General features: G+C 41.0%; 2 protein-coding genes across 5 annotated transcripts; one reads left to right on the top strand and one right to left on the bottom strand.

Moving 5' to 3' along the window:
* The first annotated feature begins 11515 nt into the window (after positions 1–11515).
* LOC143032316 (FYVE, RhoGEF and PH domain-containing protein 3-like) lies at positions 11516–32079 on the top strand. Of its 4 annotated transcripts, none has more exons than XR_012967086.1 (10): positions 11516–11595; positions 15046–15160; positions 15406–15627; positions 19606–19792; positions 20849–21012; positions 21231–21337; positions 21875–21998; positions 22991–23200; positions 23446–25722; positions 31285–32079. XR_012967086.1 is itself a non-coding variant. In XM_076196851.1 (10 exons), the coding sequence occupies exons 2-10, from the start codon at positions 15074–15076 to the stop codon at positions 31306–31308; spliced, it is 1614 nt and encodes a 537-aa protein (XP_076052966.1). In that variant the 5' UTR covers positions 11516–11595; positions 15046–15073; the 3' UTR covers positions 31309–32079. The 4 variants fall into 4 exon arrangements, 3 of the variants coding, with proteins under 3 accessions (XP_076052966.1, XP_076052964.1, XP_076052965.1); XM_076196851.1 differs by having other exon boundaries at positions 23446–23934; XM_076196849.1 differs by lacking the exons at positions 11516–11595; positions 31285–32079 and adding an exon at positions 12617–13143 and having other exon boundaries at positions 23446–25596.
* Positions 32080–47617: 15538 nt separating this feature from the next.
* On the bottom strand, positions 47618–60265 carry LOC143032315 (uncharacterized). The gene is made up of 4 exons (XM_076196847.1): positions 60157–60265; positions 59237–59467; positions 57942–58145; positions 47618–54866 (listed from the first exon to the last, which is right to left on the bottom strand). Exons 2-4 carry the CDS (start codon positions 59429–59431, stop codon positions 52692–52694), a joined length of 2574 nt encoding a protein of 857 aa, XP_076052962.1. The 5' UTR covers positions 59432–59467; positions 60157–60265; the 3' UTR covers positions 47618–52691.
* Between the last annotated feature and the right edge of the window lie 2235 nt (positions 60266–62500).

The raw sequence follows: 62500 nt of genomic DNA, 5'->3' as shown, positions 1-62500 counted from the left end.
CAACAACAACAACAGTAACAACAACAATAATAACAGCAGCAGCAACAACAACAACTACTACGACAACACTTGGAGATCCTGTTCATTGTTCCAAATGCCACAACAACAACAACGACGACTACAACAACAACAACAACAGTAACAACAACAATAATAACAGCAGTAGCAACAACAACTACTACAAGAACAACACTTGGAGATCCTGTTCATTGTTCCAAATGCCACACAATAATCACGTGGAATGCAAATGCAAACACGCGGGGCAGAATCGTGGTGGAGCTGCTTACAGACAAATTAGTGTTTGTTGAACAAGACTCTCCAACGCAAATTGGCTCGGATGTCTTTTGGAGCTCGTGTCTGGTCAAGTGATTTGAGGTTATCATATCATGTACGTACGCACGTGTGTAAGTGTGCGCGCGCGTGTCTGTGTGTGTGTGTGTGTGTGTGTGTGTGTGTGTGTGTGTGTGTGTGTGTGTGTGTGTGTGTGTGTGTGTGTGTGTGTGTGTGTGTGTGTGTGTGTGTGTGTGTGTGTGTCTGTGTGTGTGTGTGTGTGTGTGTGTGTGTGTGTGTGTGTGTGTGTGTGTGTGTGTGTGTGTGTGTGTGTGTGTGTGTGTGTGTGTGTGTGTGTGTCTTTTCAATGTCTTCAAATGATCCTTTTCTGTAATAGATTAATTAATACGAAAATATAATGATAATAAAAAAGAAATTAATTTTATTATAATCAATCTTTAGTCTATTTGATTTTGTATAATTTAATTTCATTGTATTCTAATCTACTCCATTCTTGTATTTTGTATTCCGATCTATTTTACTCAAATATTTTTTGTTTTGTTATATTTTATATTTTAAAGGTATTTCATTCTATCCAATCAATTTACTCTTCTTAATTCCATCCTGATTTCTTTTGTTTAAGTTTTCTTTGTTTAATTCACGAGATACCGTTGTGGCGCACTGTTTTCCAACTCGCTTCGTTCTGCATAGTCCCGGGTTCAGAACCCACCAGCTGCCATCGACTGCTGTTTGCCTTGGCTCTCGTAACACATAGGGCTATGTGTCTTCTGGAATAAACTACTCTTTTCTTTACAGCTTATTTATGTTAAACTTCGTAAAATTCAAATAAAAATTGTTTAGTTTAACCTAGTTTAATTTAACTTAAATTTACCCAATCTGATTTTGTTTGTTTTGATTTAGGACAATCATTTTAGTTAATCCAATTCTCTTTTAATAAGTCTAATCTGGTTTAATTTAATTAAATACCATTAATGAGATTCAAATTAATGTAGTTTTTAGTTTATTTCACTTCAATTTTTTTCACTTCATCTAACTCAATTTGGGTTAATAGTTAATTTTATTTAATTCAATTTTCTTTTAATAAATCTAATCTGGTTGAATTTAATTCAATGTCATTAATAATATTCAAATTAATGTAGTTTTATTTTAGTTTATATACATTTATTTCATTTCATCTAACTCAATTCGAGTTAATCGTATATTTTCAGTTCTGTTTAAAGAGTAACCACCAAGTCCAGGTACAACTTTGCATCTTTTTTTTTTTTTTTTTGTAATGTTATTCATTTTCACGAAAACCATGTTTAAAACAAATATTTCATCTCAAAAGTACTGTTTGGTGGGACTTTTCTAATCTGCATTCTAAAACAGCACACACCGCCATCTCTTGGTATTCTGATGACGTCATGAATTGTGTACCAACCCAAGCGTCCTGTAGCTAAGCAGGCGATATTCAAAGATACTGAGAGTTTTTCATCGTCTTTTGAGAGTAGTCTTGACTCCTTAAATATCTCTCACAACACTCAAGATGTGTGGATAGACGACATAGTTATGGGTTGTCAATTTGAACCGGAAAATCTCTCTGAAGAAGTCTTCATATTGGTACATCATGGGTGCTTACCTGTGTGTATGTTGGTTCTGAAATGCTGTTTTAGGGTACTAAAAAAAGCAAGGTTAGTATACGTGATACATTCAATGTTTTTGCGATCTACACAATTATGCAGCACGTTCACGCTACTCTTCCTCATGCCACAAGTTTTGTAAACAATGACGCCTACAACATGATACAGATATTTTTTCATCTCGGCCCAAGTGTTCCAGCAAAAAAGTTAATTATGGTGACTTGTTACTACGAGGTAGAACTACTTATCCTTTACACAAGTTAGATACATTAGTTTAGGTTGTTTACAAAATGTATAAAAAAGAAGATTCACTACAAATATAACTAAGAAAATGTTAATCTGTTCCAGCAAATGACAAATGTTTTTTGCATTTATTCCAATACTGCACGCCCTTACTAAGCTACTAAACCGTGATAATAGTAAATATATCATAAAACTGAAATTAAGTTCAAGGATAAGTTTAATAAGAGAAAACTGCTGTTTTACATATTGTTTAGTCAGTATTGTTTCTCAGAATTCAGAGAAAAATCCGCGATTTGAAAAATAAGAAAGTAAATGTTTGTATATCTGCCTGTACGAGCACGTGGTTTTATGTAACTTGAATTACATAATTATTAGTGATGGAAGGCCTGAGAATACCCTGTCTTCTTAATCAACCTGTCTTTTGTCTTATTTTGTTTTTTCTTTTGTTTCATGTATTATCTCCATGTGATTTCTTTGTTATTCATTTATTATTTGTTTTCCAAACACTTTTAAAAAAAAGGCCATTTGATATTATTGTAAGAGAATCCACCCCATTCATTTGGCTCTACGTGTATGTTTTGTACGTAAATAATCAGTGTTGCTGGGCGGTTATCGTGAGCTTTCTTATCTTGCCTTTCTCTCTGAGTTCTATATTTTATTAATATATTATCACTCTCCTCCTTTCCTCTTATTCTTTTCATCCCAATCGTGTATTTTCTTCAATAGTTCTTTCTTCATTTTCATAAGTCTTAGATTTTATATTAAATAGCCTGAGGCAGTCGACATGATCGCCATTCATCAAACACAATGACAATGCATAAAGATGACGTAATTGCGTAGAATGGCCGAAGCAGACGACGTTTTGGTGATAGAATCAATGATTTCATATTGCAATAAATAAAAAAACGAAAGAGTTTTTGTGTAATTCATTCAGCTATTATTGGTTTTGGGAAGTACTAAAAATTAAACCCGGTAAAACTAGAAAACATTTATTTACATTGTGGTTACCCTTCAGATAAATTCAGTTAAACAACATTGAATTAAATGAACGTTGTATTATCTAAAAAATATATAATAAATGTATCATTTTTCCTCCAACCTTCGATTAATTGCTGGTACCGCCCATCCCCAGAACTTTACCCGCCGTGAAGTCCTCCAGAATATCAGATTCCTTCCCGAAAGCTGTGGGCTAAGTCCACGAGACTATAAAAATATCCGAGCAAATGGGTCTGCCCCACACCTATCATAACTCTAACTTCCTTCCATTTCATTCTTTCCTTCCACTAAACCCCCAAATCCCCCACACCTTCCCTCTCCCCATCTTATCTATCCTGTCCTCTAACTAACTGCAAATACGTTGCAATAGTCGAAGGGAAAATAGCCCAGTGTGATGACACCTTTAACCAGAATAAGATTTTTCAAGTGCAGTGACACTCCACGATGAGGAGTGGGAGGGGTGGGGGAGGGACTTGTTCCTAACCAAATGAAATTGTCTACCCACCTCCACCCCCACCCACCCCAGCTAGAATAAGCCAGTGACACGACGGCCTTTTCCCCTCCCCTCCCTTCCCTTCCCCTCCCTTCCCCTCCCTTCCCTTCCCCTCCCTTCCATTCCCCTCCCTTCCCCTCCCCTCCCTTCCCCTCCCCTCTCTTCCCCTCCTTAGTGGACTAAGCCCTTCATCATGGAATCGTAGGCACACAGGATCACGCACATGCATACATACATACATACATACATACATACATACATACATACATACATACATACATACATTTATGCATACGTTGAGACATTGTGACAGGTTTGAGGAAGGTGGAAGAGAAAGACACTGATCTAAGACCGAGTTTATTCCTGACCGGTTTCACTCATAGCTTCTTCAGAGGATTGATGAAGAAGCTATAAGCGAAACCGGTCAGGAATAAACTCGGCCTTAGACCCGTGTCTTTCTTTTCCACCTTCCTCAAATTTATACATACATACATACATACATACATACATACATGCATACATACATATATGTATCATATACATACATACACACATACATACACACATACAAACGTATATTCTGTCTAACGCCGTACAATTTCATTCGGCTGTGAGAACTCCCACATCCTTTTCGGAATCTCCAAATTCCAGAAAATGTCCTGAATATTAGAGATTTCAGGATTCCGGAGATCCTGAATCGAGAAAAGTGCCTGTATCTCGATCGACCCCTTCAACGCGGTAGCATTCTTTATATATTTTTATCACTGTAGCACCAGACGATTTCATTCAAACTAATTTTAATCCCTCTTGACGAACCCTTCCTCCACTGCGACACCTCCTAGCTAACTAGAGTCGCCCGGCTTTCGCCAGAATAAAGTCTGTAGAGAGTGTCACCTTGCTCAAAAGCGTAATCGAAATATTTTTTCATTCCTTAGTTTTAAGAGTCGCTACAGACATTACTATTGATTTGTGGTACTAATGTATGAGGTTCAAAATATTCAGAATGGTAAGAGCTGGAGGGCAAAGCACCACACCCATCACAAAATGAGGAAGGTGGTACCAAAGGGAAACACCAACCCATATTTGGTAGGATCTGCGAAAAAAGGTCCATAAGCAGCTGCCCCCGGAGACTGAAGACGATCCAGACGAAAAGCTTCACCTGTGTTGGTCTCAGACTCTTCAACTGTCTCCTAAGAGAGATAAGGGATTGAATGGGAGTCAGCACGGAAGCTTCCAAGAGAAAGCTAGACAAATTCCTGGGCAAGATTCCAGACGAGCCTCCAATCCCACGAAGTCCAACTTCACGAAGAACGGCAACGAACTCGATCGAAGACCAGTTCCAATACGTGAAGCTCGGGCAAAGATCTGGGAGTGGTGTGTCTCCAGACTGGCCATTGTGTTAACACCAAAAATCCATCTACAAGATCTATTGGAGCGGGGCCTGGAACTTCATTAACGGTAAACGGTAAAGATCTACAAGAGTTGCAGAAGTGAGAATGTCATGCTTTTTTATAGATACCAAATTATTATTTCTTAGATATTACATTATCGATTTAAAAGCTTCATCTGGCTACTGCCGGGCGATTTTATGCAAGGCTAAAAAAAACGCTTAAAAGACATCAAAAGTATATGAGTGCAGAGCAGTTTATTAAATTACGATCTAAAGATATCAATGGATGATTTTATTATGAAAAATTTCCCTTGCACTCTTGTCGCCTAATCTAATTTGAGAATTCTAAGGTTCTATCCTCTTTCACACTCATTTTGTCTATACTTGTTTTATTATTTCCCCATTTGTGAGTGTGGCCGTTTGTATTCATCTCAGTGTTAAGTAGAATTTGTGTTGCTAACGTAAGAAAATAATGACACTTGGTACCTCTTACCTGTACCTGGCCGACGCCTACCCTCAACCACGCCACTCATATCATTTAATATACTGACGCAACGTTCCAATGATTTTTTTAACAATAATAATTTGCAAAATAATCTACATTGAACCAAATCCTATACTGCAAGCAAGAAACAGCGACATATGTAAAAATAGAATAGTTTACCATAAACAAATCGTTTTCTTTAAAAAATATTTGAAGAAAACTTGGAAGATTACGAGAACAAAGGTTGTGGGCACGTAGTCTACATGGAAGCATTTGGGGTTCTTTCCAAAATCCAAAGCTCGCAGAGAATGCTGAACTCTCCTACGATGATCGAAGCTTATTTCAATTCCCCCAATGATACATATCGACGGGCTGAATGGGTTTGGAAGGTGAATAGATCCGGGAGAAAGAGTAGATCGTTGTGGGTGTCCAGTGAACATTCTAAACTTGCATGGATCACTTTGAGGCCGAATAACTTGTGAAGGATCTGGCTCATTTAATTGGATACTCGGAAGTTGTACGGACTCGTCTAAAGGCAGATACGATCCCAACGATCTTTACGCCCAAGCCAGCCCTTGGATCGACCCCTAAAGTGGCCAAAAGTTGAATTTAGCCCTTCAACAAATCCCACAGGCTAAAGGTGAGATATTGCTAATTGCACTCCAGTGTTTGGCACTAGGCCAACAACACAGGCCATAGCCTAGGCCATAGGCCTAAGCCTTGGTAGCCTATGTAACGCACATTTTGTGAATCTGTACAATTATAGATATTCATAAAATGTGCAGCAGCAATAATGAATTCATAGTTGGGTACACAGATAACGAGTTCATTTGATATGCACACATTATGAAGATTCGTAAAAAGGTCAAGTTAGGTTCATGGTGTGTGCCTGTCTAATGGATTCGTTATATGTGCACCCAGTTATGAATTCGTTATTGATGCACATCTTAAGGAGTATTCATAACCTGTGCATGGATAGGCCTGAGACCACAACACCAATTCATTAATTAGGTTAACACTAAGAAATTGGACGGATGATGAACGAAATGCAATGTCTAACTCCTCTTCAGATTAAATGAGATTCTGCGACATTTTTAATAGAAACCGCGAGTGTACACAATAGTCAATTCTACATACATATACCAAAGGCTTTTTCCCCCTACATGGGGGGTAGCCAAAAAGAAAAAGGCATAGAAACCACTCCCACCCATTCCATTTCCTATATATTCCACTCCCCTCCACCCTCCTCCCTCCCTCTTATCTTGGCACCTCCTGGATGATAGTCAATTCTAAGGCGTTATTATGTAGATACAATGTTTGGCTACTATGACGTCACGCCGATGCCATCTAGTGGGCGATAATGTAGCCTAACTGAATGGTTGCGCGTGTCTCAGGATTTTCGGAAATCTCGTAGATTCCTCTCTTATAAACATGTGTTTTAATCAAAATATGATTATCACGCCGGTGGAATCGGCGGGGATATTTTACAAAACCATTTCTAAAAGGGAGTGGGTGATAACGAAAGATTATTTCGTCTATTGCATTTTGACCTTTAACAAGTCTGGGAGTGAGTGTGGAAGAGGGGTCCAGGGACTTGTAAACCAGCATAGCGAGATTGTTATATGGATAAAATCTGCACGCGTAATGCAAACAATCCAAACGTGAGGTGGGGGATGGTTAAACAATTTGGCCATCGTGAGTTGACCCACGTTTAACAAATCTGGGCTTGGGTTTGGAAGAGGAATCCATAGCCTTGTAAACTAGCATAGCAAGATTGTTAACCGCAATACCCGCTTCTAAAAGATCTGCATTTAGAAGTAATACAAAGGAAATACAAATAACATTAGGCTTACGGGGAAGCTTGCGAATTGAGAATGAATGAAGACACTGGAAACGGTAATCACTAATTTAAGTGCATGAGCTCACAACAGTAGCAGACCCAGGATCAAAAAGGGGGGAGGGAGCTGACCTGAATTCTTCTCTCTGAGTAGTCTGAGGTATAAAACTGAATTTATTCATTATTTTCCAGATTTCCTTGTACATTAGGCATGTATAATAGACGGAAAATTTAACTGCAATAATTAATATATATATATATATATATATATATATATATATATATATATATATATATACTGTATATATACGTGTGTATGTATAACTCTTTCTAAATAGCAGAATGCAAGTATGGCTTAAAAAGAAAATAAAGAAATGTAAACATAAACAGGTCTGAAAGTGTTAATAACAGCATCTAACACATTAATAAGGGACATCATTGGTCATGACATCTCTCATGAATATCAATTTATCTATTTACTTTATTCTTTTTTTTTTGGGGGGGGGCGCAAATACATTGATTACGCCGTCTGTTTTAATATCAATTTCATTGTGAACACCTTGAGGCGTTCCTGACCCATGATATTCCTCAAGTATTTTTTCAGTCGCTTCAGGCCTGAAAATGATATTTTAGAAACAAATATTATAACATGATTTCAAAATCGATTATAAGTAAACAATACAGTACCAAAATAAAAGTTTTATGAAATCCAATCACTAAGAAATACCAAACAAGTTAATTATAGTAGTAACACCACTTCGGCTGGAAGCGTGCAAGTTCATATGCCCTGTGCTCTCATCACAAATTATACCGGTGGAAACTGTACTGAAATATTACCCAATATGTAGTTCGATACAGATACTAATAAAAGCCAAGTAGAAGTAGTGACACTGCAGAGATCGGTACTGGCCACCTCTGGGGATTTCAATTAATGCCTTTATTTTACAAATAACCATAATTTATTGTTACAAGAGCCATGATGATATGGCTGTGTCTATTCAATTAACATGAAAAATAGTGACGGGGAGGATGTTGGCTATGATATAAACTTTGAAGATACTTTAAATTTTACCCAGCATTTTCATGAACAAAAATAAAATAAAAACAAACCAAACATTCACAGAACTTAACACACTAGAGGTCGCAAAATACATGAAATCTGGTTATTTTCCCACGGTTTTAGAAATGCCAAACATACGTCACGAAAAGGAATATGATTTTACAATATAACATTTCGAATTTAATGAATTTCATTAAACTTCATAGGATTTTTTGCGTAGAAAATTCATCTCAAATCAAATTGCAAACAAATTGCGTAAGACATAGCTAACACAGTATCAATTTAGCTCGATTATTCCATCTGGTACTGGAAAATCTTTTTTATCTAATCGTAGGAAGTTTTGTCGCAGCGAGACTGTTCATAGTTTTGTGAATATAGGGAGTTGCTAAATGTGAAGGAGGATAGGGAGGGAAAGATAGTTGCAGTGGGAAATGCTAAGAAAATAACCGTGATGAGTGAGGAAAATGGAGGAGAAATAAGGAAGGATGAAGTGAAGGCAGTTGTTAAGATGATGAAAGCAGGTAAGGCACCTGGCCTGGATGGATGCCATGCAGAATGACTAATAAAAAGGAGGTACAGTGATGGTGGACTGGCTGGTGAGGTTATTTAATGTTGCTGGAGAGAGGGTAGAGTGTCAGAGGACTGGAGGAGTGCCTGTATAGTTCCACTTTACAAGGGAAAAGGGGACAAGTGTGAATGTAGTAGTTTCAGAGAGATTAGCTTGTTAAGTGTAGTTGGGAAGGCTTTATGAGGATCTTGATTGAGAGGATTAGGAGAGGAACAGAGGGAGTAATTGGTGAGGAACAGTTGGATTTAGGACGGGTAGAGGTTGTGTAGATCAGATCTTTGTGGTAAGACAAATATGTGAGAAAGCTATAGGAAAGGGGAAGGATGTTTTTTGGGCTTTTATGGATCTGGGAAAGGCTTATGATAGGGTAGACAGAAAGGCACTGTGGGAGGTTATGCAGATATATGGGATAGGAGGAAAGCTTCTAGGAGCTGCCAAGAGTTTTTATGAGAGTAGTAGAGCTTGTGTCAGGATTAGAAATGGAGAGAGTGAGTGGTTCGAGGTAAAGGTGGGACTTCGTCAAGGATGCGTTATGTCGCCCTGGCTGTTCAACTTATACATGGATGGGGTAGTGCGAGAGGTAAATGCAAGGGTAGTGGGTCAGGGATTGGAGATGGTTAAAGAAAATGGAGAAAAGTGGGAGGTGAACTAGCTGTTGTTTGCTGACGACACTGCGCTTGTGGCAGGATCGGAGGAGGGATTGAGGAAGTTGGTTACAGAGTTTGGGAGAGTATGTGATAGAAGAAAGCTGAAGATAAATGTGGGTAAAAGTAAGGTGATGAGATGTACAAGGGATGAAAGTGGCAGTAGATTGGAAGTGAGCATTAAGGGAGAGCGACTGGAGGAAGTGGATAGTTTTAGATACTTGGGTGCAAATGTGGTAGGAAAAGGTGGAGTGAAGGTGGAGGTAGAATGTAGATTGAGAGAAGCGAGTAAATGCCTTAGTGGATTGAAGAGTGTAATGAGGAATAGACATTTGGGAATGGATGCTAAGAGGAGACTGTATGAAGGAGTGATTGTGCCAACAGCACTGTATGGGGCAGAAACATGGAACATAAGAGAGGAAGAGAGAAGGAGTTTGAATGAGTTTGAGATTAGGTGTCTGAGAAGTATGATGGGGGTTACTAGGCTAGATAGAGTGAGAAATGAGGAGGTAAGAAGAAGAACGGGGGTGGAAAGGGAGTTGGGAGATAGGGTTGATGAAAGAGTATTAGGATGGTTTGGACACATGGAAAGAATGAGTGAAGAAAGACTAGTAAAAGAGGTATGGAAGGCAGATGTGGAGGGAGTGAACATGAGGGCACGTCCTAGGATGAGTTGGATGGATGGGGTGAAAGGGGCTTTGGGGAAGAGGGGAATGTCTGTTGAGGAAGGACGGGAGAGGACAGAAGACAGGGGTGAATGGAGAGTGGTTGTATATGGATGATGTTGTGATGCATGAGGTGGAATGGGCGGGGGGATGGGGGGTGAGGTAGTATGTGTGAGCAAAATTTGACGCAGCCCGAAGGGATTTCTCCCCGTCTTCTCCTTTTATGCACCGGGGGACGGAGAGGGGGGTCGCCGATTTAATGAAGCGGCCTTGCTGTGGATGTGCTGTGTCTTGCGACATTGCTTCTGACCCAGGACAGTGGACAAGGTGCAGGGATGACCCGTCATCCAGGAGGTGCTAAGATAAGAGGGAGGGTGGAGGGGTGTGGAGTGTATTCAGGGATGGAATGGGTGGGAATGATTTTATACCTTTTCCTTTTTGGCTACCTCCCTTGTAAGGGGGAAAAGGCCTTGGTATATGTATGTATGTATATGTAGATGACGATTTAATAGATGTACGCTCTCACGAATACGATGATTGTGAATGTAAATTGAAGTATATGTTCTCACTTGATTTAGTTTCTTTCAAAATATTGGTCAAAAGTAATACTTAAACTTACATTTTTTAAATATCTACCCTCAATATAACGTGTTGAATATATTTCCAATTATTCTCACTGAAGTGTTTTATTGGATGTTGGGGGAAAACCTGCCTCTGTATACCATGTACCGGTATATACGAAGTAAGTTTCTCGACCTCTGCAGTGATGTAATGAAAGCTCAAATTTGGAGAGGGGCTAAAACCCCCCTCCCCCGGATCCGCCACTGCCTCACGATACTGAGAAATAAGGTAGATTGGAGTTAGACTCCACACAATTAACTAGATGTAGTTTCAAAAGTACCAAATGTGTTTGGACTTATAATATGAAAATGTAGTTTGTTCCAAACATTTACAATGCGATTCAAGGAGAAAAATATATTCATTAGGGTTTGGTATTTTATAGACTTTTTTTTAACCATTGTGTCATACATTTATGCTACATTTGGGGCCATTACTGTCACAGGAGTCCTTCTTTGGAACATTGTGACAATTTTACACGTTGAAAATTTGGAAGAACTACCAAGAAAACTGAATACATTGATTTTAAGTTATAAACTTCCAGACGAATATGTCACAAGTTGAAATACGCTTTCAGTTGTTCGTTTGTTCACCTACTTCCGCCAGATGGCACTGTAAGTTGTTTACAACGCCTTAGGGTGAAATTTGAAATGGTTTGAGCGTAAAGTTCTTATTTTCTCTAATTAGGTAAGCTTCTAACTTCTTTTTTATGCATTATTATATAAATTACACTGAATCATTTACTATTTCAGAATTACAACTCAACATTTTAATATTTACATTAATCTTAGTTTTGTAATTTGATTTGAAGTGACAGCTGACGTTGGCATGTACCAAACGTATGTTTTGGCCTAGACAATAGTTAGGATAAGGGGATGAAAAACAATGTTAGTCGTTATTGAGGTCTTATGATAAGGCAGTATGGTGTTTATGGGTGTTTAACGTGCATGGAAGGGTGCTTGTCAGGTTTCCAATTTACTTTAGTATTGATGTAGGAATGTTCAATGTTGTTTGAAGGGTGATGACTGATGACAAAGACTTGCCTTGACGATTAAGATCTGAAGACAGTTATATTTACCTTAAACTCATTTTTACAAAAAAAATAAATAAATAAAAGAATGGTATCAGTATTTAAAATGATGACATAGACAATAATTTTTTGTGTGGTTAGAATGGGGCACATCTTCAACATTCACATAGGAATTCACTTTCTCAGTTTCTGCCTTTCATGGGCTTTGACTTTGTTCATGTATTTCTACTCCTCGACATCACCATTTTATTCTGTAGTTTGTGTGCATTTGGTACAATTTCAAATTCTTGATCATAACTCATCTCAGAAATGTTTCAATTATGTTTCAGTTCTCCCTTATATGGGTCATTGTTATGGGTGTACTTAAAATCAGCTGGGAACATTTATCATGATCTTGATGCACAGTTTTCGAAATTTCTGTCTATTTCACATGAATATGGTTTGAAAATTATGTGTTTGATAAATTTCTCTCAACATGATTTACCAACTGTTTTATAAGAAAATTGAAAGATAAATTGACAACTTCTATGGTGTCAGACACCATAGAAGTTGTCAATTTATCTTTCAAATAGTTTGGGTCTCAGGTAATTTATAACCCAATAACTGCATAATAGATTTTTGTCAGTCATCTGTGGTGTGCAATTTTTTTAAAGTTAAAAGAAAAAATCTCAAAAGAATTTTTTTCTGTTATAAAATGAAACTTTGCATGGAAAAAATATCGGAAAAACCAAATATTGATTATTTGCCTTAGTTCGGAGATGGTGCTGTAGAGAATTTGTGCATTTTGTCACCTGAAGGCAGCGGGTGATGAGTAGTGGTCATGCATTGGTGAGCTACAGGGAACTTCTCTACCACATTCTTTTTTATGCTTTTTCACACTTTGTTTAAATTGTCCAATTTCTTTCTTTTTCATAGGAATGGTTTTTGTGTAAGTTACCTTACATCTTATACCATGAGAAGTAGAGGGTTGAGAGTTGTACATAAGTGACTGATGTCTGAGGAGAATTTTGGGATGTGTGGGTGGGTAGTCCTAGTGTGTGGACTCATTCACCCTATGATGCTAAACTTCATTTTAAGACATATGGGAATGAAATATAGCCTTCAACATAATACCAGACCAAGTGGCTCTGCAAGAAAGAGAAACCAGGTTGGGCAGCAGCAGCGGACTACCGTGGCTATGAAGCAGCACTTCTAGACAGAAACAAGTAAACAAGCAAGTGAGATCACATCATGATATATGTTGCAGTTGCACACTGTTGATCATATGATGTATGTTGCAGTTTACAGGTTAAATTATAAGGTGTAGGTTGTATATAATTCTTGATATTAGGAACCAATGAAGAGCTATTGTAGTGCCTTTAGATTGGCCTGCTATTTTCACCATTTTGTGATTATAGCTATTCAGGTCATCTTAGGTCATGTTGTCCTCTAATTGTGGTTTAAAGAATAACTTGATGTGTATATATATATACTTTTTTTTTTTTTTACTGTTTGGATGGGTCATGATAAGACTTGATTTATTATTAATTCTCTCCAGAAATATAGATGATGATAGTGTTTGTTACTGTCACAGCTTCTGGCAGAAGACTGACTGTCTGGATGGATCATAAGATTTTATTTTATCCAGAATTGTTAGATGATGAGGGGTCAGTGACAGCTACCTATGTGCTGTGGTCATGCAACATGCACAGTGGAGCAACCCATTAGGGGACAGAGAGGGGGGTTGCTAATTTAATGAAGTGGCCTTGCTGTGAATGGGCTGTGTCTTGTGACACTGCTTCTGACCCAGGGCAGTGGGCGAGATCCAGGGATGACCTGTCATCCAAGAGGAGCCAAGATAAGAAGGGGTGAATGGGAGTGGAGTGTGTGGGGATGGAATGGGTGAGAGTGGATTTTATGACACCCCCCCTTTTTTTCTCTCTCTCTCTCTCTCTCTCTCTCTCTCTCTCTCTCTCTCTCTCTCTCTCTCTCTCTCTCTCTCTCTCTCTCTCTCTCTCTCTCTCTCTCTCTCTCTCTCTCTCTCTCTCTCTCTCTCTCTCTCTCTCTCTCTCTCTCTCTCTCTCTCTCTCTGAGGGGTTGGCACTTGGTCTCCAGACTGGCCACAGGATTCCTGTCTAACAAATTCAACTGTATTTCCAACACCTCACACATGGAGAGCTGACAACTAGCAACTGTTCCCCACCTCCTATCACTTTTACCTAGTTACATAGAAGCAGTCCTACATCAATACAACACAGACAACAGTACAAAGACTCTTCCTGGAGAGATTTGAGTTAGGGCCTAAGGACCACTGCCCTTCATGGAGGTTTGAAAATTCCTCTGGTGGGTCTTGTTAATCTTCTACACACAGTGACTCCCCTTATTTCATAGTGTATGTTTGTTCTTTGGGGTATATAATCACTGATCATAATACTGCACCTTTTTCTATATACATACATATACCAAGATTTTTTTTCCCCTTACAAGGGAGGTAGCCAAAGTCAAAAGGCATAATTTCATCCCCACCCATTCCACTCCCATTCATTACCCGTCCCTCCCTCCCTCCCTCTCTCTTTTCTTGGCTCTTCCTGGATGATGGGTCATCCCTGCAAGCAACTAAAGAAGATAGCAGTATCTCTGAAGAGGACTTTAATATATGTGTGGTATCTGGAACAAAGCATTCACAGAACTTGTGAACCCTTTTATAAACATTGTATTTCTTGGAGGTAATTACACACTTTTATGGTATACAGTATATCCTAGTCAGAGGCCGTTACCAAATACCTGAAAGCCATCTTATGTAAAAGAGACTAGGGAATTGATTGATCATAGTCAGATATGATAGTCCTTGGACACATTTCATCAAGAAAGATCAATGAGGCATCCACAGCAATGACAGAAAAATGTATAGAAAAAAATCTTAGCTAGACGAGAATTCCAAAAATATTAAATTATATGAGGTAACCTCTAAGAAGCCTATTGATAGGTAGATTGACCCCTTCACAATGATATTGCTCCCAAAGGTGATTGAAGTTGTCATGTATACCAAAATGATCCAGGCATCATTATAGCCAAGGGTTAAAAAGAAAGATAAAACTAAGGACGATATTAATTTTGTTTAATTTCAGAACTACACACTGTTCTTTTTGGTATGTGATGGCTGAATCCATGAGGGACAGGGTATTGAAGGAAATTATATCCACAGAAGAAACTTATTTACGGCAGCTAGATATTCTTGAAAAGGTAACTGGTTTTTTTATTTAAAAAAAACTGCTTATTGGATTTTGTTGAAAAAATGAGGAATTTATGTGCTTAAATGATTACCAATTCTAGCTTAGTGTATTTGCTTAATGATAAAAAGTTACCATTAATGTTTTGGGTATAAAGAAAATTTGTAGTTTTTACCTGAAAGTGTTGTACCAGTATATTGTAATGAAAAGAGGGTGAAGTGTGTTTTTTTTTCATTCTTTTTTCTTTCTTTTTTTCAGTTTTTTGAAAAGCCTTGTATAGAGAAGTGCCTTCTTCCCACAAATGTTCATACATCCGTCTTTGGGGAGTTGTCCACTCTACGTCGCATGAATGAAGAGCTATATAAAGAATTGACAGCAGAAGATTCAAATGTTGGTCAGGCCTTTCTTCATCTTGCCCCATTCCTCAAAGCATATTCCTCATACGCAAACAGCTATCAGACCTCACTTAACCTTCTTCAGGTGAGTGAATAAAGGTATTTACACCAGGGAACCCTTAGTTATGGCCAAGGTGTTGTGGTCAGTTTGCCAGTGCAATTAACAAGCAACAATAATCATAGGATTTAAATTTAGACCTGCAGTATATGGGACAAGAATTGAGGCAGTACATTAAATGTCACACTAGATAAAATGTGCGTGCATGCTTTGGCTGGCCAAACACTTATAAGGGGAAAGTGCCTTCCTTTAGGTATACAAATGTATGTACAAGTGAGTATTAAATATTAAAAATGAGAATGTATTTTTTTGTCACAGGGAACCATAAATATGTATTTATCCACTTCATTCATGTACCTGCCTCTGACATTTGTAACCACTCATCAGAAACTTTATCAACACAGAAACTGCCTGAAAACGGACTCCATCTCTGCACCAGAACACTTAATTTTTCACTGACCAACACTAACACAGCACAGACAGCGGTACATTTATGTATTTATTTATTTTAACGGACCAGAGCCACACATCATTTTCTCTGTGATAGAGGACTCTGCTCACAGAGAAATGATGAAACTTATTATACTGTTACTGTCCCTCCGTTATACTGTTCCCCAACCCCTAGTTGCTGTCCTGTACCATTTCTCTGAATTTCATTTCCTTGTTTTGCCTACCCTGTGGTGGAGGGAAAAGAATGCTGCCACCAAGTATTCCCACTTGGATCGTAAGAGGGGAGAAAGACGGGACGGAGATTGGGACCAGGCATCCTTCTCCCTGTAGCGCCACCGAGGACATTACTAAAAAAAAATAGTAAAGGCATAAGAGGGTCTAGGAGTTTTTCAACCAGCACCCTAAGGTTTAGGCCTTTTAAGATGTGTTGGCTTTGAGTGAAACTAAGTTGAGAGGGAAGGGTGAGTGTGAGTTTGGGAGGTTCTCTGGAGAGAAGGGGTGGCTATACTAGTAAGTGAAGAGATAGGTAAACGTGTAGTGGAATGGAAGCAAGTTTCTTCAAGGATAATGTGGATGAAGGTGAAACCGGGAAAGATGTGGGTTTTTGTAAGTGCACATGGGGCCTGGTAGTGAGAAGAATGTAGAAGAAAGGGAGGCTTTTTGGGTAGATTTAAATGAGTGCATAGAGGGATTAGAGAGGAACGTCAATATAGTAGTATTGGGAGACCTTAATGCTAGGGTAGGAAATGAACCAATTGACAGAGTGGTTGGGAAAGTGGAGTTCCAGGAAAGAATCATAGTGAAGAGTTGATGGTGGAGATGTGTAGAAAGAGAGTTGATGATAGCAAATACAGTGTTTCGGAAGAAAGTCAAGCATAAGTACACATGGAAGAGGGTGGTGGATGGAAGGGTGGTAGATAAGAGTATAATAGGAAGAGTTAAGGATGTGCATGTGCTAAGGGGAGAGGGTGGGGGAATATCAGATAATTTTTTGGTGGAAGGTAAGTTGAGAGTGGAGGGTAGATGGAGAAGGAGGAAAAGGACAAAAGGTAGGGAGGTGCTCAGAGAACTCTTTACATGAAAAGGAGGAGTACAAGAAGAAGATGAGAGGAGTGGGAGTAAAGGATAGAATAGAGCTAGGAATGGAGGAGGAATGGGGATGGTTCAAGGAGGGAATCACAAAGTGTGCATAGATGGTGTGTGGAACAAGAAGGACGGGAGGAAATAAAAGGAAGGGTAGTGAATGGTGGGATGAGGAAACAAAGAAAGTTGTAGAAGAGAAGAAGCAAGCTTTCACAGATTGGTTACAAAATAGGACGAGGGAGTCATGTGAGAGGTACAAAGAAAAGAGAAGTAAAGCACAAGGTAAAGGAGGCAAAGAGGATAGCAGATTTGAAATGGGGTAAGAGTATGACAGAAAAGTTTTAAAGTAATAAAAAGATTTTTGGAAAGAAATTAAGAGAGGAAGAGGAGGCAAATCAAGTAGAGAAGAAAAGATAAAAGGTGCAGATGGAGAAATGATAATGGAAGGGAAGGCAGTAAGGGGAAGATGGGCAGAGTATTTTAGGGAGTTGCTAAATGTGAAGGAGGATAGAGAGGGAAAGATAGTTGCAGTGGGAAGTGCTAAGAAAATGACCATGATGAGTAAAGAAAATGGAGGAGAAATAAGGAAAGATGAAGTGAAGGCAGTTGTTAAGATGATGAGAGCAGGTAAGGCACCTGGTCTGGATGGATGCCGTGCAGAATGTCTAAAAAAGGAGGTACAGTGTTGGTGGACTGGCTGGTGAAGTGATTTAATGTTTGCTGGAGAGAGGGTAGAGTGCCGGAGGACTGGAGGAGTGCCTGTATAGTTCCACTTTACAAGGGGAAAGGGGACAAGTGTGAGAGTAGTAGTTTGAGAGGGATTAGCTTGTTGAGTATAGTAGGGAAGGCTTATGGGAGGATCTTGATTGAGAGGATTAGAGGAGAAATAGAGGGAGTGATTGGCGAGGAGCAGTGTGGATTTAGGACAGGTAGAGGTTGTGTAGATCAGATTTTTGTGGTAAGACATATGTGAGAAAGCTTTAGGTAAAGGTGAGGATGTTTTTTTGGCTTTTATGGATCTAGAAAAGGCTTATGACAGGGTAGACAGGAAGGCACTGTGGGAGGGTTTGCAGATATACAGGATAGGAGGAAAGCTTCTAGGAGCTGTCAAGAGTTTTTACAAGAGTAGTAGAACATGTGTCAGGATTAGAAATGGAGAGAGTGAGTGGTTTGAGGTAAAGGTGGGACTTCGTCAGGGATGTGTTATGTCGCCCTGGCTGTTCAACTTATACATGGATGGGGTGGTGTGAGAGGTAAATGCAAGGGTAGTGGGTCAGGGATTGGAGATTTTTAAAGAAAATGGAGAAAAGTGGAAGGTGAGCCAGCTGTTGTTTGCAGACAACACTGCACTTGTAGTAGGATCAGAGGAGTGATTGAGGAAGTTGGTGACAGAATTTGGGAGAGTGTGAAAGAAGAAAGTTGAAGATAAATGTGGGTAAAAGTAAGGTGATAAGATGTACAAGGGGTGAAAGTGGCAGCAGACTGGAAGTGAGCATTAAGCGAGAGCGACTGGAGGAAGGGGATAGTTTTAGATACTTGGGTGCAAATGTGGCAGGAAAGGGTGGAGTGGAGGTGGAGGTAGAATATAGATTGAGAGAAGCGAGTAAATGCCTTGGTGGTTTAAAAAGTGTAATGAGGAATGGATGCTAAGAGGAGATTGTATGAAGGAGTGATTGTGCCAGCAGCACTGTATGGGGCAGAAACATGGAACATAAGAGAGGAAGAGAGAAGGAGTTTGAATGTGTTTGAGATGAGGTGTCTGAGAAGTATGATAGGGATTACTAGGCTGGATAGAGTGAGAAATGAGGAGGTAAGGAGGAGAACGGGTGGTAAGGGAGTTGGGAGACAGGGTGGATGAAAAAGTATTAGGATGGTTTGGACACATGGAAAGAATGAGTGAAGAAAGACTAGTAAAAGAGGTATGGAAGGCAGATGTGGAGGGAGTGAACATGAAGGGGCAACCTAGGATGAGATGGATGGATGGGGTGAAAGTGGCCTTGGGGAAGAGGGGAATGTCTGTTGAGGAAGGATGAGAGAGGACAGAAGACAGGGGTGAATGGAGAATGGTTGTATATGGATGATGTTGTGATGCATGAGGTGGAATGGGTGGGGGGATGGAGGGTGAGGTAGTATGTGTGAGAAAAATTTGATGCAGCCCGAAGGGATTTCTCCCTGTCTTCTCCTTTTCTAGATGAGGGGACGGAGAGGGGGGGTCGCCAATTTAATGAAGCGGCCTTGCTGTGGATGTGCTGTGTCATGTGACACTGCCTCTGACCCAGGGCAGTGGACAAGATGCAGGGGTGACCCGTCATCCAGGAGGTGCCAAGATAAGAGGGAGGGTGGAGGGGAGGGGAGTGTATTAGGAATGGAGTGGGTGGGAATGGTTTTTATGCCTTTTTCTTTTTTGGCTACCTCCCTTGTAAGAGGGAAAAAGCCTTTGGTATAAGTATGTATGTATTATATATTTAACAGGAGTGGATTGTCCGGAGTCCAGAGCTGAAGGTATGGCTTGCAGGAACAGAAACTCGTCCTGAAGTACAAACCAAATTACCCTCTCTATTGATAACACCTGTACAAAGAGTTCCCCGTTACCGTTTATTGCTTGAAGAACTACGTAGATATACACCTGAAGATCATCCACATTATTCAGATATTATTGGTAAGTCACTCAATAAAATGTAAGGGAAATATGACATACTAATCAATTAGTCTGTTGCCCAAGTTCTCTTGAAGGATATCCATGGCCTCCAGGCAGTAGGCCACAACCACCGGTTCAGCCTGTAAGTCATTAACTGAAGAGATTTTGTATTACTGTCTGGAAGGGGTGGGATGCTTTGTGTCTTCTGTTTGGTGGTTACTTCTGGAGTAATTAGTCTATTGCCAGGCCAATAATATGTTGGTATAATTTGAATACAGAATGGTTACCTGAAGCTAGGCATATGAGTGTAATTCTTTCTTTTTCTTTCATTTAATTTCTTTATTATGTTCATATTTGGGGGTTTGATGGATTTTAGAAATTGGTGTTCTGTTGTGGACTGCTTGTTTTGTGATCAGAGTGTACATATGGATGTATTATGATGTACTACAGACAGGTTTTTTCTTAATGCTTTAATAGAATATTGCTGGGAGTTTTGTGTTGCATTCCTTGGGTTGTGTTTGTGTATAGTATGAGGGGTGGGAGGTGGTTCTGTGATCTTTTGCATTCTCTGCCTGTTAGGAAGTTTATCAGCCATTTCTTGTCATTGTTGTACATATTATTATGATATTTAGATAGCAGTGAGGGAGAATTGTTATTCAAATGAAGTTGCTAGACATGATGTGGATGTGCTGTATCTTGCTGCATTGCTTCTGACCTGGGCAATGGACAAGGGATGGATAATCCTGAGTCCACATAGAGCTATAAGAAAAAGAAATGGGAGTGGGCTCAGTGGGGTTAAATAGGGTAATGGGAAATTGACATTTTGATCTGTGTGTGTTTGTTTTTGGATGTTTTGTGGGGTATTGGGGTTGGGTTGTTGTGTATTAACTGGAATGCTGTTGGGGCTTTATTGTTGAGTTATGTGGGCTGTGGTTTTTGCAATATGATGTGATGTGAGGAGTGAATGGGTGGAAGAGTTGTAACAGAAATGTGTGCCTACTATTTTAATGTGATGGAAGGAGTGAGAAAACAGTTTGGTGTGGATGATAGAATATTTTATTCTTGTCTTTCTAACAGGTGCTTTGGAAGAAATATCAAGAGTCGCAGAGCACATAAACAAGTGTGTTTGTGAGGGTGAGTGTGTTCAACGCATGCTACTTCTTCAGAAGGCTTTCAAATATGGCCAACCAAATATCATTGCTCCTGGTAGAACGTTACTCAAGGAAGGAAGGCTTCATAAGGTATGTTGGAGTGAAGGCAGTTAATTAAGGTGTAATGTAATTGCACTTTGAATTTGCCTTCTATGACATGTATTGGAACATGGTAGTATGGAATGGGTGTACTCAGCTAACCCACTGTGTATAGGGGGGGAAGCCTTTTGGTATGTATACTCCCAGCTTTTCATCTTTGTCTCTCCTTGTATGCCATGAAGATTATTTTTGGTTATTTATGCTTTCAGGTATCAAGAAAAGGCAGTGGATCCCATGAGCGCTTATTCTTTTTATTTTCCGACATGCTTGTATACACCAAAATTCCATCATCATCGTCCATGACAACCTCCAACAGGTAAATAAATCATTAGGAGAAACATAATTCTCTGGTTTTGATTTGTTGAAATTGATGTGTAGTTTCTTGATATTTGTGAAGTTAAATATATACCAAGGCCAATCAAGACACACACCTGCTCCCACCCCCTCCACTCCCATCCACCACCCTTGTTTCCCTCTCATCTTAGCTCCTTGTGGATGATAGGTCCTCCCTGTCTCCTGCCGACTGCCTGGGTTGGAAGCAGTGCAGCAAGAGACAGTACATCCACAGCAGGGCCACTTCACTTGTACAGTGACCCTCCCTCCTTGTCACATGATTATATAAATAAATAGATAGAGAAATATACTATCCCTCAATTAATGTAGTGTGAAATCTCCTAAAGCAAATACTTAATTTACTGGGAAACTAGAATTACTTGATGTATTCTGAATGTACTCAAACAATATACAATAATTGCTCTAGGTGTAGATCCCTTTTTCAGTGTACTAGATATTCCATATACAGTCACAGAATGTACTTACAGAACATATGACTATCAGTTCTTTTCTTTTTTAGTTTACAGATGGGTCATGTAGTGGAGTACAAGGCAGGATCCCTGCAATGTTGCTGTGTACTCCCCCTTAAGCACTGTACAGTCACGCCAATCTTTGGGAGCAGCAACCAGTGCAAAACCTTCAGAGTAAGCTATAAAAAAATGCAGCTTATTGATAGGATTGGGAGGGAAACAATGGGACTAATTAGGAGAAGCAATGTGGTTTTAGGAAAGGAATAGGGCACGTAGATACTTTTTCAGATAAGACAGATTTGTGAGAAGTTTTGGGTTAATTTTATGTTTCTTGTAGATGACTTGTGGTCAAGTCTGAGGAGACTGATGTAGCTGGTGCAAATTTGGGGGGTTGTGTGAAAGAAATCATAAAAGTAAATGTGGGCAAAAGTGAAGAGTAGCTCCATGGGAGAGTGATCCAAGAGCCACAGGGCACCTGACCCTGATTTTGTGCTCAACCAGCCGACCTGGACTTCCTGGGAGTTGGATTCATCTACCTCTGAGTTATCATGGCCAAGGGAGATGAATCCATTTCCCACCAGGTGGTGCAGGAAGCCCAGGTTGAGCACAAAATCAGGGTCTGGCGGCCCTTGGCTCTTGGATCACTCTCCCACAGTGCTACTCATATATACAAGGAGGGATGATGGAGGTGGTTTGGATGTGATTTAAAGGCTGGAGGGAAAAAATTAGATATTTGAAGTCATGCGTGGCATTGAATTGAGGAGTGTGGTTAGGGGTTTGCCAATGCTGTAAATGAAACTCTTGAGTTGGTGTGGAAAATTGACAAAAGTTATTGTGGAAAGTGTGAAAAGAACTTTGCCTGGATGATGGGAGACTGATGGGATTAGTTATTTATAAGCTCAATTAAAAGGGCTAAAACAAGCACAGGAACTACCATGGTAGTTTTAATTATTGCGGCACTGGGGATGGAATGGGTAGGAGTAGATTTTATGCTTTTGTGTTTTGGCTATCTCCCTTGTAAGGGGAGGAAAAGCTTTTGGTATATGTATGTATGTTATATTCTAGTGAAATTAGGATCATTAGATAATTAAAAGGTTTTATACAGTTATATTTGTGCCTGCCATTGATGTTGCTTTTTCATTATTGAACTGTGAATTTTTCTTCAGATTTGCTGTGAAAGTGAAAATTTGGTATTATATAGCAGCGATGCAGATGAAGGAAATTCATGGCTTTTAGCAATTGAGGAAGCCATTGCACGTCTTGCTGCAAAGAGAAGAACACTGAGGAAAGAATCAAGTTCAAAGAAACCAATGCGAAGACCTGCCCTAAGAAAGTTCACTTTAAAAGGAAATCCTAATGAACTTCAAGTTTTGAAGGTATTCCTCTTTTATTGTTAACCCCTTTGCTACAAAGGAATGCCATAGAGATGTATGAAATAGCTTGTAGAAAGTCAAAATAAGAGGGGAAGTGCCATCCACCATTGTAGGGATGAAGAGTCCTCTAATAGTGCTTTGGAATACATATGATACCATATGATTTTGTAAACTGACGTGTTTTAGTTGGTTTTAACTTTTGTCTAGTTTAAGAATTTTTTTATCTTGATCTACTGTTTCTTTTACAGGCTACTACCCAAACAGTAGACAGTCCCAAAACACCCAAATGCACACCACCTCCACTACCACCTCCCCCACCACCACCACCATCATCATCATCAGTAAAAACCGTCACAAGCCCTCAACCTACAAAACCACCACAGACTTCCAAAAGCCCATTCGCAAGGGCAAAGGAATGTTTTGCATCACCAAAAATGCGTCTCACAGCAACTAGTAAGAAGAAAAAATCGAAGAGAAAACATGAAGATGTTGAAGTCAGTGAAAATGATGAAGGGGGATTTGAGAGACCTAAAGTGAAGCTAAAGTCCCTCAATTCACATATTCCAACATCGCCACAAAGAAAATGGGATCCTCGGGACCGGGAACAATGTTTACTTGATCAGTTCAAGAGACCGAAAACTGTCCTGTTGCCGTGTCACTTACCATCAGTATCGGATGGGGCATCTTTTCCAACTTCGCCTGCAAGACAACTTACTTTACAGCCACCTAATTCTTCGGTTAGTACAAATACTGCAAGGTTAGTTTCTAGTGAGGAGAGAGGATCCCTGTATGGTTCACTATCCCCAAGGAAATATCCACCTTATCAAACATTTTATAATCCATCAGAGAAGGTCTATATACAGAAACCATTATCACCAAGTAATAAGCCTTTACCCACTGGATCTTTTGCACCCAACAAAGGTTTTGTGCCTGACAGGAGAATACCATATTATATCCCTGTGTCTCCAGGAAAAGGTTTTCCACAGTATGAATCACCATCACCTAGTAAAGGTTTTCCTTATGGGTCAGTCTCTCCTGTCAGAAGTCCACCATATTCCTCATTGTCCCCAAGAGCTCCATACTCAGTGTCACCAAGTCATGGCAGGTTTTCTGATAACTCCCTTTCCCCTACTAGAAGCATATCATCACACTCCTCAGCTTCCTTAGGTGGGAATACACCACCGTACAACTTGAATTTGTATGTCAGAGATCGATATTCTTCAGTATCACCAGTCAGAGATAGATCAGCAAATACCTCCCTTTCCCCATCTGTGCATGAACAAATGAACAATTCCACATACTCACTCAGTAGCAGCAATCCAAACACTTCTATTTCCCCTGTTAGAGGCAGGCAAATGAATACTAGTATTAATTCTATCAGAGGAGAATTGAATAATTCCAGATCTCCTCAAGGCAGATACATGGATACTTCCTTATCCCCAGTTAGGAGGGGGCAAGGGAACATTTCTGATGTTCCTATGAGAGGAAGAAGAATGAATACTTTGCGTTCACCTGTTAACAGACAGTCTAGTATATCTCAATCCCCCGACAGGATTTCATTCTGTTCTAATTCTCCCACAAGAACAACTTCTTATTCTGGTTCCCCAGTCAGAGGTACACCAAAACACACATCAGTTTCTCCCGCGAGAAGTGTTTCATGGTATTCCTCGACATCACCTGCTAGATCTCTTCCTTCCCATTCTTCAGGATCCCCTGCAAGGAGTGTAGCCTCTTATTCCTCAACTTCTCCAGCTAGAAGTGTTTCTTCATATTCTTCTACATCTCCTGCCAGGACTTTTTCCTCCCATTCTTCCGGATCTCCTGTCAGGAGTATAGCCTCTTACTCCTCAACTTCCCCTGCAAGGAGTGTGTCCACACAGTCTTCTTCCCCAGTAAGGCCAAGATCTTCTTGTACTTCAGCTGTCCCAACTAGGAGTGTGCCCATGCAGTCATCAAATTCAGGCCAATACTATGTGATACATAGAAGTCGTGCAAGCAAAAGAAGTCCACAATTGTATAAATCAATTTCACCAAGTAGAAGACCCACGTCTTTTGGCCTCATTTCACCCGTGAAAACCATTATGAATTCATCCAGAACAAGTCCTGCACATGGGAGAGCTGCCACTCATTGGGACTTGAATACTGAATCTTCTAAAAGACCATTATCACCTGGAAAGAATCTGTCTCCAAATTTGTCTGTTTCTTATGGTAGTAACTCAAACAGTAGTGTATCAAGACTAGGGTCTTCACCATCACACAGCTCTGGAACATCCAGATCTGACTTTGCTAACACATCTTCAGGATCTATAGAATCTTCATCATCACATAAGAATGTTAGAAGAATTATGAGTTTGGAATATATTCGCCAGCATCCAGCACTAGACACAGAGGTGTAAAAATGGCTTGCCCAGAATACATACATATACCAAGGCTTTTTATGTATAAGGAAGCTATGATCAGTCAATCTGTTGTCCGTGATATCTCTCGCAGAAGACCCAAGGCTCCCAAGAAACCATAATGCACTGGTAAGTCTTAGAGAGGAAGAATAACAATAATAATAACTGTTGCCTCAAGTTTCACTGACTAGAAACCTGCAGCCCCACAGCAGTCCTCAGGTCTTTCCACAGATCCCTCAATGAAGAAATGTTGGACTGTCATCTGTGTTGTAATAATGTGGGATGGTCTCTTTGTCACTGGAGGAAAGGAGCAGATACTGGTTGTCAGCTCTCCATGTGTGGAAAGGTGTAAGAAATACATGTGCAGTTGATAAAGATTTTGAGTCCAGTACAGAGACCAAGGGTCAGCCCCTCATGGCTGCAGAGGTGAGGAAGTTGATGGGTTTTGAAAATAGGAAGCTCTATTGTCCACTTGCGGGACTATCATGAAGGTACCTGTCATTGATTCTAGGGAGGATGAAATCTCAAGGTAAAGGTTTCGGTTCTTTCTGACTGCTCGTTATACACCAGAAAGTAGGATTAAGTTGATGTTCCTAGATATTCTACAAGTAGTGTTAATTCTTCTCCCATATGAGGGAGGTAGCCAGTCAAGGCATGCACCCACTCCACACATTCCACTCCCGTCCACCACCCATTGTTGCCACAAGGAGATGAGATGAGAGGGAAGCAGTGGGTGGTGGATGGGAGTGGTTGTGTGTCTTAACTGGCTACCTCCTTTTTTAAGAGGGAAGAGGCCTTTGGTATATAGATAGTATTAATACAGTCCAATCATTGATATTAGAATAGATGTATTTTAGGTAGGGAATGAGGGTCATTTTACAGTAATCAGATACAACATTTTACTATTTTCAGGGATGTTACTATTCACCAGTTATCTGTAAATGAGTATTTTAAACAAGGTGCTTAGATATTGAATTAAGGATGTAAATTTTACATAAGACTGCACTAAAAGTTGAGTAGATCAACACATATCTTGTATCAAGTGTTTGTTCCTCTAATTTTATGAGTGAGATATTTGCAAACTTTGCTTTTCATGTGTAGTTTCTAAGGAAACTTGACCTACCATTCAGTTCCCCAACTTCTGGATGGTAAAGAATTTTACAATGTAGTGCCCCAAGGTGCCATGCTCTCACCGTCATTGTTTAACCTATTTGTGTGCTGCCTCTCTACCCCAAACCCAGAGCACATCAGTTTTCACATACAGTAAAAGCTCCCTTATCCAGCATCACTGGGACCAAAGGCATGCTGGATACTCGAAAATTCTGTATACTTGAAGGGGTTGCTAAAGTAAGTGAAGGGGTACAGAAATATGTCTACAATCACGCCCATTACTCACTATTAATGTCATTTAACATATAGTATCACATACCGTAACATAAACAAAGCATCACATTATTGCGGCGTCACCACCTCACTCCCCAACATACAGTTCATCACTAGACACTAACCTTCTCTGTACTTTCCTGAAGGGTTACAAAAACACTATGTCTACAATCAACTCATTTTATTCACCATTAACAACATTTAACATAACATAAACATTTAACTTAACATAAAAAAGCACATAAACAAACAAACAGAACCACCTCACTCGCCAACATCCAGTTTATCACTCCAGTTTATCACCATCCTCTGTACTTGTTTGCCACTCTTTCTTTCCTTTACAATCTACTTTAAGATAGTTTCTTATGTCAGCTTGTTTGCAGCTCTTTCCTCTTTGCAAAAAAAATTCATTCTGAATGTAGTGAAGATACATAACATCTTGGGTGGACATATAACTGCAGTGCTCTGCAAACTTAACAAAGACAGCTAAACCATTTGCAGCATCTTTCCACGCCACCATGGGCTCAGGGTCATCTTCTTTCTTACTATCTGCCTCTGTCATCTTCTCAAGATTATCTTCAATTACTGCATTGATGAGTTCCTCATCAGTTAGAGTGAATGTTACCACTTCATCTTTGTCCACATCTACCCACTCTTTTAGCGCCTCATCTGTTACGGTAAGTTTAGCACCACCACCCATCTCCCTCAACTCACTCACCACTGAATTTCTCTTGCCACCAAACCTGTCAAAGTCAGAATCATCTGCCTCTTCAAACATGATCAAGGGATACAATTTACGCCAACATCGCATCTAGGTTTGTTTTTTGACATCCTGCCAAGCTAACGAAACTTTTTTTTTTTTCTTCTTCTTCTTCTTCTTCTTCTTCTTCTTCCTCCTCCTCCTCCTCCTTCTTCTTCTTCTTCTTCTTCTTCTTCTTCTTCTCCTCCTTGCTCTTCTTCTTCTTCTTCCTCCTCCTCCTCCTCCTCCTCAGGGATTGTACCATCATCATAATTTACAAGCTTATACAAGAAACTTTTACAGTAATTCATTTTAAAATTCTGAATTACACCCTTATCCATGGGCTGGATAATACTGGTTACATTTGGGGGTAAATAAAGAGCAAATATTTTTCCCACAACAAGTTCTTCAGCTGGCAGATGTGCTTTGCAGTTATCAAACAACAATACCACTTTACTGTCCTCTGGGAGCCTTTTCTTTTTCAAATTTTCCTTAACCGAGGGAACAAACAGATGCTTAAACCGGTGAATAAATATTTCTGAATTCATCCAAGCGCTACGTTGTGCTTGATAATCAACAGGCAGGTATATGATGTTCTTAAAACTGCTTGGTTTTTTGTACTTGCCTACCACACAAATTTATCCTGTGAGTTCCTGCCATATTTGCACAGGACAGCAGTCAGTTGATCCTTGCTGTGCTTGAATCCTTTGAGAGACCCCTCTCACTTGCAAGCATTGTTTTTGGATGACAGCAGTAGAAAAGGCCAGTCTCATCTGCATTGTAAACCTTATAGATTTTAATGCTCAGAAAAAATATGCCGGATACCTGAATGCCGGATAAGAGGGCTTTTACTGTATACAAATGACCAGAAACAAAAATTCCTTGACACACTAGAACTGTGGCTGAAACAAAGCATAATGGCAGCTTTACTTGAAAAGAATCATTAATGACATTACATACAAATACCAGAAGACTCTTTCCCCTCTTTAACCACTTCAGTACAACTCAAATTCTTGTGTACAGCATCAGCTGCCATATGTAATTTGCATCACACTACTTGTGTTATAAAATATAAAGTCACTGCTGTATTACTCATTCTCTTTTGCTCTGAGTAATAATAAACACTGCTGTATTACTCATTCTCTTTTGCTCTGAATAATAATACATACATACATATACATACACCAAGGCTTTTTTCCCACTTACCAGGGGGGTAGCCAAAAAGGACAAGGCACAAAAACATTCCCACCCATTTCATCCCCAAAAACACTCCACACCCCTCCACCCTCCCTCCCATCTTAGCACCTCCTAGATGAATAATAATAAACACAGAAAACATAATAAACCAGTTCACAGAATCTGGAGGTAACTCATGTACAACTACAAAAAAATATAAAATCAAGATGCTGACGCTAAAATCCTCATGTACCCACTCACACTGCATGATGCCTATATAGGTGTCATCATACTGAAGTGGTTAAGGGGGTGGCTGAGTCAAAGCATACCCATTTGACAACCATCCCACTTGTTCAACAAAATGATTTGTTGTCCCTCCTACTGAAGCTCCTCATGGATAAAGGGTCATCCATGTCCCCTGCCACACTTGCCTGGGTCAGAGGCAGTGCAGCAAAATGGCAATTCCACAATAGGACCCTCCAGCTGAAACTGGCTAACCCCCACTGCTTCATTACATGGCAATCCCTTTCCCTCATCCACTTATGAAATATACAGAGCAGAGAAAGGGAAAATGCTAACAGGCTGCATCATTTCCTCCTCCATTTACAGCCACTCTCCATTCCCACCTATCGTTTGCCCTTTCCCCTCCTTTTCTGACAGACATTTCTCTTACATCCAGTGTCCCCTTCACTCAGGCGCGGATCCAGAAATGTTATGGGGGGGGGGCGATAACCAATACTTGAAACACGCTCATATTTTAACCCCAAGATTAATGCTGTTAGCTTGGAGATTGGTCCAGAAACCTAAGCTTGTTTTTCTCGTAATTGTATGTAAAATCATATATAATTCAAATCCTAAATTCGCACTAAAAAGTGTTTATCCAAGGAGAATCAAACTCGAGATGAGTGTATCATACTCGGGGCATTGCCCCCCCCTGTATCCGCACATGCCTTCACTCCATCCATTCACCTCATTCTTGGTCTTACCCTGCTGATGTTTCCTACATCCACTTCTACTTTCCACACTTTTTGGTAGTCTCTCTTCATTTGTTCTTTCTATATATTGAAACCATCCCAGTATTCTTTGATCAATCACATTTGCCAGCCCCCTTCCTACAACTGCTGTCCATATCACATGTACATTTCTCACTCTGTCTATCCTTATAACCCCACCATACTTTTTTAAACACAATCTCAACCATATTTAGGCACTTTTTTCCCTTGGAATTCAAAGATGGTGAAGTTTCTTTATGGTTAGGAAGTTAGATAAGTGCTTGTTCAATATTTCATGACAAGAAGATGAGTTAGTGTGTTGTAGGAAAGCACATTGAATTTAGAAAAAAAATAGTACTATATCTTTGATTCATGAAATTAGCTGTATCTTTGGCTCTGATTTGGAGCAACAGATTATATATTTTTGTGCTGTATTATAAATCTCCTTCCCCACACCCTTCTCTTTCCTGTCATTAGCTTTGTGTTGATATATACAGTATATATATTCTTTTTACCTTGACCCTTATATTGAGGGTAAGCCTGTTTTTGCAGTGTCAGATAGATATCCAATGTTAGTCACTGAATTGTAACTTGTCTAAATGCTTTCACTGCACAATGGGCTTTCCCACAACTGAGTAAAATTGCCAGGCAGCAACCAGAACAAACATGCAAGTTGTCAGTAGCAGTGGAAGGGTTAATATATATACTGGTAGCTACTCCTTTGTTGCATAGAAATTTTCTAGTTGCTGAATAAAACCACCTGGTGAAAATAAGAAGAAATATACTATTAATAGAAGTGAAAAAATTAAGACATGCAGTAGGTATTCACTGCAAAAAGGGACGAGCATACATAGGATTTGATGAGTTTCCTTAGATCTGGAAATACCTTCAGTTAGTTGTTTGTGCAAGTAACTTGATGTGAGTTGTTCTTGGCAGTACGTTTGTCATATCGCCTTGTTTGTTTACTAATAAAATATTGGCAGGGTTTGTAAACTCTGACCGCAGTAACAATATTATGTATATATCTAATTTCAATAAAGGTAATTTCATTATGTCCAAAAATGTATAGCAGGAAACTAGCAAATCTGAAATTTGTTTTGGAGAAACCCAAGTATCACCAAATCTGGTGTACACAAATTTAATGCATTGAAGCATTTCCATTCAGAGCATCATAAAGAAAACCAAAGACTAAAATCATCAGTTCCAAGTACAATTACTATTAAACATATTTTTGAATTTTAGACTAAACAGAGGTTATTTTTGACACAGGTTTCTCAAATTCCGTAGATTAGCATGTGACATTGGTTGTTTCACACTATATACTTGTATAATAAAATTAATGAAGATTTTTATTTGTCATTTACATAAACACCTTAATTTTCGTACTTTTTTTCCCTCCAGCAGGTGATGAACGTCTGGTGGTAGTCATAAAATCCATCCAAGTCTGGTTGCTGTATTTCAAAAATAATGATTTACCAATGATTGTTAAACTGGCTTATTTTGATTCATTGTGTGAAATTAAGTATGTGTATTTATGAAAAGGAATCAGTTGTTGATATAATAATAATAATGACTGTTGCCTTGAGTTTCACTGGAAAACCTGCAGTCCCACAGCAGCTGGCAACAATTCCCAGGCCCTTCAAAGATTTCTTGGGTATTTTTTCCACGACACACGACAACAAAGCAAATGAAAGCTCAGTTACTGCCTTGCTCTCTGGTGTCATCGGGTTTCGAAGGAATCAGGCTTCGGGTCTATATTTCAGTTGGCCCAACCCTGGGTGTAAGACTTCATATCGGGTTTCGAAATTTTTAATGATGGTGGCGAGACAGTAACGCCTGGGACTTGCGCTCAAAGAGACCTGCGTTCAAAGCCACACAACAGCCAGATTTAATTAAATTACATTGCAGCTACTAGCAATTCCATAACAGTTACAACAGCAAAGTGAATAAAAGCTCAGTTACTATCTTTGGTGTAGGGTTTCGTAGAAAACAGGTTACAGGGCTGTATATTTCAGTCGGCCCAACCCTGGGAACAAGTCTTCGTATCGGGTTTCGTACCTACTGTTAGCGATGTCAATAATTTGTGGGACTTGCGCTCAGAGGGACCCCTTGTTCAAAGCTCTGTGACAGCCAGGCCTGATTTATATATATCTATAATGTGTGTGTTCTAGATCAATTGTGCTCAATAAAGCTTCCTAAACCATTCTGAGTTTATATAAATACTGAGCTTAAGTCATCTGTTGTGAAGACATCTCAGGCCAGAACGTTTTGATTCCAATGCATCAGTTTATTGGAGCAAACAACTTTCTACTTTATTTTTTCTTCATTCATTTGTTCATTAGTTTATTTATTACTTGTTTGTTTTTGAGCATGCGTAAATCTGTTACATCAGGTCTGCAAAGCCAGTTATGATAATTCTAGATTTATATATCATCTCATTTTGCGGCGCTTGGCTTTCAAGCCAAAAAAATTATAAATCAATCATCTCATATTTTGTGAATCAGTCTTCATTCTCAAGCGCCTATAAACACAATCTCGTCAATCACATCTCAGCAGTACTATTCATGTACAGCCACGATCCACAGTTGTTACCACACCCGGGTTCCCAAGAGATGAGGAACATATGCCCTTCTGGTCGGGAGTTCGAGAGTTCTGACGACAAAAGCCGTTTGAACGCTGCCAACTGGGAACGCGATAATTCCTCGCGAAATATGCTTGCACTTCATAGTTCTACAGATTAATTCATGAAGTTGAATCATCATCCCTATACGTAAGAATATTTCTGTTCTAAAAGTTTGTTATGACCCCAGTGAGGTTCGATGTAATAGGCGGTGGGTACTGAGAACTCGTAACTTTTAAAGTCGTGGAGGTTGTAACTCGTTTACAGCTTTTACAATATGGGTATGAGGTCCGTTACAACCTATACTCTAACGCCAGTCTCGGACATTGTAACCACTAGAGAGTAGTGATGTATTTTTTTCAGCGAGTTTTTATGAGTGATTCAATGAAGACAATCGGGTATGCGAGTCGTTCGAATCACAGTTGGACAGTAGTCTGCGTGCTGCAGCGAACCGAATGCGTGTGCCCGCCAAGCTATACCTGGATGCTAGAAATAATTTCATTCCTGATTAATATTTCTGGTTTAGAAACTGCAATGTAATTATGTTCGATCTATAAGTCCCAGAAGTAAGAGAAAAAATACAACCGGTTATTTCAAAATTAAAAACCCAATCTGTGAGTGGTGATCTGGCCCGTTAGCGGCCCGAGTCGCTTGAGTCAAGCACTACGACATCTAGGTCACCCTCACTACCCGAGTCCCAATTTCCCAAACTCAGGGCCGGAATACGCTGTCTTAATAAAATTATAAGAACAAAAATAATTAAAATAAATGTCTGACGGGGGGGGGGGGGGGTTACGTGGCAAACTTAACTGGCTCCTTGGGAAGAGAGAGAAGTGACGATGAGTCTCTGAGAAGACTATGTAACGATAGCTGCCGGTGCCACTTTTAAGCAGCTACTGACCCCATGTCATGACCGCTCCTTGGCCGTTTTGATCATCTTCACCACCAAAGTCGGGTCCAATACCCTCTCATTCCAAATGCATTAATTTTGTACTTATGGTAGCATGCATGTGGTTGTGCGTGCATGACATTAATTCGAGGCTGGAACCCGTAACCTGTCACGATCTGCTCGTCAATGAACAGCCAGTAGTCCTGTGGTATGTGTGGTGTGTACTCGTACCACTGTTCATACCAGTATGAAGCATTTCGTGATAAGTATACATGCCACTCCGTACCACCGACTTATTTATAATGGATGTAAACAAATACCAAGCGAACGAGTTAATGGAAACGATTACTCGATACACCCGATTCAGTGAAATGAGTCGTTCGATTTGAACGAGTGACTCGCTAGTCTTGCACCACTACTAGTCTGTGTCTGGCTGTTGTCGAGTGAGGACGTGTGCTCAGCTACGTCGAATGGTGCCGGGACCTCAGACTCAACATTGGGCAGACACATTAATTTCTAAAGAACTGTGCACAAGCCTTTATTTGCACGTTACGGCTGCTGACTACAACCTGAATGTTTTACCTAGTGGTCAGTACTGCCCCTGTCAGCATGAATGAGGTAAATGGTGGCAAACAGTTCTTCCTGTCAGCCACTCACGCTGATCGCCTTTCATTGGATACTGTCAAGTGCGTATGGTACTATTCCTTTATGTGTCTTGGGTTGCCTGGGAGGATTGTTAATGACAGTGCAACTCTTGGGGAGGGGATTTGTTCTGTTTGCGTAAATTGCAGATTGTATAAATCCCCTCGCCGCAGGCCTCCCGTGATGGAACAAGACCAAGATGCCTCGCATCTGGTCATGTTACCAGACAGATATGTGAGCTGCAGGAGCGAAGACGTAGGACTATTAATTTGAAAGGGTTTTTGCACAGGAATGCCGCTGGTGTGCGGTCCAAACTCAGTGAAATTTCTAATTTTTTACTTGTCAAAGCAGTAACCTATGAAGTCAACCACCCAGCTTTGTATCCACGTATTTCCATTGGAACCTTACGTACAAAGGTGACCTCTGCCCCAGGCGGGATGATGTGGCAAAGCCGGGTGAGGTACTATCTTGCTGAGGCTTCCTGCGAGGCGATGTACTTTACATATTTTGTTCTTGCCAACGCTAGACGATTTTATTTAGCTGAAGGGACGTGGACTTTTGTGTGACGTTAGTCAGAACAAAGTATGTGGAGTTCGCCGTAGGGAAGCGAGGTCAGGAACCACACAGACAATTCACAACAGGAACGCACGCACACACGCACGTACACAAAGTTTGAACACCTCTATGGACCAAGATGGAGACATAAGATATTCAAGAGTGTATTCATTATGATTCCTTAGTCTCTTTTTTTTTTAAATAAGTCCACGGCCCACAGGAAGCCGGCAATGGTCACCGGTTCAGCTTTTAAATTATTCATTGCAGAAATTTTGTGTTGCCGACTGAATGGGGTAAGTGTATCGGAAGTGTAGTATGAGGTGCTGTTTGTATTTTTGTATACACTATGTTGCTTGTACATACATATATCAAAGGCTTTTTTACCCCTTACAAAGGGGATATTCAGATAATGTACTATCATACTTGTGGATTGGTAGATGCGTTTGTAGTTGAGAAACTACCCCATTCATGTATTTTGATATATTTTTAATTTCTTATATTCTTAATGCCGCCAGGCAATTTTATTCAGCTGAGGGGAGCGGGTTCTTCCCCAAAATGTGGCTCTTTAAGATGAATTTCTTTAGTTTTTTATTCACTCTTCACACACTTTTCTATGTAATCAACAAATGTTAGCTGTGATTCATATCCATTATGCCTTCTTCCTTAACTCTTTGTGGCGCTTTCTGACAGATGTTTCATTCAATATTGTCATTATTAAAGAGCATTTTTGTTCTTTGGCCCTTTCCGTAGATGTACGGATGTTTTTTTTTTTAACCATGTGTTTGCCTATCAATTTAAGCTGGCACCAAACTATCCTTGCTCTCAGAGGAATTCTGTTTTCCTGTGAGTTGGTTTTTCTCCTGTTTGTCATAGAGCTATTGTTGTCGTTCCCTAGACTGTCTGTCCGAGCAGTCCCGTCTCCCCAAGGAATGCCACAGCCGAAACTGGGTTTTCCCACAAATCCTTTATAGAGTGTATGTTGTGTTGTTCGCGGTCATCTAGCCTCTTCTGGTAGCTTAGAAGTGCTGGGTGGTGGCCGCACCGCAGTCTGGCCAGGTGGACTCTGTCCTTTCGTGGGAGAGGATTCAGAAGGGTGGATATCAGGGGGTCTGGCATGCAGCAGTGTGTTGTCTTTCAGTGTGTTAATGGAGCGGTGAGTGATATGATTATGAATATGTTTCCGGAGGCTGATATTTGGTGGTTGTGGAGGAAGAGAAGAGAGTATCTGTGTGTGATACAGGTCTTTGGGTGTTGTTTTAATGTTTCTTGGTGTGTGTGGGTGTTCTGCTATGTAGTGTAGCGGGTGTGATGTGTTTGTGGTGGCTGCAGCAAGTGTTTGTGTGCCTCTCATGTCGAGGTGGTCCTTGACTTTGAGGACTTTTGTTTCATGGTGTAAATGGTCTGTAGGTGTTGTATTTGTGCAGCCTGTAATTGTTTTTAGGGCTTTGTTTTGTATGATTTGAAGGGTGTTGTGGTGTGTCTCACTGAGATTAGGAGCCCATGCAGGACTCGCATAATTCATCACTGAGCGTATGCATTGTTTGTATATTGTTGTATTAGTTTCTTTGTTTTGTCCAAATGTTGTTCCAGTGATTGACTTAAGTGCGTTAAGTCTAGGTGTGCATTTGTTTTTGTTTGTGATGTGTTACTTGAAAGACATGGATGTATCGTATATGTTACGTATTCGCATGTACATTAAACTCACCTTTTTCTATTGCACATGGGCCGTGATCATGGAATCACGAGTTATAGACAAGTTCACGCCTACAATTGTCCGGATCAGGGAAAGGCAGGAGTTCAGTCTTCTCTTGTTTATTCTGCTTAGCGAACATGAGGATTTTACACGTGTGTTCAACACCAATGCTAGGCTTACTCTCTCTATGCGAGGTATGGCGAGCGACGCCGGGACCCCCCCTGGCGTCCCCCCATGCATACCCTCGCTACATACCCCCTTGCTTATGCTTCGACTCTCCGATTCACGCATCACTTACACGCATACCAACCATCCAGGCACAATATGCAACATTCATACATGCAATTTCGCCACATTATCCCCCTCTACAAAGCTTGACGACCCGTCAGCTTTCACCTACAAACTTACAAAAGAACTTAAACAAACATTCTGTATCAAAAAGAAATTAAAACATCACTTCTACATTTGGAAAACATTACATATACTAAGAACACTTAATCACATACAATGACATATCCAAATATCAAATAACATCAAATGGCATATCCTAACACATTAATAACATCAAATGTCAATCACATAGTCCGTTAACCACGCTGGTAACTTCCTATTTCTGGGAAGTCGACCAGGTCTCTGGTCTCTCTCTACTCCATCTTCACTTTCTTTCTCCGAGTCTTCATGTGCTACACCTTCGTCACTTTCAGTGTCACTATCACTTTCACATTCACGTTCAACACTAGGACTATGGTCACCATCATCACAACAACTACCACTGTCACTGTCTCTCGAATCTACATCACGTTCACCCCAGGTAAATTCTCCCTCGCCTGGGTGTTTCCATAACCGATCGACATGCACTACTTTACTTGCCCGTTTTCTGCCAGGCATTTCTAGTCGGTAATTCACTGCGGATATCACTTCCGTCACTTTATATGGTCCTTCCCAGTCAGACTGGAGTTTCGGTGACTTGCCAGGCTTTCTCTGTGGATTATGCAGCCAGACCATATCGCCGGGCTGATGCTCTGCATTTCTAGCGCGACCTTGGTACTGCCTCCACATAGCCTGACCTGACACTCGCAGATGCTGCCTCGCCCAGCGGGAAGCCTCCTCCAGGCGCCGCTGCATCGTCCTCACGTAATCACTGTACGTATGTGGAAGTTCTGCTCCCGGTGGTCGACCGGTAGAGAGGTCGACTGGCAGACGAATTTCCCTGCCAAACATTAACTTGGCTGGCGTGAATCCCGTGGCCTCATGCTCAGCTGAACGATAGGCCATAAGTACGTACGGAACCCACAAATCCCAGTCGCGCTGGTCCTCCTGACAGTACTTGGCCAGCTGCTGGACAATCGTCGCGTTAAACCTCTCCACCATACCATCACTCTGGGGCCTCAGGGGAGAAGTACGAGTCTTATTGATGCCAAGCAGACTGCAGCATTCCTTAAAGACCCGCGACTCAAACTCTCGTCCTTGGTCTGAGTGCAGTTCCCCTGGGACTCCATAGCGCACGAACACCTCCTCCACAAGGAACTGAGCTACAGTCTCTGCCTCGTGGTTAGGTAGAGCACAGACTTCCGGCCACTTCGTGAAGTAGTCCAGTACCACACACAGGTACTTGTTTCCTCTCTCTGTGCACGGAAAAGGGCCGGCTATATCCACAGCCAGGCGTTCCATCGGCGCCCCGGTGTGGTATAACTGCAGGGAGGCACGAGTCTTGTGGGCGGGGCCTCTCTTTGCGGCGCACACACGACAAGTCTTGCACCACTCCTGCACGTCCAATCGCATGCCCAACCAGTACACTCGCTGCCTCAACTTTTCGAGAGTGCGTTTCACTCCCAGGTGGCCGCTGGTATTACCCTCGTGCATCTCTTTCAGCAGCTCCTGTCGCCGAGAGCATGGCACTACTACCAGCCAGCTTACCTCTCCTGTTCGTGCGTGCGTCCAACGCCGGTGTAGGATTCCCCCTCGCAGACTCAGTGCCTCCCACTGGTCAACAAGTCCTTTGGTAGCAGGACTCTCGGGTGATACTGTCTCTTTGGGAGGCCTTTCACTGCTGGCCTCTAACCACCCAATCACCAGAGACAGGTCAGAATCCTCTCGTTGGTCCCTCTTCCACTTCTCGTCTGCCTCGGTGGTGCTGTGAGCGACGGTTAATTTCCGCACAGCCACCTCAGACTCTCGCCGTGAGCAATGCACACACTCGGGTGGGCAGGGACGGCGACTTAAGCTGTCGGCGTTGTTATGCACCCGGCCAGGTCGGTGCTCGATCTCATAGTTGTACTGCTCCAGTTTTCCAATCCACCTGGCCAGCTGTCCTTCCGGTTCCTTCATCGTCTTCAACCATCTCAAGGCGGCATGATCCGTTCGAATGGTGAAGCGCGTACCATACAGGTAGTGATGGAAGTGAGCGAGTGCTTTCATCACCGCTGCCAACTCCTTCCGTGTGACGCAGTAGTTCCTTTCAGCCTTGTTAAACTTAGCACTGTAGTAACTCACCACATACTCCTTTCCATCACGAAGCTGTGACAGCACGGCTCCCACACCCTCTTGGCTCGCGTCCGTGTCCACAATGTACGGCAAGCCCATTTGTGGGTAGGGAAGCACTGGCGCTTCCACCAACGCTCGCTTCAGTGCCACGAAAGCTCACGAAAGCTGCTCCCTTCCTCGTCAGATGGTGCAGTGGGGCGGCGATGGTGGCGAACCCTGCCACAAACCTCCGGTAGTACGTGCACAAGCCCAAGAAATTGCGCAGCTCCGAGGCATTCTGAGGGACTGGCCATCCTTCCACAGCAGTGAGCTTGAGTGAGTCCGTCCTCACACCTTCCCTGCCGACGACATGTCCCAAGAACGGCACTTCTGACTTGAATAGTGTGCACTTCTTTGGATTCAGCTTCAGGCCAGCCTTCCTCATTCGGCTGAACACTTCTGTGAGCCTAGCCAGCTCCTCCTCGAAGCTGTTTCCAAACACCAGCACGTCGTCTAGGTAGACGACTGCCGCCTTCCATTGCATACCGTCGAGTACACGTTCCATAAGACGCTCAAAGACTCCAGGGGCGTTCATGAGGCCAAAGGGCATCACGTTCCAGTGCCACAGGCCTTGCCCAATCGAGAAGGCTGTCTTCTTTTTATCCTCAGGCGCCATCTCGACTTGATGATAGCCTGACTTCAAGTCCAGCGTGGAGAACCACTGGACCCCACTGAGAGCGTCTAACGTCTCGTCGATGCGGGGGAGAGGATAATCGTCATTGACTGTGATGGCGTTCAGCGCCCCGTAATCTACGCAGAACCTCCGGCTTCCGTATTTCTTCGTCACTAGGACTACCGGCGAGCACCACGGGCTGTCTGACCGCTCAATCACTCCCGTTGCTGCCAACTCTCGGACAAGCTTCTCCATTTCTTCTCTCTTTGCTGGTGGTACCCGACGAGGCGCCTGCTTGATGGGAGGACTATCTCTGGTAAAGATGCTGTGCTGAACCAATGACGTGCGACCCAAGTCCATGTCTCCACTGCTGAACACGTCACGGTACTGTGCAAGTAATGCCTTCACTCTACTCGCCTGCTCAGCTGTCAGCTGCGTGATACTCCTCTCCGCCAAGTCTTCCAAATACTCAGGCAGGCCCTCTGGTAGGTCCTTTTGTTTCTTCTCCTCCTTCTGTGACTCCATCTTGCTGTTAGCGGTGGCGATATTGGTGGATGCGGTGTGGTGCATGGTCATAGTAGAAGAGGTGCGGGCCACTCTTCCTTTCCGTGCTTTACCTTTGCTGGGTGACTTGACGGCCTGAGATCTCTGCCCTCTGGGTTCCCTTACCTCATCCCTCGTGGCGAGCTCTCCATTAGGATTCAAAGGCACTTCATAGCCTCTCACTGACATCCTACCCTCCTGGAGATCAACACACGCCCCCACGCGATTAAGGAAATCCAACCCCAACAGGCATTCATCTTCCATCTCCGCCACAAGTACAGGCAGGCGTTCAGTCACCCTGCCTACAGCCAGATTCACCCACACCGGTCCCTTCACCGGTACACAGTCTCCTGTAACACCGCACAGTTGCTGACCCACGCCCTTCACACCACGTTCTGGTAGGACTCCCTCTCGTACGAAGGTCCTCTCTGCCCCCGTATCCACTACCATCTCCACTTGGCGTCCATTGATACTCCCTGTCACCTTGATGGCGTCGGACGCCGCCACCTGACGACACCTTAGTTGGCTTGGGGCGCCCGAGTGCTCTGCTGGGAAGGTGCCCCGGCCCCCAGCTGCTTCAAGTTTCCCGCCGACGGCGTCACCCCCTTGGGCTGGCGGCACTCAGGGGAACTGTGTCCCCGTATTCCACAATTCCAGCAGCAGGGCTCGAACACCGGTCGCATTCCGTCCTCCAGCGACCGTGCCCTCCTCTTGCAGTCGTGCTTTTTGTGACCTACCTGACCACAGTCGAAGCACGATCCTTTGAAAGGCTTGGAGCTCACCTTCCCACCAGGTTGAGATGGTTTGCTACTTGCCTGCGCACGCCTGGCCCAAGCACGGCTCGGACGCTTCCACGCGTCGCTGGGAGGGGGAGCAGCAGGGCTGACGCTCATGAGAAAGGCTTCAAACTCCGCTGCCCTTGCCAAAGCCTCTCTCACGTTCTTGGGCGCAGCCTGCTTCACGTGGATCTGTAACTGCCTATCGTGAAGAGCGTCCACGAAGCAGTCCTTGGCCAACATGTCCACGGTGTCCTCCGTGGCCATGGGGCAAGCGCCCCTCACTAGCGCTTCCACGTCCTGCGCTAGTAAGGGAAGGGCCTCGTTCTTGCCTCGCCTCCTCGTCTTCAGTTGAGCCCGGAACACCTCCGGTTGCCGCCTCCTGCCGAAACGACGCCGGAGAGCCCCAGCCACACTGTCGTAACATCGCAGTTGAGCGGGGGTTAAGTGCTCCAGTACTTCCAACGCCTGCCCTTTCAGCACACTCACCAGCTGAAAGGCCTTCTCTTCCTGTGACCACCTATGACGAGCTGCAACCACATCGTACTGTGCCTGGTACGCGTCCCAAGACACCTTCCCGTCATATTCAATCACCTTCCTCTCTTTCTCGTACCGCGTGACCTCACCACCTCCACAGGCCCCTCGGGGTTGCAGTTCAACTGAACGACTCCCCAGACGTCTCCCTGTGAGGTCGTCCCCTGGGTTCACGTGGCAAAAGTCGTTCCTCTGCCTTACAGACGCCGGTGGCGGCGAGAGGCTACGAGGAGGTGAGGGTGGAGGTGAAGGTGGTGGGGTGATTGAGCTCACTACGCGATGCTCACCAGCATTGCACCATGTCACGGTATCGAGATTTGCTGCAATCTCCCCATTCTCCTGTCTCACCAAAACCGCCTCCAGTGTAGATACCCTGTCAAGACACGTCTGCATGTGCTCACGGTACCGCTCTTCTATTGCTTTCATCTCCTCTTTAACCTCTTCTTTCACTGCCACCACCTCCTCCTTAACCTCTTCCTTCACACGGTGGTACACGTCGTCAGTATACTGGTTAGCACGTGTTTCTAACGATCCCATGTTCTCCCCCATTATAGCCCTCAGTTCCTCTTTCACTTCAGTCATGACCTGTTTTTGTTTATCCATTTGAATCGCAAGCATATCTGCCATGACCTGTTGTTGCTGTTTCAACATCTCGGCCATTGAGTGTTGTGCCAAGAGCAACACTGACTGAGGAGATACATGTTCAGTACCCTCTCGGTGCAACACCGTGTCCTCGCATTCAATCGACGCCATGACACTCGACTCCTGCTTTCCCTCAATTTCTATGTCTTTCCTTCAATTTCTCTGTCTTTACCATCACCGGTGACATCTATGATCACTTGAGTCACTTATCACTTTAATATTGAATCACTTATCACTTCGATATCAAGTCACTTATCACTTCGATATCAAGTCACTTATCACTTCAACCTGATCCCGCTTCTGACGCCATTTGTTCCGGACGCAAGGACATTAACTCACCTTTTCTATTGCACATGGGCCGTGATCATGGAATCACGAGTTATAGACAAGTTCACGCCTACAATTGTCCGGATCAGGGAAAGGCAGGAGTTCAGTCTTCTCTTGTTTATTCTGCTTAGCGAACATGAGGATTTTACACGTGTGTTCAACACCAATGCTAGGCTTACTCTCTCTATGCGAGGTATCGCGAGCGACGCCGGGACCCCCCCCCCCTGGCGTCCCCCCCATGCATACCTTCGCTACATATCCCCTTGCTTATGCTTCGACTCTCCGATTCACGCATCACTTACACGCATACCAACCATCCAGGCACAAATGCAACATTCATACATGCAATTTCGCCACAGTATGTTACACCAAGAATTTTCGGTGTGTTTGTGTGTGGTATTAGAGTGTTGTTGATGTAGAGATGAGGCATGTATTTGTGTTCTTTTGTCCAGTTGGTGAGAAGTGTTGCTGTAGATTTGGTTGGAGCTATTTTGAGTTTGTTTGTGATGAACCATGTGTTGAGTGTATCAAGGTATGTCTGGATTATTTCTGCAGCTTTGTCTGTGTTACGATGTGTGCATGTGATTGTTATGTCGTCTGCGTAGGAAGAGATTTGTATTTCTGAGGTGTCTGGTGTGGGTAAGTCATGCATGTATAGATTAAAGAGCGTGGGTGATAGAACAGAGCCCTGTGGTACTCCATTCTTAATGTTTCTGATGTGCGATGATTGGCCATTAAGTGACACGTGAGCATTCCTACCTGCCAGATAATTAATTGGCCAGCCATCTTTTGGTGTTATTGTGCATGCCTGTGTTATATATTTTATTTGTTAGGTTTTGGCGGGGGATAGCATCAAAAGCTTTACTAATGTCTAATGTTATAAGAAGTGTTCTGTGGTGGGGCCTATCTGAATTGATGCCATCTAAAATTCTTTGTGTGAGGTTTATCAGAAGAGTGTTTGTGGAGTGTAGTGGCCTAAAACCGTGTTGTGAGTCAGCAAGGGGAATATGTGGTGTGACAAGTTTAAGTATTAGGCGTTCAATGACTTTAGAGAGGGTGCAGAGAAGTGTGATTGGGCGGTAGGATGTTGGGATTGTTGGGTCTTTGTTCGGTTTTGGAATGGTGATTATTTTACCATGCTTCCAGATGTCGGGTATAGTGTTGTGTGAATAGCTGTAGTTTGCAATGTTTGTGAGTGCGTGTATACCTTGTGGTCCAATGTGTTTTAGGTGGATGTTACTTATGTTAACAGGGCCACAGGCGGATGAGTGCTTGAGATTATGTATTATGTGTTTTGTCTGATTGTTGATGCTAGTCTTGCACAACAAGCGAGGTCTCTCCTTGAGACTTTTTTTTAAGTCTTTAGTTTCAACCATGGGAGGAATATAGCAATAGAAAATTAAATATTAATTTTATAAATTAAAATGTATCAACGTAATATGCAATTTTGTGTGAGGAAATGAAAAACAAAAAAGGTGCTAAAACATATTTCTTAAGTAACGTAGTCGTGTACGACGAATGGTACGCCATGTTTCTTATGGTAGATGCCGACGTCGAAGAAATGAAAGGATGATGAATTCGTCTAAGGTAAACTAAACTAACCTAACCTAACCTGTGTTTAATAAATCATTACCTGCAAATTAGATGTCATCCGGCTCGTCCTCGTTGTCGTCGTCGTGAGAGACGTTGGCGGGCTTTTCAACCACTCAGCTTGCGGAGTATACAAATTAATATTTAATTTTCTATTGCTATATTCCTCCCATAGTCGAAACTAAAGATTTACCGGTTAGGTTAGTTTAGTTTACCTTAGACGAATTTATCATCCTTTTATTTCTTCGATGTCGGCATCTACCATAACAAACATGGCGTCCCGATACTATGCTACCGACTTTGTTCATTAGCATATTTAGCTTGTAGCAAGGTATTTTTATTTTCATTTCCGCACACAAAATTGCATATTACGTTGATACATTTTAATTTACAAAATTAATATTTAAGTTTCTATTGCTATATTCCTCCCATGGTCGAAACTAAAGATTTAATTTTTTTTTTTTTTTTTTTTTAACCAAGGATCCGTTGTTTTGACATTTTTTCGCATGGAATCGAAACTTTGGGGTGAATTGTTCATTCTCCTGTTTTTCCTTACATTTAGAATAATCCTGTTGCTCCCATAAATCATGATTCTTTCATAGACACAAGTATCCCAAACAAACTTGATGGATACAGAGATGAATGCTCCTGAGAGCAAGTTTCTTTAAGCGAGGGAGTTGAAGACTTCTCGTCACCGAAGACGCAGACATCGCACTTCTTGAAGAAATCTTAGAGCTCCATTCTTGAAGAAATTTGGAGCTAGAGAGCTTCGTCTTTCCATGATATGTTCCCTTACGATTTTCTTTTCAATTTAACATTTTTTTTATTTATTCCATCTTCAGTAAGTGAAATATTCTTTCTTATTCTTTTTACCGTTGATTACTGGAACAATAGACAGTGTTTTCTGTATCAATTCCATTTTCCTTCAAAACGAGCGACTTAAAAACCTGTTGGTTACTTGGTTGTATGGACCAAGAAAACCGAAGATCCGACGGAATGATCGCCTCTGGTCGCACTCGATCACGAACTGAGACTTGTCATCTTGATCCCTCCCGTGCCCCAGCGCCATCAAATCCGAAGAATTCTATCAGGGTAATTAAAGCCGAAAAATATCACGCAAGGAACGGAAATTTTTTGAAAGATTGGAGGATGTAAAAGCAAATGGAAATAAAACTAAGGTCTTAGTCAGAATTACTGATGCAAAAAACTACTCGGGGATGACCGAGGCCTGGAAAGACCACTGATGACTGATGGAATATCTCGAGGTTAGTTGACGCTACAACATGGGGGATTGAGGCGAGGGGCAAGATGAAGACGAGGTTTCCGTGTGAAGAAGCTGAAGTCAGAGGTGAGGGAATTTTCGATCTTCCCATTGAGGTGTAGTCCTGTGTGTACCTCGCTGCAGCTACCTTTGTTTCTGATACTGGAGAGTAGAAGGGCACGTTTACCGCCAGGAAGGTATAAACTTCTTAAAATTCATTCTCAGGATTTCGGGAACTTGTTTTTTTCAAAGCTGTTGCAGTCCTTATGCAATACTTTCATCATTTTTAGCTATTAAGAATGCTTTGACAAGGGCTTAGTGTTCAGCAGCAATTTTAATCTTTTTTGAGCCGCTTCTTCGTTTGTGTTGTACTTTCCAGTTCTGCCTCTTCAGATATACTTTCCTGAAGACGTCCAGTGGGAAGAGCTCAGGATCAGGGAGTTCGAGCTTGACCCCGCCCTTGGAGCGGCCAAAGTTCCTAAGCCAAGGGTGGGACAAGATCCCATGGAGGGTAGGCTGCTCCCAAGGTTCCATTGCAAAGCACTTCATGATCAGATCGTGGCACTAGTGGGGAAGGTTGTCGGGGAAGGGCGGGTGAGCCTTCTCGATCTCCCCTCCATCGTAGAAGGTGGTCATCTTGGCACACCAGGTAGTAGAGGAGGGTCTCTAGATTCCATACAGTCGCTGGGATGTGCAGGAATTCTCCCTCGGCGATGTATTCGGGTGGCTAGTATATCATGGTCCCGCCCGTGTGTCTCCCTTTGTAGCTTGTAATCCTTTCCCCACATCCGAAATCAATCAACTTTGTCCCGTACTCCTCGGAGGTTGGATCCTGGTAAAGCAGGACGTTCTCAGGTTTGATGTCCTTGTGAGATACGCCTGCATTTAGACATCTTTGGACGGTCTTGATGATGTCTATAAAGAGCCTTTTTGCGTCCTTCATGGGTAGCTTGCCATGCTTTTGCATGTGATCATATAGGGAAGTGGCTTTTGGAACGAGCTCCATCACCATATAGTAATTTCCGTCACATGTGAAACAAACGTAAAGTTCTATCATCCCAGACACCCTCTAGAGTCTAGAGGGTGTCTGGAATAATAGACCTTCTGAAGGATTTACATTACAAAATGTAAATCCTTCAGAAGGTGGATTTACATTACAAAATGCAAATCCTTCAGAAGGTGGATTTACATTACAAAATGTAAATCCTTCAGAAGGTCCAGAGGGTGCCTGGGATAATAGAACTTTGATTGTTTCACCTGCGGTGGAAATTTACTATATGGTGATGAAGCTCATTCCAAAAGCCACTTCCCTATATGATCACATGCAAAAGCACGGCAAGTTCCCCTTGAAGGACGTAAAAAGAGAGGCCTCCATCGGCACTCTCATCCCTTGGCGTCTTCCCCAGGTATTGACACAGCAGAGGGGGACTTCCTTGATTGTGACCTGGGTGCCGGATGCGAGGCTCTTCGCCAGGGATACGCTCATGAAACCACCTTTTCCTAAGGTTTCCTGCACCTCTAAGAGAGTTCTTGCCGTTCATCCTTCTGGAAGTGCCTTCGGCCTTAATGGTTGACCTGACCGATCACATGACCAAAGATTCCATCCTAGATGGGGTCACTCAGCGGACTCTTGTTTTTTGTTCTTTGGCGAGTTTGGAATGCGAACTCCAGTACAAGCTGAAAGTATTTGTCGGTGTCGATGTGGGTGTATTTATGTGTAGGAGAAATCCTTTTAGTATTTTCTCTTGATAACCACCATTTCTGTTCTTAGAGACAATATTGCGCTTAAGAAGATTGATCACAGAGGCCCTAAAGATGAGGTATAAGGAAGGCAGCAGGAAGGAGTGATGGTCAATGTTAAATGTGATCAGTAATTTTTTTCAGGTTGTCTCCCATCACTGTACAAAGATTATGGAGTCAAAACCAACATCTGAAGTCAACTCTCTTCTATAAATCGATGTAAATTTTTGCATCACTTTCTCCTTGTGCTGCCTGCAGGGTGCCGCTGCTAATAACAATGGCATCACGTGAACAATGGACCGTGTATATGAACTGCTCTGGACCATCTGCAAGGTTGAGGTCCGAGCGGGTACTTAGCCCCGTAAGTAAGCAAAAAAAAAAAAAAAAGTGTGTATATATATATATATATATATAATTAATTAATTGATCAACAATAATAGATCATGGGACACAGTAAAAATAAGCATTAAGTAGTGTAAAAATATCAAACTTTGATAACAGTTGCAAGAATGCAGGTCAGAAAATGATTCATTGGTTTAAATTTAAATATATCAGTGAAAGTAATCACTCAGAATTATGTGGTACTTAGTAATTTAATTTCATAGACCGTGTTCTTTTCTATAATTAGAACATTAATGTACATTGTGTTATGTTTCCCGCCTAATACCAATACTCAAATGAAAAACACTTGATATAGAAAACATAATATAGTAGAAATAACAGAATGGATTATTGCAGATGTGCACTGATAAAGGGATGCGTATGGGTATATGAAATAAAAATATCTTTTCCCGTTTTCATTTTACTTACACTGTAATCTCAATATATCAAATCCTGTGAATAAACTGACTAGTACATTGTAAATGACAGCTTTCTGCCAACACAGTGTAAGCAACCATCTAATTCCATTCAAGTATCACATACAAACACACCTATAATAAATTTTGCATCATGATATCAACTGACAAGTGATAAATGACAAGTAAAAATGTCCAAACAAGTAAAAACAAAACACAGAGGCAAAGACAACTAACAAGTGCAGATAACTAAACTAGTGTTTAATTAAAGTAACCTATTATCCACACAATGTATACAATATTTCACTCATGAAATTAGAAATCTTCATTACATGGTAACAATGACTCTTATAACATGTTCAACACTTTCATATACATCTTCACCCTGTATGGGGTGATAGCTGGATACATTCTATACAGTCAACACTTTAGGGGCTGTAGTGACATCACCACAGACCAGTCATGCAGCATTCCTTTATGGATATTAATCCTTACTTAACGAAGAATAATGATCAATTTTGATTTCTACTATCCCTCCTGCCTGCTACCATCCTTAAACTTCTCCTTTAACACCTTAATGACCACCCTGGGTGTGAATTGTTTCCATAAGGATAGAGATTCTGGTTATCAGTGAAGAAATACATGTACATCCTTGCTGATGTGCTTTGTTCCATGGCCTTTCATTTCTGAAGTGGTGAGATGGGAGTGGTTGAATGGGTCTTATTTGCTAATGATGTGGGGCTTTGACTTTGCCACTGTCCTTGTAAAAAGGATAATGGCTTTTTGGTACTTGTATGGAAAGAAAGGGTTCACAAAGATGACTACAACTATGAAATGAGTAGAGCACTTGTCATTTCAAAGATGAACTCGGCACATATGGATTGATGTTATGATAAATGTTACCCAGAGTTTTACTGACTAAAAACCTGTAGCCCCACAGTAGCTTGCAATGATCATTGGGCTCTACCATAGATCTGTCCAGGAAGACCTGACAACTGCTCTTTTCCACCTACCATTACAAGCTAGTGACATATGAACAACTTTTCACTAATCCAGTATATACAAAAAATAACCCAAAGTTTCTTTTCAGAGAGGTCTATGCGATAGCCTAGAGACAGTTGCCAGCTGGTGTGGGACTGGAGGATGTCGGTGAAACTTGAAGTAACAATATCATTAATAATGTTTTCATAATTCACATAACTGAAATTACCCTGTTATTAGTTCAACACAAACACTAAAGTAAGCAACCTACAAATAAATGATGAAAATTTTTTGGTAACAAATAGATGAAGATAGCAAGACATTGTCTGGGTAAAAAACAAAGAACATAAAGATCATGGATAAGGACTAGTAAAACACTGGATTATTGATGTTGAGGCACTGTCAAGCCACACGATTAGAAACAAGAATAATAATGCAAAGTTATTAATGAGTTCTCATTCTACCAAGTTATCTAAATAACAAAGCTTCCATTTTTTTTATAACACCAATACTAACATTGTTCAAATTAGTCCCTTCACTAGTAATGTACTCTTATGATTATATCATGGTTTTTGTTCATTTTTGTCTATGGGAACATTACCATAGTGAGGGGGTTCAGGTTATCTCAACACCTTCGCTCTTATTCAGCGTAGGGAATGTCATCATAGCAAAATGGTAACCTGGTCAATCTGGCCCAGTATGACTCGCATAAAAGTGATCATCTTCATTCCATTCACATATGTCTTCTCTTGCTGTTATCAAGGATATGATGCATTACTTTATTCTAAACAAGAGCTTGAATAATTTCACTTTCTAATATCAGTGTATGCTACTAACAAGAGCATAAATAATTTCACTTTCTAATATCAGTAAATACCTAAAATTAAAAAAGCAATCGGGAAAGATTTTGTAATCTATTCCCACCTAAAGTTTAGGAGCTTTGCTCAATGCAACATAATTATGTACTTTCATAGTAAGATACCCAACAGTCCACAGGATACAAATAACTATTAGCAGATGATTTCAGCAAACTGTACATTTCAACCTATTTACTATGATGATGCACCTCACTTGAATAAAATCAGCCAGACATAAAATCTGTACAATTGGCCCATGTCAAAGGAATTAATCAAGATACAACTGTCTTCACTCCTTTGCATAAGGTTCTGCTTCCCAAACTAAATCAAATAAACTAGTATTTGTCAAAATTAAAACTAAAGGTCACCACTGCCAAAATGAAAATATCTATTGATATATCAAGGGCTTCCCTTGTCCTAGCTCCTTGTGAATGAAGGGTCATCCACATGGAGCTAATCAATTTCTTATAAATCCCTGTGCCAAGCTGTAATCCTTAATACATATCTAATGTGAAAGTCTTCCACTTTTAGGGTCCAATGCAGAATCAACTGCTTATCCCACTGGGGGTCAATACACCCTCTGTGCCTCACCACAGTGACTTAATCCAGCTTGCTACGTTTGTATGTATAGTGTAAAGTGGATGTAAATTGCTGTATGGTGGAATGGCTACAATTGCGAATGGAGCCTGAAACCAGGTTAATCAATTCAATCATACTGATTAGGTCCCAGCACCAAAATACGATGGTACACTGCACCTTTGATGTCCACTATTCCAGAAAGGGTTGTGAAGGCATGAAAGTACAATGAACAATTGTCTAGCACCTCCTGGAGATCAAGCCTGGGCCTCCTATGTTAGAGGCAAAATGCTACCTTCTGCTCCACAAGAATTCCACGAATCCAATACCATATACAGTAAGTCCTCGTTATACAGTACACATGCATTCCTGAAAACCTTACTGCAAATTGAAATTACCATATACCAAACCCATTATAACATGTAATATTAGGATATGGCAGATGTACCTTCTCACCGCTCTTTCCTCTTCAAAATATCTAGCGGATAACGTATGTGAATTTTTCTTACTACAAATAGAATCAAGGGTAGTAATTACCAAATACCATAACTGTGAATTTACCGGATAAAGAATTACCGTATAAGGAGGACCCACTGTACAATTTTTGAAACTTGATTTCTACAGCTTAGCTACAGTACATAATGAGACTATACTTTTGGAATTGACTGCTATATGTATGCTTTTTTAGATTATTGTATACATAGCCTAATGAACACACTTTCTATCACATATATATTAATATGGTGCATTCATGTCACAGGATTAACTATTGCCACACAAGGTTAATGGAAGATTATCACTGAACAGTAAATATACAATAACAGAATTTTTCTCACAGCAAGGAACTGGTATCAATGAGAAACCAGAGTTGGGGGGATATTAAAAGAAAGCAAGCAGGAAGGACACAAAGAAATGAAAAGGATATTGATGCACATGAAGTGGATGAAGATACAGGTGATTGGATCATCAGTCAATCAACTGTTGTTTCAAAGTTTCTCTGATCAGACACTCACAGCCCAGCTGGCAACAGTGATTGTTGTCACTGTTTAGTTCTTTTTCTATCACCAGCTAGCTGGACTAAGGGAGCAGTTTACCATTCAACAAAAACTGAAACAATAGCTATCATTGCTACAATGAATTATGAAGGACTTCTTATAATACTTCACCTCCTCATGACGGTGCAAGAGCTACATAAATAATCCAATTTTAATTATTGAAACAATAAAAAAAAATTGTACATCAAAAAATAAACTAATCACCAACTCAAATTATCTTATAGAGAATCTAAGACATGAACACAATCCAAAGCTCTTAACTTACCTGACAGGACTAATTCACCATTTAAGTTGTTCAACAATTTTCAATTAGTCAAATAAAAATCTATGAAATATACTACCAAAGATAATGGTTGAAAATCAATGTACATTCACTTAAACTGGTACACGTAGTAAACTTTGTCTGCATAAAGTTCATCAATGTACAACCCTAGCAACCCTGAAGGACCATGTCCTAAATCTGCATAATCACAGTTTACACTAATTTCTACTTTCCTGATTCTTCCAGTTTTCACCATTATGATGAAGAACTGGTAAGCTCCATACTTGATAAATGAAAAAAAAAGGAAGTGACTAGCTTATGGATATGGAGGTGAGGTACAGAATTAAGAAGGTAAGTAAATGTCTGGGGGGAATGAAGAACATGAAAAAGAGGTACATGGTGATGAATGTGAAGAGAAGATTGTGCGAGGGAATGATTGTACCAATGGTAATGTATGGAGTAGTCAAGGAATTTGAAGGAGGCAGGAAAGAAAAACCTGAATGTGTTTGAGATTCCTGATAGGTATTACAGGGAGGGAGTGATGGATGGAGTGAGAAATGAGGTGGAAACGGGGCTCTCAGATTGGGTGGATGAAAGAGTGGTGAGGTTGTTTGGGGATATGGAAAGAATGAGTAACAAAAGATTAGCAAAAAAAAGAAGCTGAAGTGAAAGAAGTGAACTTATGAGGAATTTCAAGAATGAGGCTGATGGACAAGGTAAACAAGATGCAAGAAAAATGTCAAGCAATGAAGAGAGAGAGCAAAATAAGAAATAGAGTAATTCTGAATGGATGAAGGATGATATAGCCCAAAGGGATGCTCTTGTCTGCTTTGTAAATATTTTGAGTGGATGAGAAATGGGATTGCCTTATAAAGAAGCTGTATGGGTAAACCAACTCTGACTGTCAGGCCCTGCCGTAGAGGTGCTGTGTCTTGCTGCATTGCTTCTGACCTCTGCAGTGAGGCAGGATACTGGGTCAACTTTTCATCCACAAGTTGTTAAGGTGAGAGGGTCAATGAATAGGTTTGGAATGGGTGTGGATGAGGGTATGCTTTGATTTGGCCACCCCTTTATATGGGGAAAAGGCCTTTTAGAATATATTGTATATTGTCTTGTCTGGTTAGCCTCAAGATTGTTCTACTTAGTCCAGTGGGCTGCCCTTCAGCATAATGAAGTTGTTAGGAACTAGCAGAAGCAAAATCTATAACATATGCCACTAAGAACCTTCACTCAAGAACATGACTTCTAACACACTGCTATATCAACAACCATATACAAAATAAACACAACCAGAATAAAGCGTAAAAGTTAAAAGGTTACGAAAGGTGCTTCTTATACAACAGTCCACTCATAGTTCCAATCCCATTTGGTTCTGGGGTTGGCCACTACACCAGCTGCCAGCAACTTGGCATCATTCACTCTCAAGAGCACTTCAAAAGTTTTGTCCTCTGAGAGGTACATATTTTGAGAGTTAATGGTTATCTTTACTTTATGAATGGAAGAACAAAAATTGACACCATTGAGGACAAAGCCTGATTTGAAGAGATGAACCAGTGTAAAGAGGCATGGATCTTTTTCTTTGTAAAAATAATCAATTTTGGGCTTTACACCAAACACTTCTTTCTCCATGTAGTCCCGTGGCCAATGTAAATTTGTGTTGAATTTATTTCTAGAAAAGAGAGAGAAAATGCCAGATATGAGGAAAGAATCCATGAGTCCAATTTGATTTCCTCTTTGGTGGTTGAGTTGACAAATGCACAACTTCAGATCAACACCAGAGTCCTGGCAGGAAGAATATTTCTGGTACATGCTCATTCTATCAAATGCCACCATTTTCAAAGATGGCCCTGAGTTCAGTCCAACCTCGATGACTAGGAAAAACACCACCTTTTCCTTCTCACCCAAAGAATCGGGATATCCTTCGACAACAACATCCAACTTATACTGAATCAAATCTGACGTCACGTGTATCTCCCGAACACTGCGAACACTTGTTCCTTGCAAAGGTGTGCACCTGCCAAACCCACTATTTCCTGCATGCCTATTCTGGGAAAGAATCATATTGTTTAAAATTCCCAAGCCAAAGTCAGCCAAAACTGAATGGATGTCCTTTGGTTCAGTCATGAGTTCAAAGTTAGCACATATGCAAAGATTAGGTTGTAGAAGTGGTAGGTCACCACATGTTCGTCCCTTTGATATATTGTTCAACAAACCCCGTGATACTGTATACTTGTTCTTAAAGGTTTCATCCTTCACTGAACTGTCTTTTTGTATGAAAGTTAAAAGCATATTATGCAAGTCGAGCAAAGTTATCAAATGATTCTGATTTTCTTTCAGTATCTGTAGCTGTACACTTCCAATCTGTTTCTGAACATCTTCAGGTATGATCATCATCATAAATGGGTTATAAATCTCAACCTCTGCTTCAGGAGTACTAGAAAGAAACTGGCCATACGTATTGCCATGATCTGAAAAAACTATTGTTATTGTATCTCTCAGCCTCTCAGCAAACTGTAAGTAACCCTTCAAATAATCGTCAAGTGTCTGAATTCTAACTCCTGTCTCTTCATGACCTACAGATAATGATGTAAATGTAATAAAAGGATTATCATTTGATGATTGTGTTGTTTGGTAAAGCCATAAATAATCTAAGAAATATTCATGTTGATACTGACCATTGAAACAAACTGAGGGTGTGTGATGGAATGGGTCATTTATGCCATTTGCCTTAAATATTTCACAAGTGGATAAGGTCAGATCAATACCATCAATTTTTGCGTTGGTGAACGCCTCTTTGAACTTTTTCCACCTCTCCATTCCCTTTAAATCTTTCTGATGGACACTCAGGTCTTTGACCAGCCCCCACTCCCACTGCCAACACAGATCCTCTAACCATAATGTTTGATATCCTGCTTCTTTATAGGGTCCAAATAGTTTTGAAACAGGTAGTGGATGTTTTGGAACATCATAAATGCCAAAAGGAGCTTCACTAGTATTTACATAACCAGAAAATAATGATTGTAAATTTTCATATGTTCTATGTTTTATTGACTGGAAATGTTGAAAATCAAGTACCCTGGTCCTGGTCTTATAAACTAAAGTTTCTAAAAATTCAACAGTATGAGGGAGAGACCTGTAAAAATGTAAGTGGGATACAGAATCAACTAATATAAGGTTCACATTTATATGCTTTTGTGTCTTCACTTCTTCCTCCTTTTTGTGAACTTTTGGAGGAAGTAAAAGCAACTGTGAATACTGAATATCATTACTTTCAATGCTATCATATGCTGGTAACTCTTGTCCTTGTTCGGCAGTCACATTAACACATTTGATAAAAACAAACCCTTGATGGCTACCAGACTGAATGATGCCTTTGATAGACTTTTCTAGAGCTGTGGGCTCTAATTCTGTCCACTTTATATCTTCTTCATCAGGAGCAAAGTGTCCGAGAAAGTATGTATATCCACGGCATTTATAGGGTGCTTCACATGATACTCTATTGTTATCCTGGAAGAAAAGAAGGACCTGTGTAAGAATTACAATAACACTGAGGAATTGGAAAGGAGAAATAAGGCTTGGAAGTCCTATGTAAAGTCACACCTTCCTTCAAAAGTAGTACATACATATACCAAAGGCTTTTTCCCCCTTACAAGGGAGGTAGCAAAAAAACAAAGGCATAAAAACCACTCTCACCCATTCCATCCTCACATACTCCACTCCCATCCACCCCCTTCTCTCCCTCTTATCTTGGTTCCTCCTGGATGATGGGTCATCCCTAGATCTCGCCCACTGCCCTGGGTCAGAAGCAGTGTCACAAGATATAGCACATCCACAGCAAGGCTGCTTTATTAAATTGGCAACCCCCCCCCCCCCTCTCCATCCCCTCATGCAGAAATGGAGATGATGGGGAGAAATCACTTTGGGCTGTTTAATTTATTTTAAACACATACTCCCTTGGACCCCATCCCCCACCCACTCCCCCTCATGCATCACAGCATATAATAAGTTACAAAAATAACAATAATAGTACATACATGCAATACTGATACAAGAGTAATACTGATATTGACAACTTAACATAAATTGACTAGAACTATAATAGCTGCATTGACATAAAATATTTACATATAGTAAACACGAGGAGATAAGCTACAAGCACAATCAAAATGGCTTTGAATGAGTGCATACACCAGCAGTTTCGTTTTTTATAACCCAATTTTATTAATCTCAATTCTGAAAAGTGCGATACTTCAAATATAAGCAACTTTAGACTTTCAATGACTTTGCCAAAACAACAAAGGAAATTAAACACCACCAAGTTCTCGTTACAGCTAGATGGGTGGGCAATTTCCACAGTTGTCCATAGACTGATACACAAAATTTAAAGATAACTTCCTATTTATTTACACTAGGGTAACAACTGCTTAATTATATATATTCAGCATTTCAGGTATTTTATTAGAACCCATATTGGGACTCTTCCTTTCCTTATTTTTTCCTGCAAGGAGCCAAGGTATGTTTTGTCTTAGTCACCCACTAACAAGGGGAAAAGGCCACTGGTGCACACATACCAAGAATAATAATCACTTCCATAGGTCATTTCAAAAATATTCTTTTTTTGGATTGGGGCTAATCTGACCTCAGGCATTTTTTAATATGCTAAAGAAAATTTTGACTGACAAAAGAGGTGGAAAGTGCATGAATGTACCGAGTCATGAATAAAGAATGTCTTTCATATAAAGGTTGCATAAAAAGTCCAAGAAAAGTAATCAATGAGCAATGCAATATTTCTGTTCTTTCATAAATAATCCCTGCGTTAGTTGTGAGTGCTATGAAATCTAACCAAAATCACATATTATTTCACACTAAACTGATTCTTACATACATAAATATACCAAGGGCCCCTTCCCCCTTATAAGGGAGGTAGCTGAAGTCAAAATACTGCCAAAGCAGAATTTTGGTTTGAGGTAAAGGTGGGACATCGTCAGGGATGTGTTATGTTGCCCTGGCTGTTCAACTTATACATGGATGGGGTGGTGCAAGAGGTAAATGCAAGGGTGGTGGGTCAGGGATTGGAGATGGTTAAAGAAAATGGAGAAAAGTGGGAGGTGAGCCAGCTGTTGTTTGTGGACAACACTGTACTTGTAGCAGGATCAGAGGAGGGATTGAGGAAATAGGTGACAGAGATTGGGAGTGTGTGTGAAAGAAGAAAGTTGAAGATAAATGAAATGTGGGTAAAAGTAAGATGATGAGATGTACAAGGGGTGAAAGTGGCAGCACACTGGAAGTGAGCATTAAGGAAGAGTGACTGGAAGAAGTGGATAGTTTTACATACTTGGGTACAAATGTGGCAGGAAAGGGAGGAGTGGAGGTAGAGGTAGAATGTAGATTGAGAGAAGCGAGTAAATGCCTTGGTGGATTAAAAAGAGTAATGAGAAATAAACATTTGGGAATGGAGGAGATTGTATGGAGTGATTGTGCCAACAGTACTGTATGGGGCAGAAACATAGAACATAAGAGAGGAGTTTGAATGTGTTTGAGATGAGGTGTCTGAGAAGTATGATGGGGGTTACTAGGCTGGATGGAGTGAAAAATGAGGTGGTGAGGAGGAAAATGGGGGTGGTAAGGGAGTTGGGAGATAGGGTGGATGAAAGAGTATTGGGATGGTTCGGACACATGGAAAGAATGAGTGAAGAAAGACTAGTAAAAGAGGACAAGAGGGGGAGACCTAGGATGAGATGGATGGATGGGGTGAAAAGGGCTTTGGGTAATAGGGGAATGTCTGTTGAGGAAGGACGGGAGAGGACAGAAGATAGGGGTGAATGGAAAATGGTTGTATATGGATAATGCTGTGATGCACGAGGTGGAATGGGTGGGGGAATGGGGGGTGAGGTAGTATGTGTGAGGAATATTTGACGCAGCCCAAAGGGATTTCTCCCCATCTTCTTTTCTGCATGAGGGGACGGAGAGGGGGGTCACCAATTTAATGAAGTGGCCTTGCTGTGGATGTGCTGTGTCTTGTGACACTGCTTCTGACCCAGGTTAGTGGACAAGATACAGGGATGACCCGTCATCCAGGAGGTGCCAAGATAAGAGGGAGGGTAGAGGGTGGAGCGGAGTGGAGTGTATTGGGGATGGAATGGGTGGGAATGGTTTTTATGCCTTTGTTTTTTAGCTACCCCCCTTGTAAGGGGGAAAAAGCCTTTGGTATATGTATATACAAATCTCTAAAATAAATTTCACTGGGGAAAAAAGACATACATACATACATATACCAAGGCTTTTTCCCCCTTACAAGGGGGGTTGCCAAAAAGAAAAAGGCATAAAATCATTCCCACCCATTCCATCTCTGAATACACTCCACACCCCTCCACCCTCCCTCTTATCTTAGCACCTCCTGAATAACGGGACATCCCTGCACCTTGTCCACTGCCCTGGGTCAGAAGCAGTGTCGCAAGACACAGCACATCCACAGCAAGGCCGCTTCATTAAATTGGCGACCCCCCCTCTCCGTCCCCCCATTGCATAAAATGAGGGGACAAAAAGACAAGAACAATAAATGATATATATGTCACTACCTACCCTCAACTGACAGAATGTTATTAAAGTCTGATGTTCACATGTTGGTAGAGAACCAGAGAAGAACAGGTTTTGAGTGAGAGAGCAGAGTCCTCTTGATGCTGGTATTCTATGGCAAGAGTCTGGAGGGGAAATTGGTGGGTTTCTGCCCAAGTAACTCTTTATACAATCTTGATATTCATTATATTTCCCCTCCATCTGGGTAAGCTGCAAATGAGATTAAGAAAGTTGAGATTGGACTATGAAAATAACTTACAATATTAATTTGCTTTTAAGTTCATGTGTCTATTATTCTGCATGTGGCCTTGTTATAAACTGAGAGATCTAGTGTGAGGATGCTTTTCCATTGTAATTCATTATAAAAACTCTGTCTTAAATATTAAAGGATGTTGCATTGGTATACAACTCCATCTTTACAATGTAAAAAAAAATTCACCCAATTTCTTTTCACATTCAAGCTAACTTATAGCATCATTTACTTGAATGGGGCTTTAGATATCAAAAACCCAATCATAATTCTCTCACAACAAAAGCACATGAAAGCATCAGTGGTACCTTCATGCCAGATGCAGGTACAGTATGTGCTGACTGAATTTATCAATTGTGATATATTCATAAATGTCAATAATGAAAAGTAAACTAAGTTTCAATCACTTAAATGTTTACACCAAAAAATTGATGACAGCAGTTCACACAGAAAAGATGGACTATTTATCATAAGATTTTATTTAGATGAAGGGGAGCTCCTGGTCCAAATGAAGCCTCAGTCAAGATTTGAAGATTCAGTTACATAGACAACTAAACAATATGCTGAAATTTCTATCAATCAATATATTTTTGTGTAGCTGTGTTCACTTATCTATTTGCATGTTTATTCATTATTCTCTCACCAACCTTGTAATGGTTTGAAAGGTCTTCTATTGGGAGACTTTCCAATTATAAATCACTGACACAATTCATACCTGAATCTATTCTTTCTTGAATAAAATAATTTGCCAGTTACTACAACAAAATATGTAAGTACAATACAGAACTGAGCAGCTAAGCCCTTACAAGCTGGAGGAGAGATGGTGTGTGTGTGTGTATGTGGTAGAGTGATCCTCATCTGAAAAAATACTGGTACTGGTACCCAGGGAAAAATGCATTGCAACAGTCAACTTCAATGGGCGGCTTACTATGATTTTAAAATTACCACATGGTAACCCACCCATATGAAAGCATCTAACTACACTGTTTTAAATGAGCTCAACAGATATCACAAAGTTTATAATTACAAATCTTTTTATCAATTGCCTTACCTGTAAAATATGAGCTTCATGAAGCTTAGGAGGATGTCCAAGTTGAAGAGATCTAAATACTTGAGAAGTGAGGAGAAGGAAGGATAAAAGGACTGCAACTAAGATGGTGTGTTTGCCTGGTTTGAATCGTCGAGTTCTTGGGGAGGCAGGTAGAATAGAATAATGGGGGTCTGGATTCATGTCATACAGAGCCATGATGAGAGTTCCTAGCAAATATCATGGGAAAGACACCTGGAAAAACAGAATAATTCAAAATCTTAAGGAGCATACTATTAAATCATGTCATGACATTTTGGTTAATTAATATCACGGTTTTACAAATCAGCACTATATAAACCCATAAAATATAATATATTTCAAATGGGTAATAATGTCCTTTATAAAAGTAAAAGTGACATGGTTTATGATGATATATATAATATTCACAGCTGGAGTAAATTTATATTATCATACTAGCAACATGCCTTAACCGAGTCCCAAGGAGTAGTCAGTGATCTAATAGTCATTCCAGTGATACCCCATGATTCTTTCTTGGTACTTGGTACCAAGGATATCTTGGTCCTCTTCAATTAAACCAACTCTATATATTCTAGAGTTGGTTCATAGCACCATGGGTCACGCTAATATCCTACAACTGACTGTATGCATTACATCAATTTGGACTAAAGGAATAGATTGGATTCATGGAAACTGAATTATAAAATGACCAGTTTTTCTGAGGCCTGCCGCAAGGTCAGGTAAGGATGGGAAATGCAAGTGGTTAGTGGTGTGTTGGGGCATACAAAATACCGCCATACGAACGGCAATGCTGATCGAACGAGTAAATGTGCATCAACAGGTGACACAGCAGCTTTTAACCACCAAGCATAATTAATGGAATAATGATCTAACTTAATCAAAAAAGATAATTTGATGCTTACCATAGCATCAATAGTACACAAGTCACATCGCTTCCAAATCTATGTTGACACGACTTCTGTTTACACGTTACAGGATTACCAATCCCAGGATGCGTTCGTTCAGAGCTAAAGCAACTGCACTTTAAAAATAATTTCGAAATGCAAAATACTGTACCAGCTAATTTCTGATTATAATGTTAAACAGATTTACATAATTCTTCTTAATTTTCAAACTGTGGTTAATATGAGGATTGTCATGACGTACAACCTATCTGACATACATATAATCAAGATTGTTGGAGAGACATACGGAATACTGCAGATGATGAAGAGATGATGGAAAACAAATTGAGACCCTTATCCACCCAAAATTGGAATATACGTCAGTGGTATGATCCAGTGGCTGATCCAGATTTTTTGGGGGGATGGGGGGGCTGAACTATGTATGAGTGAGTGGGAAGCGAGCGAAAGCGACCCGAATCAGCTCGGGGATATGAAATGTGAACAATTTTAGAAGCATTTTGAAGCTATTTGCAAAGGTACATTGAGGAAATGGTCAATGAATTAGATTGCAATGGTAAAAAAAACTTTATACACACGCACATACATGGCTCTTCCTGAAAAGTAGAATACAAATATGGCAAAAAATAAAACTGCCACTTCAAGTTTTTCCATCCCTCTTTCCCAGCGTTGCGCTACAACATCGTACGAGATCACCCCGACCAATCAGCATTCATTGTCATCGTGACCCCATCGTACGATGCTCTATCTAACTGAAACCTACGAAAGCCAATTGCGCTCCAACACCACCATGATGCCATTTGAATACCTCCAGGTCCGGTTCGGCCTTCGGACAGTGTCAATTAAATCCGAAATACGTTAGATATATATTAAAAGTAGGGTAGGTTTAAAAAATCGAGCAAATAGTTATCTGGCAATGGGATGTTAAAGGCAGAAAATTGGGGGGGGGCTTCAGCCTCTTCAGCCCCCCCCCCTGGATCCGCCAGTGGTATGGTCTCCACACAAAGTGAAAGATATATGCTATGCAAGATCGAGAGAACACAAAGGTCAGGAACAAAACTGGTCCCCAGCCTGGCAGATAAACATATGAAGACTAGCACCGCGTCTGCCAACTTTGAAAGATTGAAGAGAAAGAGATATGATTACATTATTCAGGTCACTAAAAGGGAGAGATTGCTTTTACAGAAGAGATCTGGTTAAAGATGGGAGGGCTTTAAGAGGTCATGGGAGCAAATTAAAAAAAAAAAACACAGGATGTGGAGAAATACGATATTCCGTATAAATGCATAATACCTGGAATAGCTTGGAAAGTGATATACTGTAGCCCAAGCTCAAACAATACACGGGTTCAAACTGGAAATCAAGAATATAGATTAAGTTGGAACCGCACATGAATTTGAGGCTAGGTAAGATAAATATTTAGAGAATAGGAGATTGGACCCAACGAGCGTTGCTCCTTTCCTACAATTGGGTAAACACAAACACTTGCATTTGTCATCTTCCTTTTAATTTCCCTTCCTTGTTCTGTTTTCCGTTCCTATGTCGCCTCCACATTATTTCTCACTTACCTAACTTGGCCACTCTGTCTGTCAGCGTTTTGTTTCACAGCATTTATACCCACTCCTCAGTGTCTTTTTATTGTCTTCGTCAACTTCCAGGTGTCATATCCGTAGATCATAGTTGGGATCAAACCTGTAACCTCCCTCATAACAATCATTTAACCTCCAGGAATGCTAAAATAAACATGTAAATGAATTAAATAAGAGTGGTAATAATGGCTTAACAAATAACAAGACAAAAATATAGATTAATATTTTATGAACATACACTTCAGACAACCATACTTTGTGCAATAAAACTTAGCTCACTTCAGATGTGACATAGAGTATACGATAGAAAACGGATAGCAGCAGCCGAAGCCTTCGCCTTTGTCCTTTGACGCAGGTAACTAAAAGTCACTGCTTGGAATCAGACAGACGTGCGGGACTCGAACCCACGACTTGGAAAATACGAGATCAGCTTCTAATTGCGCCACCAGCGCACATTCGTAGAAAATAGTAGTAAGAACCCTACTCCAGGAAGCGCTGAGTAGTATGCGCCTTAGGAACTATTGGGGTAGGTAACGGTTGCTACTGGGAACTAGCGGAGGTCAACTGTAGGAAGAAGTGGCGAAGGAAGACGCAAGAAGGAGAATGAGGAGAAGAAACGGAGTACGAACAACCTGGCACATTCGTCGTTTATAACCTTTTGTTTCTGTGGCAATGAACCCGCCGGGCAGAAGGCACACTCACTTTAATTAAGGATGCGTTCACACCAAACGAATCGAATCGATTTAATTCATGAA

Source organism: Oratosquilla oratoria, chromosome 13 (genome assembly GCF_046742065.1).
Source record: "Oratosquilla oratoria isolate Oo_2021 chromosome 13, ASM4674206v1, whole genome shotgun sequence".
Lineage (NCBI taxonomy): Eukaryota > Metazoa > Arthropoda > Malacostraca > Stomatopoda > Squillidae > Oratosquilla > Oratosquilla oratoria.
The sequence above is the reverse complement of the archived record's forward strand: the minus strand, read 5'-3'. Positions and strand labels throughout refer to the sequence as shown.

What these genes read in the sequence shown, in the direction of transcription:
- LOC143032316 (XM_076196849.1), top strand. Translation starts at nt 15,074, where the DNA reads ATGGCTGAATCCATGAGGGACAGGGTATTGAAGGAAATTATATCCACA. An exon ending in AGCTAGATATTCTTGAAAAG is followed by an intron (nt 15,161 to 15,405) that starts GTAACTGGTTTT and finishes TCTTTTTTTCAG; the next exon opens with TTTTTTGAAAAGCCTTGTAT. An exon ending in ACCAGTGCAAAACCTTCAGA is followed by an intron (nt 21,999 to 22,990) that starts GTAAGCTATAAA and finishes ATTTTTCTTCAG; the next exon opens with ATTTGCTGTGAAAGTGAAAA.
- LOC143032315 (XM_076196847.1), bottom strand. Translation starts at nt 59,431, where the DNA reads ATGGCTCTGTATGACATGAATCCAGACCCCCATTATTCTATTCTACCT. An exon ending in ATGAAGCTCATATTTTACAG is followed by an intron (nt 58,146 to 59,236) that starts GTAAGGCAATTG and finishes TCTCATTTGCAG; the next exon opens with CTTACCCAGATGGAGGGGAA. An exon ending in TAACATTCTGTCAGTTGAGG is followed by an intron (nt 54,867 to 57,941) that starts GTAGGTAGTGAC and finishes CTTTTCTTCCAG; the next exon opens with GATAACAATAGAGTATCATG.